Source organism: Rhineura floridana, chromosome 3, assembly GCF_030035675.1.
Source record: "Rhineura floridana isolate rRhiFlo1 chromosome 3, rRhiFlo1.hap2, whole genome shotgun sequence".
Classification (NCBI taxonomy): domain Eukaryota; kingdom Metazoa; phylum Chordata; class Lepidosauria; order Squamata; family Rhineuridae; genus Rhineura; species Rhineura floridana.
This window is the reverse complement of record NC_084482.1, coordinates 223,441,128-223,512,552: the sequence shown is the minus strand read 5'-3', so window position 1 is coordinate 223,512,552 and position 71,425 is coordinate 223,441,128. Positions and strand designations below refer to the sequence as shown.

General features: G+C 46.0%; 2 protein-coding genes across 7 annotated transcripts; both read left to right on the top strand.

Moving 5' to 3' along the window:
* The first annotated feature begins 13,085 nt into the window (after positions 1-13,085).
* Positions 13,086-32,279, top strand: LOC133381757 (zinc finger protein 135-like). Of its 6 annotated transcripts, XM_061621172.1 has the most exons (4): positions 13,536-13,594; positions 15,118-15,204; positions 19,197-19,321; positions 29,721-32,279. In XM_061621172.1, the coding sequence occupies exon 4, from the start codon at positions 29,817-29,819 to the stop codon at positions 31,143-31,145; it is 1,329 nt and encodes a 442-aa protein (XP_061477156.1). In that variant the 5' UTR covers positions 13,536-13,594; positions 15,118-15,204; positions 19,197-19,321; positions 29,721-29,816; the 3' UTR covers positions 31,146-32,279. The 6 variants fall into 6 exon arrangements, with proteins under 6 accessions (XP_061477158.1, XP_061477154.1, XP_061477156.1 ...); XM_061621170.1 differs by lacking the exons at positions 13,536-13,594; positions 19,197-19,321 and adding an exon at positions 13,112-13,147; XM_061621169.1 differs by lacking the exon at positions 19,197-19,321.
* LOC133381755 (zinc finger protein OZF-like) lies at positions 13,546-71,171 on the top strand. Its single transcript, XM_061621166.1, has 5 exons — positions 13,546-13,594; positions 47,732-47,814; positions 48,797-48,923; positions 50,417-50,491; positions 69,622-71,171. The coding sequence occupies exons 2-5, from the start codon at positions 47,740-47,742 to the stop codon at positions 70,746-70,748; spliced, it is 1,404 nt and encodes a 467-aa protein (XP_061477150.1). The 5' UTR covers positions 13,546-13,594; positions 47,732-47,739; the 3' UTR covers positions 70,749-71,171.
* The last annotated feature ends 254 nt before the right edge of the window (positions 71,172-71,425 follow it).

Below are 71,425 nucleotides of genomic sequence, written 5' to 3'. Positions count from 1 at the left end.
TTTAGTATTTTGGAAGAGGGAAGAAAACTTCTGCTTATTCACTTTCTCCAGATCATCATATATGCCTGAGCAGGGCTGGTGCCAAAGGGTGGCCAGGTCGGGCCCTGGCCGAGGGCCCCTTTGGCCCAGAGTGAAAAGCAGCCTCATTAGAGTGGGAGAGTAGCGCTCCCCTTCCATGATCCGCAGCATGATCCCTGCCATGGATCACAGGGATGGAGCTTCCAGGCTGCCCACCCATTCTCTCCACCTACCTCCATCAACCAAGATGGCAGCGGAGGCTTCTCTAAGCAGCTAATGCATGCCATCAACCAAGATGGAGGCGGGGGCATCAGCCCCTTAGAGAAGCCTCCTCTGTCATCTTGGTTGATGGTAGCCCTGTGAGTGCAGTGCGCGCAGCAGCAGAACACATGAGAGAGGTGGGTGGAACAGGCAGGAACCACCCACCCAAGGCAGGCTGGTGCCCAAGGGCCCAGTCATGCCTGGCGCTGGCCCTGCACCTGAGAGTGGCTGTGGCGTGAACGAGGACATGAACCTCATCCAGTCAGCATTGCAGGTAGGAAGTGAAGCTGAGGAAATCCCATGTGCGTTTACTCAGAAGTAGGTCCCATGGGTTTAATCGAGCTTTCTCCAGAGAGGTGTGCAACAACCCTGGGATGTAATCTAGTGCCAATTAAGAGTGTGAGGGAATGCTCTCGGATGTGTTATGGATGCACCTGTGAACCCCCTGATGTGTAATACCCGTTAGAGGGCCAAACTGCACCCCGAGAGCGAAGTAGGATCTCTTGCTGGCATTAAAACCTGCACGTTGTTCTTACGTGTGTATGAATCCACCCGCGACCCTAAGCAAGCACACCAAAAAGGTAAAATAAAGATTGATTTATTGAAAGAGGAAACAAAAAACGAAAGCTTTTTAATTACAGTAAAAATGCAAGCAGCTTCTGGCTTAACATTCATTCCTTAGGTCTTAAGAGCACAAAAGAATCCCTGTCTCTGATTATGTCCAAGATTGCATGGATTCACACCAGAGAAAGCAAGCAAGGAACAGAGATATACGAATAGATCTCTTTCCTGGAAGAAATCAGGATGCAAGGTCCGGGTAAAGAATCAGTCTCTCTCTGACACCCCGTCCCCATATACTGCCACATGGCTAAGCGTGTCATAGTTACCCCTTTCCTTACCTGGTGTCCGAGGCTGCACGGTGAGATTATCTTAGGGAGCATTTGTCTAGAACGTGGAAGTCCTTGGAGCCCCGAGAGATGATAGTGACTCCCCCAAAACCTTAGCTTTTAATTATACTACGAGCTTACATTGAACTGAATGTAAATTGGGACGAGGCATGTGGATGAGCGACTGGGTACGTGTAAGAATTTCCTACGTCCTGTTTGTCAACCTGCATAAAGTCAAACCTTTACCTGTAGTCTCCAGAGTAACTGCACAGGGGTAAATTAAAGCAACTTCCTATCTAGTGCGAATTTCGTTAACCTATGTTCTACCTCGGACTATTGTTTAGTTGAAAGGATGATTCCTGGGCTAACCTGGAATTTGGAACCTTCCTTGTTAGTCATTAACTTGGTTAATACCTGCCTTCCTGAAGTCAGCAACACAGTTCTGATCATCCTGAAACTCAGGGTCAATATGAGGGCTATATCCCAGAAGTCTATGCATTTCAGGTTCTCCTGCCATGATCCATTAATATAAACCAAGGAATAAAAACCTCATTTTATGCATACCTCCTTACAGATGGCAGCTAAGATTGACCATGTTAGTTCTGGATGTCAGAGCATCAGTCTGCCACCCACACAGCTCTTGACACAAGAACAGTGAATTTGTCATGAATTTTTTCTTTTTTATTAGCTGTTCTGTGATGCTTCCCCAAGGCTAGCATCTTAATGCTCTCTAGAGGGGCTATAGCACAGCAACTGTGGGACAAAAAACAAACCTGGAACATTTGTGGTATAAACTATTAAGGGATTTTAGCACTGTAAATGTCAATTTAATTTTTAGGTCGCCTATCTGGCTGAAGCCACTCTAGGCGACGTACACATCAAATTTCAATAAAATACAATAAATACAATAAAATACAATATAATCAGCAGTAACAAAAATAACAACATATGCAGTACACAACAACGGGCATTCAGTATGTAATTAGCCCATCCCAGTGGTCCCAAAGGCCTGTCCAAACAGCCACGTTTTTAAGGCTTGGCAGAAGGTATCCAGGGAAGGGGCATGCCGAAGATCAAACGGGAGGGAATTCCAGAGAGTGGGGGCCGCCACCGAAAAAGCCCTCTCTCTAGTCCCCACCAACCTAGCTGCTTTTGTTGGTGGGATTGAGAGAAGGCCCTGCGTGGCTGATCTTGTCGGGCGGCATAATTGGTGATGCTGGAGGTGCTCCTTCAGATAAACTGGGCCAAAACCATATAGGGATTTAAAGGTTAACACCAACACCTTGAATTGGGCCCGGAAAACTACTGGAAGCCAGTGTAGATTAAATAATACTGGCGTAATATGATCACGGCGACGACTGTTTGTAAGTAAACGAGCCGCCGCATTCTGTACCAGTTGAAGTTTCCGGACCATTTTCAAGGGTAACCCCACGTAGAGCGCATTGCAGTAGTCTAATCGAGAGGTGACCAGGGCATGTACTACCAGTGGGAGCTGATGAACAGGGAGGTAGGGTTGCAGCCTACATATGAGGTGTAATTGGTACCAGGCTGCCCGGCTCACTGCCGAAATCTGAACCTCCATGGACAGCCTGGAATCAAGAACAACCCCAAGGCTGCGGACCTGGTCCTTCAGGGGTAATTGTACCCCATTAAACCTCAGGTCAATGTCACCCAACCTTCTCTTGTCTCCCACAAGTAGTACCTCGGTCTTATCAGGGTTCAACTTCAGCTTGTTCCTTCCCATCCATCCACTCATGGATTCCAGGCACTTGGACAAGGTCTCCACAGCCAACTCTGGTGAGGACTTAAACGAGAGATAGAGCTGAGTGTCATCCGCATATTGGTGACACCACAGCCCAAATCTCCTGATGATGGATCCCAGCGGCTTCATATAGATGTTAAATAGCATGGGAGAGAGGATAGAACCCTGTGGCACTCCACAAGTGAGAGGCCAAGGGTCTGAAACCTCATCTCCCAATGCTACCTGTTGATGCCTGTCAGAGAGAAAGGAACGGAACCACCGTAGAACAGTGCCTCCAATTCCCAGTCCTTCCAGGCGATCCAACAGGATACCGTGGTCAACGGTGTCAAAAGCCGCTGAAAGATCGAGGAGGACAAGAAAGGTGAATTCTCCCCTATCTAATGCCCTCCTCATATCATCCACCAGAGCGACCAAGGCTGTTTCAGTTCCATGTCCAGTCCTGAAACCCGATTGGTATGGATCCAGATAATCCGTTTCATCCAAGTGTGCTGACAATTGGTTAGCCACCACTCGCTCAATGATCTTGCCCAAAAACGGCAAATTCGAAACTGGGCAAAAGTTGTTCAAAACTTGGGGATCCAAGGAGGACTTCTTTAAGATAGGCTTTATAATTGCCTCCTTGAGGGCCAGTGGCATTACACCCTCCGCTAAGGATGCATTTACCACCTCCATAATCCCTTCACCCAGTTTCTCCTTGCAATTCACAAGGAGCCATGATGGGCAAGGATCAATCAGACAAGTGGTAGGCTTCACAGATGAAAGCACCTTGTCCACTTCCTCAGAAAGGAGAGGCTGAAACCGATCCCACTGGACCAGATTGCAAGTGGTCAACTCTGGTTCATTCACTGCATCCACGGCGTACGGAATCGAGCTCCTTAGGTGTTCGATTTTATCAGCAAAGTGCTTTGCCAATTTGTCACAGCAGGTCTTAGAATGCTCCAAGGGTTCCTGAGCAACTGGACCGACCAGGCTTCGGACCACTTGGAACAACCTCCTGGGACAGCACTCTGCGGATGCAATAGAGGCAGCAAAGAACTCCTTCTTTGTCGCCTTTACTGCCACCTGGTAGGCAGCTACTGCTGCTCTGACCTGTGTCCGAGCACCTTCGGAGCGAGATTTCCGCCACCGGCGTTCTAGTCGTCTCACCTCCCGCCTCAGATTATGCAACCGGGGTGTATACCACGGTGCTATCTGAGTTCTGTTCAGGGGGAGAGGACGTTTCGGGGCAACCCGGTCCAATGCCCTGGTGATCCCCTCATTCCACTCCATCACCAGGGTTTCAACCGAGCGACCTTCAGCAGGTTCCAATTCCCCAAGCGCAGTCAGGAATCCATCTGGATCCATCAAGCGCCTGGGGCGGACCATTCTAATAGGTCCTTTACCCCTGCGGAGGGCGTGTGGCATCGAGAAGTCTATATTTACCAGATAGTGATCTGACCATGACACAGGGGTAGAAGAAATAGCCTCCAACTTCAGAACACTTCCCTCCTCTCTCAGGACAAATACAAGGTCGAGAGCATGACCGGCTACGTGGATGGGCTCAGTATTACTAAGGTGCAGTTCCCAGGAAGCCATGGTTTCCAGGAAATCCCGAGGGGCTCCAGAGAGAGTGGCCTCAGCATGTACATTGAAGTCCCCGAGAAGTAACAGCTCTGGGGACAACGCTCGCACATCCGAGACCACCTCAAGCACCTCAGCCAGGGAGTCTGCCGTGTTGCGGGGTGGGTGGTACACAAGCAGGATCCCTAAACTGCCCTTCGGGCCCAACCTCCACTGATTGGATCAAGCAGTGTGTGACTGCCCCAAAACGTTTGCAGGAGCAAACAATATTAAAAGTAGGATCTCATTTGACCATCCCGAAAGCACAAATGAGCACAAATCATCATGAGTGTACAAAAGGATGTCTGGAGGGGGCCATAGTTACTTTATTTATTTTAAAAATTGATACACAGCTTGATTGTAAAAAATGTAAATATACTGCCTTCAAGTGGATTCCAACTTATGGCGACCCTATAAATAAGGTTTTCATGAGGCCGAGAGGCAGTGACTGGCCCAAGGTCACCCAGTGAGCTTCATGGCTACGGGGGGATTCGAACCCTGGTCTCCCAGGTCGAAGTCCAACACCTTAACCACTATACCACACTAAGCCTCTAAATGCTTTCTGTGTTCTTTCACACTGACGGAAGAAGGCAGCTTCTTTCAGGAGATAAAATACATTTCTGTGAAGCATTTTAGGCCCTGAGGGAAGCTACCCTTTTTTTCATGGTGTCAATGAATCTGCAAGTTTATCAACTAAAGGGACGGAATGACCACGCATACGAGGAGGTGAAACTGAAAAATTAATAGTTGTGGGAAATGTCAACAACAAGAAGAAACTCAGGAATGGCATAAGCGTATCTAAATTGGATTAAAGCTCAAGTTTCAACTAATGAAATGATTGTGATTGGGAATATTTTCCTCCTATGGCATCATATATTTTATTTGTTTGTTGTTAGATTTATATCCCACCCTTCCTCCCAGTAGGAGCCAAGGGCAACAAACAAAAGCACTAAAAACACTCTAAAACAGACTTTAAAATATATTACAATAAAACATCCTTAAAAACATATTAAAACAAAACATCTTTAAAAACATCCTTTTAAAAAAAGTTTAAAAATATCTTTTTTTAAAAAAGCTTTGAAAGCATATTAAAAAGCAATTCCAACACAGATGCAGACTGGGATAAGGTCTCTACTTAAAAGGCTTGTTGAAAGAGGAAGGTCTTCAGCAGGTGCCAAAAAGATAACAGAGATGGTGCCCGTCTAACATTTAAGGGGAGGTGCAGCCACACTAAAGGTCTGCTTCCTATGTTGTGCAGAACGGACCTCCTGATAAGATGGTATCTGCAGGAAGCCCTCACCTGCAGAGCACAGTGATCGACTGGGCATATAAGGGGTAAGATGGTCTTTCAGGTATCCTGGTCCCAAGCTGTACAGGGCTTTGTAGACCAAAACCAGAACCTTGAACTCATTTTCTTCCCTTTGTATTGTAACTTTTTTTCCATCGTGGAACTCAAGGCTATGTACTAAGTAACTAGGAGGTCCCCATTTGGTCTCCCATCCAGGCTCTGGCCAGGCACAAAGGTGCTGAAGGATCTCATCATGGCTAGTTGCCTGGGGGGCAAACAAGGGATAAGTAAGTGTCAGTGGTTGTGAGGCAGTTCTGGGCAGCCTTGGCAACTGTTGGTAAGAGGTTTGGAATGTGAGGAAAGGGATGGTTGGGGGGCACTTAGACCTGAAGGGAGGGAACAAGAAGGAATGGAAGGCGAGTGAAGATAAGGGTGGGAGATGCTCTCTTGGGTGCAGCTGAAGCTGTGAAGATCTCATGGGAAAAGCCATGACTAGTTTCCAAATCGCGCGAAGTATTAGTTCCCCTCTGTTCAGCACTGGTTAGGCCTCATCTTGAATACTGCATCCAGTTCTGGTCTCCGAACTTCAAAAAGGATGCACACAAACTGGAACGGGTTCAGAGGAGGACAACAAAGATGATCAGGGGACTGGAAACCAAGCCCTATGAGGAGAGACTGAAAGAACTGGGCATGTTTAGCCTGGAGAAGAGAAGACTGAGAGGAGATATGATAGCACTCTTCAAGTACATGAAAGGCTGTCACCCTGAGGAGGGCCGGGATCTCTTCTTGATCATCCCAGAGTGCAGGACATGGAATAATGGGCTCAAGTTGCAGGAAGCCAGATTTCGACTGGACATCAGGAAAAACATCCTAACCGTTAGAGCCATACGGCAATGGAACCAATTACCTAGAGAGGTAGTGGGCTCTCTGACAGTGGAGGCATTCAAGAGGCAGCTGGACAGCCATCTGTCGTGAATGCTTTGATTTGGATTCCTGCATTGAGCAGGGGGTTGGACTAGATGGCCTTATAGGCCCCTTACAACGCTACTATTCTATGATTCTATTACTATTATGTCAAAGGGCCTGGAAATTATTGGGAGAAGCTAGGGCAGATGTGTGAAACTAGAATGCAGATATTGCCTGGGTTAAAAAAAAACTACTTGTTGGGATCCAGGGGAATCAGAAGGGGGGTGTAGAAGAGTCTTTAAAACAAAAAGGAAAAAGCGATTGTATTGAACAACATCAGAAGTTGGTGCTGAGACGAGGAAAATTGCTAAGAATCAAATTGCACATCATAAACAGCTGACGTGTGCCAGATAGTCTAGCCCTTCAGAGGCTAGACCTCAGGACCTCTTAAACAATCTCATGATCCGTCAGGGAATGGAAAAGGCAGGCTGTCAGTAGTGCAAACTTTTGAAGCAGAGTGCAAGCAATTATCTCACCTTGCCCTCAACTCTGATGTTTAGGCAATTAGTCTTGCAGGCAATCTTTTGGTCAATCCCTGGAGCTCTGGCAAGAGTAAGTATAATTATAAGGGGGAGAAGCATCACCTTGGAGTTTCTGTGTGACGCAGGTGCGGAGCTGGAGGAAAACATGTTTGCAAGGACTCGCCGTTAAGTGGCTCCATACTCTTGATGAGGGTCAGCATGGGGGGGAAGGTCAGCCTTTAATTGACAAAGCACCTTCAGAGGGTCAGGGCCAAGATATTCTTTTAGGGGAGATGTGATGATGCTAGGAGTAGTTATTTCTGAACTTCCTTTTACATCAGGGGTGTGGAAACCTTTTCAAGACAAGGGCCACATTCCCTTCTGGGCCAGCCTCAGGGCCACATGCCAGTAGTGGAGGCGAAAGTGGGTGTAGAATCATAGAATAGTAGAGTTGGAAGGGGCCTATAAGGCCATCAAGTCCAACCCCTTGCTCAATTCAGGAATCCTGCACAGCAATAAATGTACATTTCGCCTTTGTGGGTAGGTTAATTTCTCCACACATTTGCACATCAATCCCTATCCACCATCCACGCTAGCAAAAAGCATGGCCAGAGTTCGAGGGCACATTTTCATTCAGGCCAGCTGACACAAAGAGGGCAGGAGGAGGGCGTGGCAAGGGAAGAGGGATAAAAACCAAAGAAATGATGAAATTTTAAAAGGGGTAGGCCTAGAAGTAGGCATTGTGAGAGGAGGGGCACAGCATATAAATTCAGAAGAGCAAAATTACCACAGGCCTAACCACAAGTGCCAAAGACACTTGAAGAGAGACACTGCTTACAAGTGCCTGTACGCTAATGCTAGGAGCCTGCGAACCAAGATGGGAGAACTGGAGTGCTTGGTCTTAGAGGAGAGCATTGATATAGTGAGCATAACAGAGACCTGGTGGAATGGAGAAAACCAGTGGGATACGGTTATCCCTGGATATAAACTATATCGGAAGGACAGGGAAGGACGTATTGGTGGCGGAGTCGCTCTATACGTGAAAGAAGGCATTGAATCCAGCAAGCTCGAAACCCCAAAAGAGGCAGACTCCTCCACAGAATCGTTGTGGGTGGAGATACCATGCCCCAGGAGGGACTTAATACTGGGAACGATCTATCGTCCCCCTGATCAAAATGCTCAGGGAGACCTTGAGATGAGATATGAAATTGAGGAAGCATCCAAACTAGGAAATGTGGTAGTAATGGGTGACTTCAACTACCCGGACATAGACTGGCTGCATATGTGTTCCAGTCATGACAAAGAAGCAAAGTTTCTAGATATTCTAAATGACTATTCCCTAGACCAGTTGGTCATGGAACCGACCAGAGGGACGGCAACCCTGGACTTAATCCTCAGTGGGGACTGGGACCTGGTGCGAGATGTAAGTGTTGTTGAACCGATTGGGAGCAGTGACCACAGTGCTATTAAATTAAACATACATGTAACTGGCCAATTGCCAAGAAAATCCAACACGGTCACATTTGACTTCAAAAGAGGAAACTTCACAAAATTGAGGGGATTGGTAAAAAGAAAGCTGAAAAACAAAGTCCAGAGGGTCACATCGCTCGAAAATGCTTGGAAGTTGTTTAAAAACACTATATTAGAAGCTCAACTGGAGTGCATACCGCAGATCAGAAAAGGTACCGCCAGGGCCAAGAAGATGCCAGCATGGTTAACGAGCAAAGTCAAGGAAGCTCTTAGAGGCAAAAAGTCTTCCTTCAAAAAATGGAAGTCTTGTCCGAATGAAGAAAATAAAAAAGAACACAAACTCTGGCAAAAGAAAGGCAAGAAGACAATAAGGGATGCTAAAAAAGAATTTGAGCAGCACATTGCTAAGAACATAAAAACCAACAACAAAAAATTCTATAAATACATTCAAAGCAAGAGACAATCTAGGGAGACGATTGGACCCTTGGATGATAAGGGAGTCAAAGGTGTACTAAAGAACGATAAGGAGATTGCAGAGAAGCTAAATGAATTCTTTGCATCTGTCTTCACAGTGGAAGATATAGGGCAGATCCCTGAACCTGAACTAACATTTGCAGGAAGGGATTCTGAGGAACTGAGACAAATAGTGGTAACGAGAGAGGAAGTTCTAAGCTTAATGGACAATATAAAAACTGACAAATCACCGGGCCCGGATGGCATCCACCCGAGAGTTCTCAAAGAACTCAAAGGTGAAATTGCTGATCTGCTAACTAAAATATGTAACTTGTCCCTCGGGTCCTCCTCCGTGCCTGAGGACTGGAAAGTGGCCAATGTAACACCAATCTTCAAAAAGGGATCCAGAGGGGATCCCGGAAATTACAGGCCAGTTAGCTTAACTTCTGTCCCTGGAAAACTGGTAGAAAGTATGATTAAAGCTAGATTAACTAAGAACATAGAAGAACAAGCCTTGCTGAAGCAGAGCCAGCATGGCTTCTGCAAGGGAAAGTCCTGTCTCAGTAACCTATTAGAATTCTTTGAGAGTGTCAACAAGCATATAGATAGAGGTGATCCAGTGGACACAGTGTACTTAGACTTTCAAAAAGCGTTTGACAAGGTACCTCCCAAAGGCTTCTGAGGAAGCTTAGCAGTCATGGAATAAGAGGAGAGGTCCTCTTGTAGATAAGGAATTGGTTAAGAAGCAGAAAGCAGAGACTAGGAATAAACGGACAGTTCTCCCAATGGAGGGCTGTAGAAAGTGGAATCCCTCAAGGATCGGTATTGGGACCTGTACTTTTCAACTTGTTCATTAATGACCTAGAATTAGGAGTGAGCAGTGAAGTGGCCAAGTTTGCTGACGACACTAAATTGTTCAGGGTTGTTAAAACAAAAAGGGATTGCGAAGAGCTCCAAAAAGACCTCTCCAAACTGAGTGAATGGGCAGAAAAATGGCAAATGCAATTCAATATAAACAAGTGTAAAATTATGCATATTGGAGCAAAAAATCTTAATTTCACATATACGCTCATGGGGTCTGAACTGGCGGTGACCGACCAGGAGAGAGACCTCGGGGTTGTAGTGGACAGCACGATGAAAATGTCGACCCAGTGTGCGGCAGCTGTGCAAAAGGCAAATTCCATGCTAGCGATAATTAGGAAAGGTATTGAAAATAAAACAGCCGATATCATAATGCCGTTGTATAAATCTATGGTGCGGCCGCATTTGGAATACTGTGTACAGTTCTGGTCGCCTCATCTCAAAAAGGATATTATAGAGTTGGAAAAGGTTCAGAAGAGGGCAACCAGAATGATCAAGGGGATGGAGCGACTCCCTTACGAGGAAAGGTTGCAGCATTTGGGGCATTTTAGTTTACAGAAAAGGCGGGTCAGAGGAGACATGATAGAAGTGTATAAAATTATGCATGGCATTGAGAAAGTGGATAGAGAAAAGTTCTTCTCCCTCTCTCATAATACTAGAACTCGTGGACATTCAAAGAAGCTGAATGTTGGAAGATTCAGGACAGACAAAAGGAAGTACTTCTTTACTCAGCGCATAGTTAAACTATGGAATTTGTTCCCACAAGATGCAGTAATGGCCACCAGCTTGGATGGCTTTAAAAGAAGATTAGACCAATTCATGGAGGACAGGGCTATCAATGGCTACTAGCTGTGATGGCTGTGCTCTGCCACCCTAGTCAGAGGCAGCATGCTTCTGAAAACCAGTTGCTGGAAGCCTCAGGAGGGGAGAGTGTTCTTGCACTCGGGTCCTACTTGCGGGCTTCCCCCAGGCACCTGGTTGGCCACTGTGAGAACAGGATGCTGGACTAGATGGGCCACTGGCCTGATCCAGCAGGCTCTTCTTATGTTCTTATGAGTACCAAAGGCCAGACACAGAGGCCTGGAGGATCACATTTGGCCCTCAGGTCTGAGTTTGCCAGCCAGTTATATGGAGCCAATCCTATTTATAGCCATTCCTGTTGGCGGCCATTCTTTCAACGCACTGGTTCTCACCATGCATAATCTTACACATGTCTATAATTCCTCTCCCCCCCCCGTTGCCATTTCTCTAAACTAAAATGGGTGAAACAGTGTAATAATTCTGATATGGGAGTTGTTCAAAACCCTTGGAACAGCTGGTATAGCACAGTGGGGAGGGGAGCCTGGCTGGGAGTCCAAAGTCTGTGAGTTCAAATCCCTGCTCGTGTCTCCTGGGCATCAAGGGCCAGCTAAAGATCACCCCACAGTGAGTGGCTCAGGGTTTACGTGCCCTGCCACCTGTGCAACCGTGGGCAAGCTGCAGAGTCCCAAGGAGCCCAGTTGCCCCCAGCTGGCAGTTGCGGACAAGGAAGGGGCTGGCTTGTGCAGCTGTGGCAAGCTGAGCAGGCCCTAGCCAGCTGGGGAGGACTAGCCTCAGAGGGAGGCAATGGGAAACCCCCTCTGAATACTGTGAACAGGGACTTGAACCCAGATCTCTGCAGACATAGTTCAACAATAAATGGAAGGGTGTGTGTGAGGCAAAACCTTGTCGAGTGTATAAAGGCAAAAGCCACATTCAATCCTTCACCCACTTTGGCCTCTGCTCCTGCCCAGGACTGGAATGCAGCCCCTAGAAGGCTGCTCAGGAGGAAATGTGGCCCTCGGGCTGGGAAAAGGTTATACGCCCCTGCTCTAACCTCTACATTACCCAAGTTACTCATCCTGGCCCACCTTACAGGGTTCTCGTGAGCAATGGCCAGAGATTGTACTTGGATGCCTCTATAGCATGACGTTCCTGCTGCCCTGGATATTGCAAGGCAAGTGGCGAGGCCGGGCATAATCAAGGCTGGCAGCAGTGCAGGAAGACCCGCACAGCAGCCCACCACCCCCTGTAGCGCGGCAGGAGGGGAAATGATCAGCCCCTTGTAGGGCCCAGGAAATGCAGAGGCAGCTCTCCTCCTCCGGGGTGGTGCTCAAAAGCAACAACACAGGGCATCGCACGCACACAACTGCCCCCTCTGCAAAGCTGCACCCCCTTGCCTGGTCTATGGCTTCAAAGAGGACCTTGCAATGCGAAACCTGCAGCTCTTTGCACCCCAGTAGGCAAATGGATTGCATGCACCAGGGACACCCAGAGGGAAAGCGGGGGGGGAGTGGGGCTTTGCCCTCCTTTTCCTTCACCCCCAAAATACCAAATCCTCCCCCCGCATGTTGCACCTCTTTGTCCTCTACACGCTCCAGCCTCCTCCTCGCCAAGCCTATTTCTTTTCCCAGAAGAGGGAAGGACCCCCCCACCCCGCCTGCAATATTCTCCCCCTCCCTCCTCCTCCTCCTCCTCCTGCTGAATGCCACTGCCTGCTATGCAGTCCTCCAATGGGGTTAAGGAGCCGAGTTGTCCTTTCTAGAGAGGCAGGAAGTGCTAACCCCAAGGAGGAGGGGTGGGAGAATACTGGAAGGGTGGGGGGGTGTTCTCCATTCATATTCCAGGAGGAGGAGGAGGAGGCTGCAGAAGTCAGAGAAGAAAGAGGTGCACCATGGGGAGGGTGATTTATGCACAAGCAGCCTTCCAAGGGCCAATGTCCTGTCGAAAGCGGGGTGGGGCTCTACCCTCCTTTTCCTTCACCCCCCCAAAATACCAAATCCCCCCCCCCGCATGTTGCACCTCTTTGTCCTCTGCACGCTCCAGCCTCCTCCTCGCCAAGCCCGTTTCTTTTCCCAGGAGAGGGAGGGAGGGAAGGAGGGACCCCACCCCGCCTGCACTATTCTCTCCCTCCCTCCTGCTGATTGCCACTTCCTGCCATTCAGTCCTCCAATGGGGTTAAGGAGCCGAGTTGTGCTTCCTAGAGAGGCAGGAAGTGTTAACCCCAAGGCGGAGGGGTGGGAGAATACTGGAGGGGTGGGGGGGTGTTCTCCATTCATATTCCTGGAGGAGGAGGAGGCTGCAGAAGTCAGAGAAGAAAGAGGTGCACCATGGGGAGGGTGATTTATGCACAAGCAGCCTTCCAAGGGCCAATGTCCTGTCGAAAGCGGGGTGGGGCTCTGCCCTCCTTTTCCTTCACCCCCCCAAAATACCAAATCCCCCCCCCCGCATGTTGCACCTCTTTGTCCTCTGCACGCTCCAGCCTCCTCCTCGCCAAGCCCGTTTCTTTTCCCAGGAGAGGGAGGGAGGGAAGGAGGGACCCCACCCCGCCTGCAATATTGTCCCCCTTCCTCCTGCTGATTGCCACTTCCTGCCATTCAGTCCTCCAATGGGGTTAAGGAGCCGAGTTGTGTTTCCTAGAGAGGCAGGAAGTGTAAACCGCAAGGGGGAGGGAGGGGTGCGTGGGGGGGAGGGTTCTCCATTCATTTTCCGGGAAGAGAAACAGGCTGTGAGGAAGAGGCGGAGGCTGCAGCAGCCACAGGAGAAGGAGGTGCAACATGGGGAGGGTGATATTTTGGGGGGAGAGAGAGAAGGATTTGCTTTTGGGAAAACTATGGACGAGTCCCCCCTCCCCTCTAAGAATCCATAGAAATTGGGGGGGGGGCGGGCTGAGCCGTGCAGTCCAGCTGCAAAGTGGGGGCAAAACTGTTTCCACTGAAGCTGCCCCTCTCCCCCAAGGACGGTGTAAAAGCCTGAACGGAATGGGCCCTTTATAAAAGAATTTGATGCCAAAAACACTGGGATGTGTTAGAGACGCTTGAGAACAACATTTAGGAACAAACACCATTCCGATAGCATTTTTTATTAACCCTTTAACCAAAATGTCCTCCAGAACGGAATGAAGCAGCCCGGAAAGGTGACTTCCCAGCGAGCCAGACCTCCCAAATTCACCAGTCCCACATGACTACATGGGATGCATGCAATAAGACACAAAACGTCCACGCAAACCACGTTCCGATACCCGTTCTGGGCTATGATATGCTTTTACGTAAAACAGCCCAGAACAGCAACTTCCCAATCAGCCAGACCCACCAAATTCACCAGTCCCACATGACTACATGGGATGCATGCAATAAGACACAAAACGTCCATGCATGAGAGTAGGCAGAGGCGTCACTAGGCGGGTGCGGGGGCTGCGGACTGCACCTGGGTGACACCATGAGAGGGGTGACACCCAGAGCCGTCCCCGTCGTGGGGCAGGGCGCTGTTGCCTGGCAAAGGAGCTGAGAAGTGCTCCAGGTCAGCGTCAGAGCAGCCAACTCCTCGCAGGCAGGCAGGCAGGCAGACCGCAGGCAGGTGGGCGAGACCGGGAGCAGTGTCGGCGGGGCAAGGGAGGTGTGCCGGCGTTCCCAGGCCTGCTTCTTATGCCAAGGGGGTGCAGAGAGCTTTGGGCGAGCGCCATGGAGGAGCCAGGTGAGGGCGCAATCCCAAACAGGAGGGATATTTGAACCTGGAAAGGATTGTTTGAAAAGGTCAGGTTTGAAGCTTCTCAACCACTGTTGTCTCAGCAAAACAGACTCCATGAGAAACTTTGAAGGAAATAACTTAAGCACCGCTGAAGTGTGTTTGACTTTCATTGGCTCATCCTGGATTAAATCAGTTGGCAGCCCCCAAACAAAAAATTTTTTTTTTGTCTTTTCAGACTTTGAGCTGTCTATTCTATTCTCTCTGACTGTTTTGTGTATAACCATGAAAATTTAGAGGGTTGTTGAGCAAGCGTTTCTGAGTTCAAGTCTATAAGTTTTGTAAGATTTTGTTTTGAAATGAGCTTATGGGAATCATCAGAATGACATGGAGGGATATTTTCAATTTAACATTGTGGAATGCAAAAAATCCACGCTGGCTATAGTATACAGCCACTCTTGTGGCTGTATAATAACATCAGCATCTTAACTGAGGCATCCGCTATGGCCTCAAGGTCTCTCTCCTGTCAGTCACCACCGGTTCAGTTAGGATTTTTCATTTCTGTGCATCACTTTACGCTGCTTACATATAATTGCATTTCCTCTTTAGTACCCCAGCCTGCTTGGAGAGTTCCTTTTGGAGTTCCTCACAATCCCTCTTTATTTGAATCACCCTGAACTTGATATCAACAGTAAGGTTGGTTACCTCACTTCTCACCCCAAATCCATGTCATTTAGAACTAAGTTTAAAAGCACAGGTCCTAATCCTGATGATTGGCTGGGGGGGCACTTCTTACATTCCTCCATTGTGAGAACTATTCATTTATTTCTGTGTTCTTCCTGATCTTTAAACACATTGATGCATGAGAGTATGCAGAGGCATCACTAGGCGGGTGTGGGGGCTGCGGACCGCACCCGGGTGACACCATGAGAGGGGTGACACCCAGAGCCGTCCCCGTCGTGGGGCAGGGCGCTGTTGCCTGGCAAAGGAGCTGAGAAGTGCTCCAGGTCAGCGTCAGAGCAGCCAACTCCTCCTCGGAGGCAGGCAGGCAGGCCGCAGGCAGGCGGGCGAGACTGGGAGCAGCGTTGGCGGGGCAAGGGAGGTGTGCCGGCGTTCCCAGGCCTGCTTCTTATGCCAAGGGGGCGCAGAGAGCGGTGGGCGAGCGCTATGGAGGAGCCAGGTGAGGGTGCAATCCCAAACAGGAGGGATATTTGAACCTGGAAAGGATTGTTTGAAAAGGTCAGGTTTGAAGCTTCTCAACCACTGTTGTCTCAGCAAAACAGACTCCATGAGAAACTTTGAAGGAAATAACTTAAGCACCGCTGAAGTGTGTTTGACTTTCATTGGCTCATCCTGGATTAAATCAGTTGGCAGCCCCCAAACAAAAATTTTGTATTGACTTGGGCATGTGCTTGTAGAGCAAATTCCTCTTTTTCGGGTGGGTGTGGGTGGAACCCTTGGTCATTCGGAATGATTTTCCTAAGTCTGTCCACATTGATTAGCAATTTGGGTTCATTTTTCTCCCCCACATTACATGTTCTTTGGGCTAAGCCCCTGTCAGTAAAAATAAAAATTGAAGCCTGATTATATATGAGTTGGGAAAGTATTTATATAGGAAGGAGGGATCTGCCTGCAGTTCTACCAGCTGGTTCCTTCTCAAGCTGGCATTTGAGGCTCAAAATTATGCTGGTTAGAATTTGTTTTGGATTTTTTCTTATATACCTAAAAGCCTGGGTTATTTTTGTGCCCTCTTCTGTTTTGTTTTTTTAATTACAGGGCAGCCCTGTATATGTCTACTCAGAGGCAGGGATGGGAAGGAATTCAGTTTAGTTCACATTTAAACTGACTCAATTCGCACTTTGCAAACAAACCACAGGCATCCTTCTTCGCACTTATTTCACACTTAATTCACAATTTCTGAATTCATGCTTCTCCAGATTTTGCTATACAGTTCCATAGACAAGTAATGTGTGCAAAATGCATATGCTGGAGCAAAGTGTCCATAAAAATGCATATATGAGTGAAAACATTATACAAAAATGCATTATTTAATATGTTTTTTAATAATGTTTTAACCCTTTTTTAAGGTTGTTTTTTAATTGTTTTTAATGCTGTTTTGTATTAATGTATTTTAAGATCTGTTTTTAGGAAGTTTTAAAGTTTTTTGGTGCTTTGGTTGCCCCTGGTGGGAGGAAGGGCGCGATACAAATTAAATAAATAAATTATTCCAGGGAAAATTGCTTTGCCAAAATATGTATATTAGGCAAAACAACTTACAAATATGAATATATTGGGAGAAATTAATACCCAAATGCTGGTGAATTCTTATGTGGACTTTGAAAAAACACACCACGAGCTGTTGTGGAAATGTGGAAAAGTGAACTTAAGATTGGAAAAATGAAAAACTGTGAAAAACCAAAACGGACAGATTCGCTTATCCCTACTCAAAAGTAAGCCCCCCTACAATGGTAAGCATGTCTATGCAGAAGTTGCTTCCACATATTGATTTATATCCTGTCCTTCCTCCTCGCAGGAGTCCAGGGCGGCATATATGTTTGCATAGGATTGCAGTCTTGTCCTATTATGAACACAGAGGCTCTTAAGTACGCCTGGATGCACCATCACATACTCACCTCACCCGAGACGGCCGTGGGGGTGTCAACACGCCCCACTGCCATCTTGGGTAATGGCAGGCATGTGCGCTCTGTGAGTTTGTTTATTACATTTATATACCGCCCCATAGCCGAAGCTCTCTGGGTGGTTTGCAGCAATTAAAAACAATAAAAACAAATATACACATTTTAAAACACAATTAAAAACATTAATAACATTTTTTTTAAAAATTGTCTACACTCTCAAGGTTTCAGATGGAATATTCCCAGCCCCACCTAGAGACACCAGGGATTGAACCTGGGACCTTGCACGTCCAAGGTGGACACTCTACCACTGAGCTATGGCCCTTCCCCAAAAAGCAAACGTATGCCTTTCTTTTAACAAGAAAAGAAAAAAATATGAAGGGAAAACAATCAGCAGAACTGTTTGACTCTGTTCAGAAGTCGATGGCACTCCTCAGCTATGGTGGTCTTCAACGGGGAAGGCAGGAAGTGAGCAAAAACAGTGAATAATTAAGTGAGCTTAAAATGGAAAGTGCACGTGCTCAGAGTATTTTCTTTTTCTTTGTTAAAGTTGGGAGACTAGTTCCGTTTTGTTTTTGCTGTAAGTTGTGAAACAACAGGTGCTCAGAAGGTTGGGTTTTTTTGGTAATCCATAAAAGCTTATGCCACAATAAACTTTTATGCCTTAAACTTAAGCTACCACAGTGCTTCCTTTGAGGCACCTTATTTCATGCTTTTCTATCTGTGGGAGGGGAGGCTCTGTTTTGGGAATTAGATCAGGACCCTCCAACTATCTTAATCTGGGGGTGGTCTGTTTTATTGAGACTTGCCCTTTTGATGCCTGTTGCAAGATGTAATTGTGACTACAAGTTTAGATAGGTTTAAATGAGGATTAGACAAATTCATGGAGGAAAAATATATCTGTGGTTATAAGTCATGAGGACTAGAACCTCCAGATTCAGAGGTGGTATTGTTGAGGAACAAAAGCAGTTCTATTGCACTCATGTCCTGGGGGTGAGCTTCCCGGAGACACCTGATCAGCTTTTGTGGTAAACATAGTGCTGGACTAGATAGATGCAGGTGTGATCAGAACTCCTTATGTTTGTACTTAACACATCATTTGCCTGACTTAGATAGCTTACTACAGTAGTAAACCAGTGAAGCTTCAAGGATTCTACAGCCCTCTTGGGAGTAGAGATGTGGAAAGTGGAACATTTTTGGGGGGAAGTTCTTTTCCCATATTGGGGAGGAACTGGAAAAAATTGGAGGGACAGCTTTTCCCCAGTCGACTTCACAACATTATTTGGGAGGCACACCAGTTAATTCTGGTAACATCACAAAGGTTCAGTCCTACGATGGAATCTTCCCCAAGTGAGTGCCACTGGTATTTTCCCTCTTTGACCACATTTGCATAGTAATATTCTTGCTAATAAGGCAAGTAGATGAACACACAAACCACTTTCCACAGGCTCAGCAGTTCCCCGTCCATGTAGCTATTGGTGAATGAGACTTCCCAGACTTTCTCTTGGTGCCTCAGGCAATTCTGAAAAGCAGGATGCTTTCCCCCAGATCTGCTTTATTATTCTGTTGGAAAAAAGAAAGGGGGTGGGGAGGTAGGATGATCCCAAGCCATTGAAAGAGATTCTTCTAGAACTGTTTTCCAGCAGCTGATGGGTGGTAGAGGTCAGCCTGCAGCCTGCTTCCTAAGAGGAGGAGCCATCTCTAATCTCCTTTTGCACTCATACCTGAAGTGTAATACAGTCCTTCTCCAGGTGTATACACACCGCAGTTTAGTGTGTATTTGATGCTACCCATGTGTGCATGTTTTCATGTTGTCCTCAACACCATCCCCATCCAAAGCCAGCCCCTACTTTCCCCCAGTTTTGACACTTTTTCCCGATATGATAATCTGATAAGAAAAATAAAAGATCAGTTTGCACTGAAAAGTAAGATCAGTATAAGTGTGGACCCTGAAGCGCAATCGGAAATAATGTTTTTGTGGGTGTCATCGCATTCTTGGTGTTCTTGTTCATCTGTTTTCATCTGAGGAGACCTCAACCATTTTCTTTCTAGGGACCTCAGCCTTGTTGTTGTTATGTGCCTTCAAGTCAATTATGACCTATGGCGACCTTATGAATCAGCGACCTCCAAGAGCATCTGTCATGAATCACCGCCCTGTTCAGATCTTCTAAGTTCAGGTCTGTGGCTTCCTTTATGGAATCAATCCCATCTTGTCCCATCCAGAGCCGAAAGAATGAGGCTGGAGTGTGTGTGCAAGTAAATCTCGTTTTATTAGAGTAATGGATACATCAAAGGCATTGCGCTTCATAGGAAACCCTACGCTAACTCACTAGAGTCCCTAACTATACTCTAGACATGCTCTGCAGCGTGTGAAGGAAGTTGACTCAACGACCCCCCACTGGGAGCGGCAGGCTTATATAGGAAATGTTTTCGAACGTAATCTCTGACTCCTTCATAATTCCTGTCTTTGCCCTGTCCGTTTCTCGCGGCGACGGGAACGAGGAGACGGGGGACGTGCATCCAACAGCTCATCTGAAGACACCTGCTCCCGAGCGACGGGCTCGAGGTCATGGGGCGGTGCCACACTGGAATCCTCCTGGGAACTGCTTGTTAAAGGAGGAGCTGGCACTGACTCTGAAGCTTCCCCCCACAAGTCCTCTGCATCAACTGGGGGCGGTGCGCTCGGCTCCTCAGAAAGGGCGTTACTCGTGGGAACTGGCTGGAGAGCAGGCTGCCCCCCTCCCGCACAATCCTGCTCAGACACAACAATCCCCAACTCTGCTGCTTCTGGCTGCGGAGGTGCCTGAAACTCATGCCTCCCCCCTTCCTGTCCCTTCTGAGTTGGCTGCAGCGCAACACATCTCTTGTTTGGCCTTCCTCTTTTTCTACTCCCTTCTGTTTTTCTCAGCATTATTGTCTTTCCTAGTGAATCATGTCTTCTCATGATGTGTCCAAAGTATGATAACCTTAGTTTCATCATTTTAGCTTCTAGTGATGGTTCTGGTTTAATTTGTTCTAACACCCAATTACTTGTCTTTTTCACACTATGTGCAAAGCTCTCATCCAACACCACATTTCAGATGAGTTGATTTTTCTCTTACCCACTTCTTTTCACTGTCCAACTTTCACATCCATACATAGAGATTGGGAATACCATGGTCTGAATTTTCCTGACTTTAGTGTTCAGTGATACATCTTTGCATTTGAGAACCTTCTCTAGTTCTCTCATAGCTGCCCTCCCCAGTCCTAGCCACCTTCTAATTTCTTGACTATTGTCTCCATTTGGGTTAATGACTGTGCCAAAGTATTATCCTTGACAACTTTAATGTCCTCATTATCAACTTTAAAGCTACATAAATCTTCTGTTGTCATTACTTTAGTCTTTTTGACGTTCAGCTGTAGTCCTGCTTTTGTGCTTTCCTCTTGAACTTTCATCAGCATTCGTTTCAAATCCATTACTGGTTTCTGCTAGTAGTATGGTTGAATATCTTAAATTATTGATATTTTTCCCTCCAATTTTCACACCTCCTTCATCTTGGTCCAATCCTGCTTTCCGTATGATATGTTTTGCATACAGATTAAACAAATAGGGTGAAAAAATACACCCCTGTCTCACACCCTTTCCGATGGGGAACCAATCGGCTTCTCCATATTCTGTCCTTACAGGAGCCTCTTGTCCAGAGTATAGGTTGCACATCAGGACAATCAGATGCTGTGGCATCCCCATTTCTTTTAAAGCATTCCATAGTTTTTCATGATCTACACAGTCAAAGGCTTTGCTATAATCTATAAAGCAGAGGGTGATTTTCTTCTGAAATTCCTTGGTCTGTTCCATTATCAAACGTATGTTTGCGATGTGATCTCTGGTGCCTCTTCCCTTTCTAAATCCAGCTTGAACATCTGGCATTTCTCACTCCATATATGGCAATAGCCTTTGTTGTAGAATGTTGAGCATTACTTTACTTGCATGGGATATGAAGGCAATAGTTCAATAATTACTGCATTCCCTGGGATCCCCTTTCTTTGGAATTGGGATGTATATGGAACTCTTCAAGTGATATACGGGAATTACGATTTACAAGTAACATTAGTACAAAAAACATTACTAAGGATTCTGTATGGTCTGGTACGGGAGGAGGTCCATGGGGGTGACACCGTGAGTTACCGCACTGGGTGACACCAACCCTACTGAGAGTATGTTTCCTCTTATCCCATAATTGCTATGTTCCACTCCTTGTTTGGTAATTCTGTCTTTAATAATATTTTCCACTTCTTTCCCAGAACAGCTAATAGGCCTCTGATTTCCGGATACCTTCTGTGTCCTTTTGGCTTTCAAATTGTAATACGTTTGCCAGTCTATATGGTAGCAACTCTTTGGGAGAAGGTACATATTTTTGTTAGAAGATCAGCCATGTCACATTTGGGTTGTTTTCAGACCTCTCAGGTAGATGCCATCTGGACCTGGGATGATTTGTGAACACTAAAGTAAAAGATCCCGCTTGCCACATCTTCAGAGTGCGAGTGGAGGGCAGATGATGTCCACGCCTTGCCTGGGAGTATGAATGAGGAAGGCAATGGTTTTCTTCTTCCAGGGACTGGTGACCTTTGAGGAAGTGTCCTTGCACTTCACCAAGGAGGAACGGGCTGAGCTGGATCCAGACTAGAGAGCTCTGTACAAGGAGATCATGCAGGAGATTCATGAGATGGCAACCTATTCTGCTGGAATTAGGATAGCCTTCTTACTCCCTTCCTGGCATCCCTGCTTCGCAAATCTGACCCACTATGCATTTCAGGTTATCCGGTCGAGTTGCTATCATTTCCTACACCCCCTTTACCCAGACAGGAAGACTCTGGGGGGCCAATTTAGTGCTTTTAATTCTGGGATCCTAGGACAGCACCCCCTGCGCTTCCCAGCCAGAGCCCTCTTTAACTTACTGCAAGGCCTAAAACCAAAACTCTCCCTCTTTTGCTGTTACCAATCTGAAGAGTCAGTTTTTCTTTAGCACCTCAAAATCCTTTTACTTGGTAGTGGGGAACCCACGTTTTAGCTCAAGTATCTACCTGATCCTAAGTCACTACTTCCCTCCAGGATATTGGTCCTCTCAGGTGTAAAGCTGTTTGGCTGGTCCACTGCAGGCTTTTTCCTGATGGTGGATGAGGCACAAAGGCTGCATATCACAGCGACCTTTTAAGGATATTTCCTCCCACATAGCTTTGTGGGGCACTGGGCTCTCTTGGGTCAATTAAAGCTGAACTCACATAGTGCAGGTGTGTGTGTGTTATGTGCCTTCAAGTCGATTACGACTTATGGCGATCTCCAAGAGCATCTGTTGTAAACCACCTTGTTCAGATCTTGTAAGTTCAGGTCTGTGGCTTCCTTGATGGAATCAATCCCTCTCTTGTTTGGCCTTCCTCCTTTTCTACTCCTGTCTGCTTTTCCCAACTGTCTTTTCTAGTGAGTCATGTCTTCTCATTATGTGTCCAAAGTGTCATGAAAACCTGAATTCAAGATGGTTGTGTAGCAAAGAATTGTGGGGTTTTATTTGTTAATGTGGGTTCTTAACAGGATAAAAGTTGGTTTCTGTATTAGAGCTATGAGTTGGCAGTTTTATTTCCCAGCTGTGGGTAATGAGAGGCCCACCCTTAGACCACCTTGTCAGTAGAAGCCGGGCTCCATCAAGGTTGTAAAGCCCTTGAAGTTTTAGGGAGGATGTTCCATTTGGTGACTGATGGGCCCTTATTCTATGAAGAAATTTCCTGATTGGTTAATTGGATCTGGCCTGTTGCTGGGCACTTTGCATAAGTATGTGGCTCAAACCTTGGCTTTCGTCCCCCTTCCGGGTCCCATCATGCCTTCCTGATGTTGCCTGCTGAGGTTCCATTTTGCATCAACTCTCCTGACTGTTCCTCTCTCTGAGGAGAGGGGGGCTCCACAACTGTCTGTCTGTGTGTAAGTATAGACTAGGCTAGATAGCTATCTTCTTTTCTGTTGGGACTGAACTCCCTATGTTTTACCTTGCCTCTTTTGGGTGTTGATATTAAGGAACTATTTTTCTGCTGTAACTGTGCACCTCTTTTATTCTTTCATGAAGTTATTTCTATTTTCCAGTGTGTGAACCGGTACCTTGGCCACTGAGCACAACTACTGTGTGAATTGGGCATTTTGCCTAAAGGCTTCAGAGCAAGGAGTGCCTATTTGGCTCTTGCTGTCTGTAATCCTTGGCAAGTTTTCTGAGCTCTGACTTTCCCCTTGGCTCAGAGTGGTTAACCAGTCTAAGGGGTGGTGGCAGTCTGCTACCCTGCAGGGCTGTTGTGAGCGGGCACAGCCTTGCCAGAGAACGATATTTTGCCATAGTAAATTGCCCTGGGTGGGGAATTGGCTTCTGGGATGGTGGAGGGTATCCTGGGATGGCCCCCCTCCATCACACAAAGTATGATAACCTCAGTTTCATCATTTTAGCTTCTAGTGATAGTTCTGGTTTAATTTGTTCTAACACCCAATTATTTGTCTTTTTTGCGGTCCATGGTACCCGCAAACCTCCAACACCACATTTCAAATGAGTGGATTTTTCTTTTCACTGTCCAACTTTCACATCCATACATAGAGATTGGGAATACCATGGTCTGAATGATCCTGACTTTGGTGTTCAGTGATACATCTTTGCATTTGAGGACCTTTTCTAGTTCTCTCACAGCTGCCCTCCTCAGTCCTAGCCTTCTTCTGATTTCTTGACTATTGTCTCCAGTTTAGTTAATGACTGTGCCAAGGTATTGATAATGCTTGACAAGTTCAGTGTCCTCATTGCCAACTTTAAAGTTACATAAATCTTCTGTTGTCATTACTTTAGTCCTTTATTAATAATAATTGTATACAGCCATTGGCTATTACAACAGGATTACAACCACAAAGATACAATTATATTTAAAACATTCAAAATAAAAACACGAGCTGTGAAATGTCATTTACAACCACTATTCATGACATATATAGCTCTAAGCTTTTTTGCTGCCAAAGCAAAATTAGCAGTGGCAATTATTATGTGAGGTTGGATGGAGGACAATAAAAAAATCACAATCTGAAACCTGTTATTGTCTTGATTTGCATGAATTATTGGAAGTAGGAATTTAGATCTTGGTAGAGAAAACAGAGGACAATCAAGTATGTAATGTGTCAAATCTTCTGGTACATTACAGCCGGCTATACATAGCCTTTTAGCGTAGGGGATGCCAAGGTATCTACCTTGTAGGAACATCGATGGCATCACCTGGAATCGCAACTCGGTGTAGGCTCTCCGAAGGGGAGCCCTTGTCAAGATATCCAAATAGTGAGGCCACATTCGGGTGGAGTTAATGTGGGAATACCATTTGGAAAATTGTGAGTTGGCAATCACTGCCCTATCTTGGTGTGCATCGAACTCAAAGATCTGATTTCGGAGAGACTTCGAATTAAGATTAAGTAGGTGGGTAGGGGTTAGCAAATATTGAATACCAAGAACAGGGAAATTCCCTGCCCAGCCCCCCTTATCCAACTGCTCCTGCCAGCATAGTTTGGCCAGTGAGGATGAATCAGTATCCGAGAGTTTTTTCCATAGTCGAAAAAAGGCTAGGTCTATCCTAGCCGTTAAAGAGGGAAGTTTGAGTTCAGCTCTCAGGAGAGCAGCCGGGGTGCCCTTGGGTAGACCCATAATTTGTTTAAAGAAAGTGTTTTGATTGGTTCAAGGGCAAGCTGCAACGAAGGACCCCAAATCTCGCACCCATACATAATTAACGAGAGTAATTTTGTTGAATAAAGCTTGGACATGGGTCTTATGAGTTGGCCTCCCTTAGAATAAAAGAATTTCTTCAATATACCGAGGGCCCTGCAGTTCAAGATTGATAAGGAGATAGTCAGGAAATACCTAGTTAACCTAAATGAGTTCAAATCTCCAGGGCCTGATGAACTGCATCCCAGAGTATTGAAGGAACTTGCGGATGTACTCTTGGAACCTCTTGCCATCATCTTTGAGAAATCCTGGAGAACGGGAGAGGTGCCGGAGGATTGGAGACGGGCAAACGTCATCCCACTCTTTAAAAAGGGTAAAAAAGAAGATCCGGGGAATTACAGGCCGGTCAGTCTGACTTCAATACTGGGAAAGATATTAGAACGGATAATAAAAGAGTCCATTGGCAACTATCTAGATGACAATGCTGTGATTAGAAGGAGCCAGCATGGGTTTGTCAAGAAAAAATCCTGTCAAACTAATCTCATCTCTTTTTTTGATCGGGTCACTAGCTTAGTAGATGGAGGAAATGCTGTAGATGTCATCTATCTAGATTTCAGCAAAGCGTTTGACAAAGTCCCCCACGACCTTTTGATTAGCAAACTGGTCAAATGTGGACTAGATGGAAATACTGTCAGGTGGATTCACAACTGGTTGGAAAACCGTACTCAAAGAGTGGTCGTCGGTGGCTCTGCTTCGGACTGGAAGGAGGTCTCGAGTGGAGTGCCACAGGGTTCTGTCCTGGGGCTGATACTCTTCAACATTTTTATCAATGACTTAGATGATGGGGTGGAGGGAAGCCTTATGAAGTTTGCGGACGATACGAAACTGGGAGGGATAGCTAACACAATGGAAGACAGGAATAAAATCCAAAGGGACCTGGATAGACTAGGAAATTGGGCTGAAATTAATAAAATGACATTCAATAAAGACAAATGCAGGATTCTGCATTTAGGCCACAAAAACAAAATGCACGGGTACAGGATGGGAAATACCCGGCTTAGCAGTAGTGCGTGTGAGAAGGACCTTGGAATTGTCGTGGATCGTAAGTTGAACATGACCCAGCAGTGTGATGCTGCGGCAAAAAAGGCAAACGCGGTTTTGGGCTGCATAAACAGAGCTATAGTTTCAAGGTCGAGGGATGTAATAGTCCCACTATATTCTGCATTGGTCAGGCCTCATCTGGAATACTGTGTTCAGTTCTGGGCGCCTCATTTTAAGAAAGATATAGACAAGTTAGAGCGGGTTCAGAAGAGGGCGACGAGGATGATAGCCGGTATGGAGAACAAGTCTTATGAGGAAAGGTTGAAAGAACTTGGCATGTTCAGTCTGGTGAAGAGAAGGCTGAGGGGTGACATGATTGCACTCTTTAAGTACCTGAAGGGCTGTCACATAGAGGAGGGTACAGATTTGTTCTCTGCTGCCCCAGAGGGTAGGACTAGGTCTAATGGTTTTAAGTTGCAGGAGCGTAAATTCAGATTGGACATCAGAAGGAACTTCTTGACAGTAAGGGCAGTTTGGCAATGGAACCGACTGCCTAGGGAGGTGGTGGGATCCCCTTCGCTGGATGTCTTCAAGCAGAGGCTGGACAGCTATCTGCGGGAGATGCTCTAGCTGTGGATTTCCTGCTGTGAGCAGGGGGTTGGACTCAATGGCCTACAAGGCCCCTTCCAACTCTATGATTTTTTCCTCTACATTTTCAGTGTGCCCTTCTTCCTTGGGGTGGTCATGGTTCTCTGTTGTTTTCATCCTGAGGGGCAGATAGGCTGAGATAGGCTGGTGAGTAGCCCATGGTCACCCAGTACACTTTATAGCTCATTTCCATTTTGAAAAATTAATTAAAATGATTTACATGCAGGCAAAGTTGATTAAGTAGATCAACACATTTAAAGCACATCCAACTCACATTTAAAGTGCATGACTTCGCCTAAAGAATCCTGGGAAGTGTCGTTTCCCCCTCACAGTTCTTACCACCCTTAACCAACTATAATTCCCATGATTCTGTGGTGGGATTCATGTGCTTCAAATGGGTGTTGAATGTGCTATAAATGAATGGGTGTGGATCTGCCCTAGGTATGATGTGCATTCAAGACTGAATTGCTAAGAACAGTGTTAAAAGATACTTTTTTAAACGGGGGAGGGTTGTAGCTCATTGGCAGGGCACATGCTTTGCATGGAAAGGTCCAGAATTCAATTTCTGGAAAAGACTGTTGCTTGGAACCCAGGGGAGCCAATGCTAGTCCATGTCATCAGTGCTGATCTAGATGGTACCAAATGGCCTGAGTCGGTATAAGGCAGATTCCTTTGTTCGTAAAGTGGGAAGAGACTCAACGGCCACAGTGACTCCAAAATTTATTTATGTATTATTATTTACAACATTTATATACTGCTTGTAAGAAATCTCAAAGCGGTTTACAGAAAGAATTAAAACAAGAACATTATTGGCAAAAACAGTCAAGGACAGGTATTTAAAAACATTCAAAATAATAAAACCAACAATGAGTTAAAAACATTTAAAAATGCTTCTACATGCCTGGAGAGGCTTGCCTCAAGAAAAATGATTTTAGCAGGTGCTGAAAAGAGGCATCTGCCTAATGTCAATAGGCAAGGAGTTCCAAAGCGTAGGTGCTGCCACGTTACAGGACTGATTTCTTACAAGAGCAGAACAAGTACTATGCAGCATCCATAACCTGGAAAGCACAGCTTGAACTTGGCCTGGTAGCAAATCAGCAACCAATGCAGATTTCATGTCAGCAATCGTGCTGCAGCATTCTGCATTAACTGCTGCCCCCAGGTCAGGTTGTGCTGCATGGGGATTTTTGTGACCTTGGCTGACTGGCTGCCAGGGTTTTTTAGTTTGGGTTTTTGGTTATGAATCCTGACTGGTTGTGGGATGCTGAGTTTTCTGCCTTATTCATAGGAATCTTGTTGTGGTTGGTATGGTATTGCATTGAGGAAATCATCACTGTCTTTTGTGTGTTTTTTCCTATTTGCATTTCACTTATCTTTAACCTCACTCCATTACAGCCATAGAAGCAACAGCAGTGGTTCCAAGCGTTCAGCTCAACCCCCTTAAACCCATGGATGATGCACCTTGTCAGTTGCATGACGGTTTGTTTCTTGCCCAATCGTGGTAAAAGAGAATTCACATATTTGGAAGTGTGGCTGCAATTGTTCCCAAGCTGCTGCCTACGAAAGTAGACCAAACCATGTGTGTTTTCTCTCTGTCCATTCTTGCTCACTGGAATTGGGTTGGCTGTCAAAGTGAGTTTATAGCAGCCCACAGGGTAGACAGAAAGGGTAGAGAATCTTCTTACTCTTACTCATTTCTCAGACCTCTTTCTGAAGGGTCCAATCTGTTAAGAATTTTGGAGCAGCCATGTTAAAAGATACGGGCAGGGCATTCCAGGCAGGGGGCTGCCAACCCTGCTTGGATATGGATGTCTTCGCAGAGGATCCCTAATCAAGCTTTACCAACAGAACCAGGGCCGGTTCTAAAGGGCAGCCAGGTTGGGCACTGGCCCGAGGGTTCCTGGAGGCTGGAGCTACAGGGGGCCCCTCAGCAGCAATCTCAGTTGCCTGTTTCTCCGGATATGTGTCTTAAGTGGCGAATGCAATGGGAGGGTCTGCCTGTCATCATGGAGGATGGAATAAAAGGGTTTGATTTCACCAAACGCTCCCTCCCCTGAACAGATACAAGATATAAAAGCAAACCTCTCTGTAGAAAAGGCAGTGATACTAGCATTTGCATTTTCAGCCCTGCACCCACCTTGTTAAATGGTGCTTACTCCTAAGTGAAGTTGCATTGGAATGCTGCCTCACTCACCCTGTTGCCTGACAGAACTTCTGTTCAGCAATTCAGAAAAGGCTAAGAAGTAATTTTTGATGCATACCCTTCTTCAAAATGACTGTCAGGCATCTCCCCACCAAAGATCACCCTACTTCCATCTCCCCAGGGATGGATATATGTTTGTGTGTGTGCATATTATATATACATACACACATCTTATATACATACACACAGATGTTCCATCTCTCTCTCTATGCATGTATTCAATGCATTGGGGGTGTAACCTTCCCCCCCTTAAGACTAATAGCAATGGAACAGATACTAAAGACACTTCTTACATGCTCAGACATGCGCCCTTTAGATAAGATGATTGACAAAACTGATAATATTGAAATCTTGATTTCTATCTGCGTTAAAAGTTGTACGATTTTTATACTGCTGCATTGACTTGTTTTATGTTTGTTGTGTTTTTATTATGTTTTTACAATGATTGTGCATTTCTATTGTTTTTACTATGTTTGTAACCTGCCCTGAAATCCGTTTTTAACAGTGTGAAAAGGCAGGATATAAATCCTCTTAATAAATAAATATTCCATAATAGGCCTTTAAGGTTGAAAAAGGATTTTTTAAAAAATCTTCACATCCTCCCCCAGTTTCTGGTGGTAGTTGCTAGGCACAAAAACAAAACAACAGGACAATGCAAATTAATATGATTAATTTGCCTAATTAGGACATGGTCTGCATAATATGGAAATTATGCAACTAATTTATAATTTGCATAATATGCAAATCAGCCTCCCGGATTTGTGGAATTGGAATATGGCAACCCTAATCTTTCTGCGTCTCTTTTCACAACCTGTTACCAAGCACCTACTGCTAAAATAAATCTATACAAGGCCTCGAGCTTTGACAGTTAAACTCTGATATCAACAGAGCTCCCAGAAATATGTTTTCAAAGTACAAACCATAATATATTCACAGGATTTCTCCACAGCATTTTATCACCTTTCCTTTTCATTCCATCAGGATACATCTGGAGGGTCAAGGCTGAGGGAGAACCATCTGAAGTATCACTGGAAAAAGCTGAGGAGCAGGCGCAGGAGCGGAAACTGAGGAGTCAAGATGGAGCAAAGAGTAAAGGAGAGACAAACTCACACAGGAGACAAACCTTATACATGCTTGGAGTGTGGAAAGAGCTTCAGTCAGAGTAGCACCCTTACTTCGCATCAACGAACTCACACAGGAGAAAAACCTTATAAATGTTTGGAGTGTGGAAAGACATTCAGTCAGAGTAGCACCCTTACTTTGCATCACAGAACTCACACAGGGGACAAACCTTATACATGCTTTGAGTGTGGAAAGAGCTTCAGTCGGAGTGACACCCTTACTTCACATCAAAGATGTCACACAGGGGACAAACCTTATACATGCTTTGAGTGTGGAAAGAGCTTCAGTTACAGTAGTAATCTTACTTCGCATCAAAGAACTCACACAGGAGACAAACCTTATAAATGCTTGGAGTGTGGAAAGAGCTTCAGTGAGAGTGGCACCCTTACTTCGCATCAAAGAACTCACACAGGAGACAAACCTTGTAAATGCTTGGAGTGTGGAAAGTCCTTCAGTCAGAGTAGCACCCTTACTTTGCATCACAGAACTCACACAGGGGACAAACCTTATACATGCTTTGAGTGTGGAAAGAGCTTCAGTCGGAGTAGCTCCCTTATTTCGCATCAAAGATGTCACACAGGGGACAAACCTTATACATGCTTTGAGTGTGGAAAGAGCTTCAGTCACAGTAGTAATCTTACTTCGCATCAAAGAACTCACACAGGAGACAAACCTTATAAATGCTTGGAGTGTGGAAAGAGCTTCAGTGAGAGTAGCCACCTTACTTCGCATCAAAGAACTCACACAGGAGACAAACCTTGTAAATGCTTGGAGTGTGGAAAGTCCTTCAGTCAGAGTAGCACCCTTACTTTGCATCACAGAACTCACACAGGGGACAAACCTTATACATGCTTTGAGTGTGGAAAGAGCTTCAGTCGGAGTAGCTCCCTTACTTCGCATCAAAGATGTCACACAGGAGACAAACCTTATACATGCTTTGAGTGTGGAAAGAGCTTCAGTCACAGTTGTAATCTTACTTCGCATCAACGAACTCACACAGGAGACAAACCTTATAAATGTTTTGAGTGTGGAAAGTCCTTCAGTCAGAGTAGCCAGCTTACTTTGCATCACAGAACTCACACAGGGGACAAACCTTATAAATGCTTTGAGTGTGGAAAGAGCTTCAGTCACAGTAGCACCCTTACTTCGCATCAAAGATGTCACACAGGAGACAAACCTTATCAATGCTTGGAGTGTGGAAAGAGGTTCAGTGAGAGTAGCTACCTTACTTCGCATCAAAGATGTCACACACGGGGCAAACCTTATAAATGCTTGGAGTGTTGAAAAAGGTAAAATGAGATGCCTCTGACACAAGCACTAAGTTCCCCTTCGGACCTATTTTATGCCTCCTTGTATATCTTCACACCAGCCATGCAAGATAGGTTAGGCTGAGAATTGGTGACTGTCCCAAGTTGGGAAGTGAGAAAAAACAATGAGAAGCGACTTTAAAATAAAAAACGGCACATGCTCAGAGTATTTTCTTTGTGTTTAATGTTTGCTAAAATATTTTGTTTGTGTTTTGCTGAGAGTTGTGAAACTGCACTTGCTCAGAGTATTTTTTGTATTCTGTGAAAGTTTCTGTAATAATAAATATGTTAGTCTTTCATACACCTCAAGACATATTTTCTGGTACCTTATCCCACACACTTCCTTTTGTGGGGAAAATGGGGCCCCTATCTGGGGAACTGTACCAGGGCCCCCAACCACCTTAATCCAGCCATGGGTTACAGCAATTGAAAAATACAACTTTGAAATCAGTTAATAGTCTGGGTTCTAAACACATCTCTCTCAGGGCTCAAAGGAAAGGGTGAAAAGTGTGCCTTCAGCAAATCCCCAGCCGTGAAGACTTTGCAGGCTAAAACTAGCACCTTCGACTGGGCCTAGATTCAAATGCCAGAATGTGGGCCGAGAGCCCATCACGTCTGACTCAGCAGAGTGGCTTTCACAGCCTGAGGCATCCTATTCACATCGCCCAGGAAAGAAGACCCAAGTGATGCAAGAGGTTGATTCTGTAGCCACATATCTCCAACATGTCACCCCTGCTGCTGCTGAAAGAATTGCACTGGCTGCCCATTTGCTACCAGCCCAAGTTCAAGGTTCTAGTCTTGGTGTTCAAAGCCCTATACAGCTTGGGACCAGGATACCTGAAAGACCGTCTTACCCCTTATATACCCAGTCGACCACTGCACTCTGCAGGTGAGGGCCTCCTGCAGATACCATCTCATCAGGAGGTCCGTTCTGCACAACATAGGAAATGGACCTTTGGTGTGGTGGCACCTACTCTGTGGAGTTCCCTCCCCTTAAGTATTAGCCAGGTGCCATCTCTGTTATCTTTTCGGCACCTATTGAAGACCTTCCTCTTTCAACAAGCCTTTTAAGTAGAGACCTATCCCAGTCTGCATCTGTGCTGGAATGGCTTTTTCATGTGTTTTTAAACCTTTTTAAAAATAAAATAGATGTTTTTAAATTCTGCTTTATGCTGTGTTAAAGTGTTTTTAGTGCTTTTATTTGCAGCCTGGGCTCCTGCTGGGAGGAAATGCTCTGCGGGGGATGAGGAGAGGAGGGTCCTTCCACGGGGGGACACCTTACCCCACCCACACACACCCTGCCATAACCCCCCCACCGCCACTGCCTGCCACCAGTCTCCTGTTGTCCTCTCTGGCAAGGCAGAGGCCCACGGGGCCAGGCCCTTTGCCTCCCAAAAAGCTTCTTTTTCAGCAAGTGAGAACAGCCCATCGGGATCCAGGGAGCAATCCTGGACTGGAGGGGAGAGAGAAAAGCTTTTTCTTTTTATATAAAAAAAATAAATTACGGTTTTTATATTTGCCTACAATAAGCACTTGCCAACAGAGCAATAAATATCAAGGTAACCAAACTACAAAACACTGTAAAAGAATGCTGATTTCTCTGATGCAAGTTGTGTTACAAAAACATCATGTTACAGAAACCTTGAGGGGAGGGGTATGAAAAAAAGCAGGGGTGTAGTCATCCAGGGACTTGGGGGTCTTAGACCCCTTACTTTTGGGGGAGTAGGATCCCAGCAGGGCCCCTATGTTTTCAGCATCCTATGAGCCAATCGGCATGGAAGGAGAGTGTGAGCCACTGAGAAGAGTCTTCTAATGTGCTTCCTTAATTCGACGTTTGACTTAATTCTATGTAATCAACTAGTTTTTTGACACTATGCTGTAATTTCCTGTTTTGAATCTTGTTTGGTCTGGTTTAATGTAATTTAGTATTACATTAAGCACTTTTGCTATAATGGAAGTCCAAATGTTTGCATCTTGATTCAAAAGCGACATTGGCTGATATGACTCAGGCAAGCTAGAGTCTTTATCTAGTTTTGGTATAACTTTGATGATAGCTTCTGATCGTGATGCTGGTCATTTTCTTTGCTGAATAGATCCATTATCATTATTAAGTAGTGCGGTGTTAATATTTCTGCAAATATTTTAGAATTCCCTCATTAATCTATCTGGACCAGGAGCTTTTTTTTATTTCCCAGTGCCTGAACTGTGTTCCTTATTTCTTCTCCTGATACATTCATCTCTAGGCTTCTTACATCTTGCTCTGTGACTTTGGGCATGTTGATATTTAGAGGAAAGCTCTTTCTAACTCAGGTCTTATTTTACATGTTAGTTTTGAACCACTTAAGAAAATCAACCTACACTCCATTCCCTCCACGTGGAGACAGTGTGGCATAGTGGTTAGGGAGCTGAACTGTGACCTGGGAATCCTCGGTTCAAATCCCCCACACTAAGTGGTCTGGAGGGCCAGTCACCCTCTCTCAGCCTAACCTACCTCACAGTGTTGTTGTGATGACAAAATGGGGGAGGGGCAGACCCATGTACACCCCCTTGAGCTCTGGGGAGGAAAGTGAGGGGTATTAATGTAAAAAGAAATCAATATTGGAGAGGGGATGCTGTCGCACAGAGAGAGTGGCTTGTGACAACATAGGCCAGAGTGAGAAGCAGCAGGTGAGTCTGGTTTGGAACCCCCCAGCCCCAAGTTCCCCTCACAGGACACACTCCAGTTCCAGCAAAGGCCATTCTGCACAAATACCTCCCCGCAGATTTGGAGGGGCAACAGCATCTGGCCTGGCTTTCCCCCCACCCCTTTGGCTTCACTGCCAACCCGCAGGAGAGTTCCAGGGAACTTCAAGGCTTCCCCAGTGATAGATCAAGATGAACCCTTTGAATTTTCAGGCCTCCTTAAATATTTTCCCAAAAAATGAAGAATTGAATTTATTACAGGAGAAGATCTGGCTCCTCTTCTTTGTGGCCCCTTGAACTTTTAGGCTGGCTCAATGCCTGGAGGGAACAGAGACTGCCTCAGACACGGGTGGGTTCCCTTTGTTTACAGGATTTTAGGTGGAGGCTGGATCCCTCCCCCCCACCGCAGCAGATTCCCAGCACTTTGTGGGGGTTGGACTGTGTGAACTGAGATTTCTGATCATGATTTTCCTTTCGTCAAGTTCTTTCTGCCTTCTTACAAACGGGTTTGCTGTGAAGAAAAATGTTAGGATTACTGTGAGAAAAGATACCTTTTCTTTGCTGTGGGTTTCTGTCTAAAGAGGAAGCCTGTTTACTTAGATGCAGTCGTATTAATTTGTTAAGCAAGCAAGGGTTTGTGGTTGGCGCTTCCTGGATCCAATGCCATGGTAAGATTGTACTAAGAAAAGGAACTGGCACACAAATAATGTCTGTTGTAGAAGAAGCAACTCTTATAATTATATATTGAGTTTGGTTTGAAGCTTTCTAGAACTGATTCTAGCATCTTCTGTTGTACCATGTGGGATGTCAAAATATGGGTCAAGAATGTGGAAAGTAGTTATTTTCTCGATACACATGGATGGGAGGGAGTGACATGTGCCAAGAGTCCACCCTAAGAGGAGGATACCAGGGTGGGGATTGGCACAAAGGGGTCACAGGGTCCAATGTATGTATGACGTATTGATTATTATAAAAAGCTCTGTATCACCTGGCATTGGCAGACTGAAGTTCGAGAGAACTTCCTCTCCCACTGGCGCCACTGGCAGACTGAAGTTCGAGAGAACTTCCTCTCCCACTGGCGCCACTGGCATATCTGTATTATTGATCAATAAACCTCTGTCCTTTGGAGCACAATCTTTGGTCTGGAAAGTTTTTCCTTCAACAACTGGATGACCTTTGAGGTTCCTTCCAGGACTGAAACAGGAACAAAAGGTACTCTCTCTGTTTCAGGGCAGCTCCTAAGTAAAGGGGGGCTCTAAGCCTCTAGTTGATGGCTGGGAATAAGGCTGGGTGGGTGGGGGTCAGGAGTGTTGCCCTTGGTAAATGACACTCCACACTTTTAGCGCACTGTGGAGGTCTGGAGGAACGGGTGGGACAGCCCAGAGAGGGCCAGGTACGTTGGGCAGGAATGAGAGCCTGCAGGGCCCTCGCTCAGTGACGGCAGCATCTGCTCTACATGCAAAGGGCCCCTGCTTCAGAGCCCCCTCCTGCATCTCTGGGAAGGAGGGTCCCTCTCTGTCGCAGACCCTGGGCCGCCATTGCTGCCAGTCCGTGCAGGCAGCCCTAAGTTAGGCAGGCAGACCCCTGACCCCAAGCGAATGGGGGTGTGTGACGCCCTTCCCTGGCTCTCCCTGTCAGGTTCCTACCTGCTCGTGGCTACTGCCTGTCACTAGGCACCACCAGGGATTCCACCAGTCCGGACTGTCCTTTTTATTGTTTCTCTCCCCGCTCTAGCACAGATCTCAACAGATCCCCCTGCTAGGCAGCACCACCAGTCACGTCCTATAACCAGTATTCCCAGAGACTCTGCCTGAGTCTCTCTATCAGATTACTTCTGTGACTGAGTGCTTAAGCTGTCCCCAATCCCTTTGTATCAATGCAGATAATCCTGGTTTGCTCTGAATACTTGTGGTGTTATTCTCTTCACCGCTGCCACCATTTGTTACCCTTCAGCCTTGGTATTTACCTTACCCTCCCTTCTGGTCTGTGAAACCCCAGCCAAGGATCAGGCCTTTGGTAAACCAAATATAGTATTTATTAAATAACAAAGATAACAAGATTACTTTATAAAGGCACATAAGCATATGGTTTCTTCTATTGTTATGATACTTGTCTTAGTATTAATCCGAACTCCACACTCTCCTCACATCCACCAACTCTCCACACAATCTCCTCTCAAAAACCCACCAAAACAACCCACCAACGTCCACCCTCTCAAACAACCCACTAACGTCCACCCAGATTTAACTGTCATCCTTCCATTTATACTGTCAGCCATTCTCAACACTCAGCCAATCATCCAGCATTCTACTGCCCATTCACTCCCCCCTCCTCTTTCATTCCACTTACCATGTATCTCCTATCCAAACAGCACTTACCATATATACACTAATACAGGAATATCACATTCCCCCCCCTTTAAAATAACGGCAGAGTATTATTCCTGTTCCAGGATTTATACGTCGCGTTAACAATATAACAAGTCTCTATCGGGAAAATGTCTTTTTTGTTCCTCCTTCTGGGTAACGTCACTGCAGTCCCAGCCACCTGCCTTGACAGTCCATCGGCCAATACATTGTCCTTGCCTTTGATGAACTGGAAGTCCACTTGATAATCTTGTAGGGCCCAGGACCACCTCTGCAGCATAGTATTATGGTTTTTCATAGTCTGTAACCATAACAAGGCTCGATGATCCGTTGTTACCGTGAATCTTTGTCCCCACACGTATGGGCGCAACTTATTCAGTCCCCACACGACCGCTAGGCACTCCTTTTGGACCGACAAATAGTTTTTCTCCCTCGGCGTCAGCTTGCGACTCAGATATGCCACTGGATGTCTGGTGCCTTCTCTCTCCTGCAGTAAGACGACTCCCAGTGCGAGGTCTGACACATCTGTACCCACGATGAATGGTTGCTCATAGTCTGGTGCTATTAATATGGGTCCTTGGCACAAGGCTTGCTTCAGCAGATCAAAAGCCTTCTGACATTCATCCGTCCATACCACACGCTCAGAACACTTTTTCTTTGTCAATTCATGCAAGGGGGTTGCGATTTCCCCAAAATCTTTCACAAACTTTCTATAAAAACCAGCCACACCTAGAAATGCCCTAACTTGCTTTTTGGTTAAGGGGATAGGCCACGCTTGTATTGCCTCCACCTTGCTCCATAAGGGGGTGATTTTCCCACTCCCCACCTTATGTCCTAAATAGATTACTTCCTTTAGTCCAAACTGGCATTTCTTAGCTTTTAGTGTGAGGCCTGCTTTTCTTAAGGCCTCTAATACTGTGGTCAGGTGTTGGACATGCTCAGGCACCGACTTGCTAATAATGGCCATGTCATCGATATAGGCCACTGCAAAATCTGACATGCCTCGCAACACAGTATTGATTAGCCTCTGAAACGAACTTGGCGAGTTCCTTAGTCCCATGGGTAAGGTCACAAACTCATATGTCTCTCTCCAGCTACAAAAGCAGCAACTGCTGAAGGGGCCAGAGACCGTGTGTGTGTATGTGTGTGTGAACCTGCTGCTCGGGATGTCTATAGACTACTGGGGTTTTGTTTTGTATCATATGTTATATTTTACTCTATGTTATATTTTAGTCTATGTACGCCGCCTAGAGTGGCCGTTAATTCGGCCAGATAGGCGGCCTAGAAATAAAATTTTATTATTATTATTATTATTATTATAACCCATCCGGTGTACTGAAGGCAGTTTTGGCTCTGGATTGCTCGTCTAGTTCCATTTGCCAAAATCCTTTACAGAGGTCTAACGTAGAGATAATGGTTGCTGCCCCCAATAACTCTAACATTGTGTCTACCCTGGGCATAGGATATGCATCTGGGACCGTAATTTTATTGATTAGCCGATAATCAATGCAAAATCTTGTCGTTCCATCTTTTTTCAGAACCAGGACAATACTTGAGGCCCAGGGACTGATAGATTCCCTGATCACTCCTAGTTCCAGCATATCTTCGACCTCCTTTTTGATCTCACTCAAAACTTTCCCATTCACATGGTACGGCATAGATCTGATTGGGGCATGATCTCCAGTATCAATGGAATGTCTGGCTATACTGGTTCGGCCAGGTTTATTGCTAAAGAGATTCCCATAGTTTTTCAAAACTCTCAGAATCTCTTCTTTTACTTCCTCCTTCACCTCCTCTGACCATTCCAATTGATCTACCCCTCCTTTGTCTTTGCTTTCCTGTACCAAATCTGGAAGTTCAGGCCCACTTCCCTCAGGGAATAAGGTAACTTGCAACACCTTTGCATCCCTGGTATGGTAAGGCTTTAACATATTTACATGAACCACTTTGCTTTTGTTTAATTGGTCTGTGGTAATTACATACGTCACTGTGTCAAGCCTTTCTCTGATGGTATATGGTCCTTCCCAGTTAGCCTGTAATTTGTCATGTTTCCTGGGTATGAACGCCATAACCATATCTCCCACATCATACACACGTTCCCTGGCTGTTCTGTCATACCAGTAACTTTGCTTCTCCTGTGCTTGACTCAAATTCTCTTTCACTACTTCCATCATTGATGTTAATTTATTGCGGAATTCCAATACAAAATCTACTACAGATGTTTCGTACTCTCCCAGGGTTCCTTCCCATGAATTTTTTAACAGTTCCAAAGGTCCCCTCACTTTTCTAGTGAACATGAGTTCAAAGGGTGAGAAGCCTGTTGACTCCTGAGGGACTTCTCTGTATGCAAATAAGAAGCATCCCAAACGTTCATCCCAGTCTTGTGGGTGATCTTGAACATAGCTTATCATGCCCTTCAAAACTCCATTGAATCTCTCAGTTAGCCCATTAGTGGCGGGATGGTAAGTAGTGGTCTTTAGATGTTTTAGACCACAACATTTCCACATACATTGCATCACTTCTCCCATGAATACACTGCCTTGATCCGTCAGCACTTCATGAGGGAAACCCAGCCTCATAAAGATTTTTAATAAAGCCTCTGCCACTACAGGGGCTTCTACAGATCTCAGTGTTTCTGCGTCTGGGTACCTGGGGGCAAAATCCACCACCACCACTAGATATTTCTTGCCATGCCTTGTGGGTTTGGAAAAAGGGCCCACCAAATCTATTCCCACTCTATAAAAGGGTTGTCCAGTTATAGGAAGGGGCTTTAAGGGTGCCTTAGTCTTTACTCCACTTTTCCCCACCTTTTGGCATATACCACAAGATAGACAATGTTGTTTTACATCTTTGGAGATGTTTGGCCAATAATAGTGTGCAGCCAATCTCCTCTTGGTCTTTTTTATTCCCAGATGTCCTGCACATGGGACATCGTGGGCTACCTCTAGCAATCTGGTTCTGTATTTGCTAGGTACTATTAATTGCTTCACTGGTTCACATTCATCCTTTCTCTCAGCAGGCATCCACAGTCTATATAAAATCCCATTCTCACAAACAACTTGATTCCTCAGTTTGTCAGTGAAAGGAATCTGTTGGGTCAGGGCTTGCTCCTTTATCTGCTTCAAACTGGTATCCTTATTCAGTTCTTCTCTGAAATGCTCTGTCTCTTCCCCAGAGACCATTTGATACAGTTTGTCTCCTTCAGCAGGCCTGCCAAGGGTTGCTATGGTGACCTGAGGCTCGCAAACAGATTCCACCCTGTTTCCTTCAGCCTGTGTTAACATGGCTTCCGTTTCTTTGCCAAGTTGCTGTCTGGTCACCACATATATTTTCCCTTGTGCCCCCATAACATCTCTTCCCAGTATCACTGGTTCTTGTTGTTGGGCATTAATACCTACTTTATATCTGCCCTCTCTGCCTCTCCACTCCATTTTCACTAGGGCCATAGGCAAGCTTTCTGGTCTACCCCTCACTCCTTGAATAGTCACAGTTTCCTGTGGTAATATTTCCTCAGATTTTATTAAATCTGGTTTCAGTAACGTCTGAGCGGCACCAGTATCAAGCAATGCCCAATAATTTGCCCCTTGTACACTCACTTCCTCTCTCAGACTTGAATCAAGGTCTGTTACTTCTGTCCAGTTTATCTGGCAGAACTGAACCTTTTTTGTGGTTGGATCTTTTGGTTCTATTTTTACTGCCCTTGCCTGAGCAGGATTACTAATGGGGTTGGCAACCTCACATTGAAACCGTAGGTGCCCCGGTCTACCACATTCATAGCATAATTTCTCCTCTGTTTTAGGGTACACAGATCCACTCTGGGGTGTCCTGTGCTCTTCAGATTTTACTGGAGGACTCACTCGCTGTGATACCACATCCTTTCTGCCACCATTATATGGTCTGGGTTTAAACTCCCTTGATGTTTTCCCCACCCAGCCAGTTCTGTTGGAGGCAAAGTGATCCACCATCTCTGTGGCCTCCTGCACCGATGTAGGGGAACGGTCTTTGACAAGGAGCCTTATTTCTGGTGGTAACTGATGGAATAATTGATCCAGTATCATGAGGCTTTTCACCTCTTCCACTGACTGAGCTTTGGCACTACTCATCCACTTTCCAAATATATCCATCAACTTTGCTCCCAGTTCAACAAAAGACCTCCCTGCTTGGATCTGACAGTTTCGGAATAACTTTCTAAAATAGTCAGGTCCCAGTCTGAATCTTTTGTATACTGCCTCTTTAAACTCAGCATATGTGACGGGCTTGTCTGAGGGGAAATATTGGTATACCTCAGCCAATTCCCCTTTGATCAGGTTTGATAAATATTGCATATATTTATCCTCTGGTAGCCCCCACAATTGAGCTGCCTTTTCAAAAGTACTGAGGTAAATTTGTGGATCCTGTCCAGGCTCAAACACTGCAAAATCTTTTGGTGTCACCTTTATTTTAGTTTCATTTCTGTCCTTTCTTGTTTCATCAGAATGAAACTTCTCTCTTTCAAATTTTAATTTTTCCACCTGTAATTCCTCATCCACTCTCATTCTCTCAAATTCCAACTCCCTCTCTTTGTCTTTCTCCTCAGCCTCCCATCTCAACTTTTCTCTCAAATACTCTATATAAGTGGGATTGCTTGAGTATCCTTCTGGGGTCTCTTCCCTGACAGGTTGTTTTTGCTGGGCAGTTGTAAATCCTATTAGTGCTACCCTCAATTCATCTACCCCTTTACCCTCGTGAGGTAAATTGAATGTTATGCACTTCTCCACCAGCTCCTCTCTTTTCATCTTTATGTATTCAGCCATGATGTTGGAGTTCACTCACTCTTTGCCACACACTCTTTGCCAGTCACTCTCACAAGTAATCTTGATTTGTTATTTCTGTTTGCCCCACCACTGTTAGGGATTCTCTAGTATTCATGCCACCGCTACAGCCAACACCTGTGACATATTCTCCTTTGTTCGGATCCCACCGCTACTGCCACCACATGTGACGCCCTTCCCTGGCTCTCCCTGTCAGGTTCCTACCTGCTTGTGTCTACTGCCTGTCACTAGGCACCACCAGGGACTCCACCAGTCCGGACTGTCCTTTTTTATTGTTTCTCTCTCCGCTTTAGCACAGATCTCAATAGATCCACCTGCTAGGCAGCACCACCAGTCACATCCTATAACCAGTATCCCCAGAGACTCTGCCTGAGTCTCTCTCAATCAGGTTACCTCTGTGACTGCGTGCTTAAGCTGTCCCACTCCCTTTGTATCAATGCAGATAATTCTGGTTTGCTCTGAATACTTGTGGTGTTATATTATTCCCTTCACCGCTGCCACCATTTGTTACCCTTCAGCCTTGGTATTTACCTTACCCTCCCTTCTGGTCTGTGAAACCCCAGCCAAGGATCAGGCCTTTGGTAAACCAAATATAGTATTTATTAAATAACAAAGATAACAAGATTACTTTATAAAGGCACATAAGCATATGGTTTCTTCTATTGCTATGATACTTGTCTTAGTATTAATCCGAACTCCACACTCTCCTCACATCCACCAACTCTCCACACAATCTCCTCTCAAAAATGCACCAAAACAACCCACCAACGTCCACCCTCTCAAACAACCCACTAACGTCCACCCAGATTTAACTGTCATCCTTCCATTTATACTGTCAGCCATTCTCAACACTCAGCCAATCATCCAGCATTCTACTGCCCATTCACTCCCCCCTCTTTCATTCCACTTACCATGTATCTCCTATCCAAACAGCGCTTGCCATATATACACTAATACAGGAACATCACAGGGGGCACTTCGGTGATTGGGGAAGATCTGATAGGGCGGGAGCAGGTCTGGAGCCTGCCTAACAGTTCGGGGGGAGACAAAGAAGCAGGGGTGAGAGCTGCTGCTTCTGACTGTGGGAGCATGCTGCCCCGCTTCTTCATTCATTCATTCGTTGGCGATCACTCATGGCCCAGTAAAATTGTCTTCCAAGATAAGGTCTTTAGCGGTCTGTCCGTAAGTGACTGTAGAGGCCAATTCTGGATCCACACAGCCTCCCACAGTGAGGACATCGGTTTCCAGATGGAAGATGGTCACGATGAGGATTTGCTTGATGTGCCTTCTGCTTAGCTCATTTGTCCCTTCGCCCTATACTCGTGGTTCTTCAAAGTCCATAGCACCTTTGATAATGGCTGACCTCCAATTGGGGCACTCATGGGCCAAGGCTTCCCAGGTCTCAATGCTTATGTTACTTTTTTTTAGATTAGCTTCGAGAACTTCAATGGGGCTCCGACGCGAGGCAGCGTCATCGGTGTCAAGGCAGGGGAGTCATAGCAACCACATTACAAGGCCCATTTTCAGTCTCTTCTGAATCAAAACTGGCTAGTTGACACTGTAATTGGGGGATTCCTAATTACTAGAACAAATCTAGAGACTGTGACAAGTACAGATGTCGACGTGTGTGTCTTCAGCCCATTTATTATGCGGTCCATGGAATTACAGGGATACACAAGAAGTGTTCATAACTTTGGCACAAATGTGGATGTTGTGATGAAGGACATCTGGCTCCTCCCCACCAATGTACACAGTTCTCATTGGGTACTCATGATTGTGTTCTTCAAGTGGAAAATTATTCTGTATCTTGAGTCCAAATGTGGCATCTCCACCGAGTACAGCAACATGCTGCAAACATTTATAGAGATGCAGTCAGCTTCAGCAATGAATTGGTCAGAGTGGATCCTTCATGCACCTCTTGACATACCAGTTCAAAAGGACTCTTCCAGCTGTGGGGTGTTTGTATGTCTGTCTGCACATGTGTTGTGCAGTGGCTCTCCAATCCCCTTCCCAGTAGACATGGTCCCTGTACGGCAGTGGATTGCTACGGAACTGCTCAGCAAGAATGCATTACTTCCACAACCAAGTGCAACTCAGAGACAGCAGCAGAGAAGAAAGGAACAAATAAACCAGAAAGTCATGAACTCCTGTCTCAAGAAATGTGCCTAAAGGATCATGGTCTGCAATTGCATTCAGCAGTACGACAGTATTATACTTCATCTTGGTCATTGTGTTGAATGGGTAATCTGTGCAAGAAACCCAAGGAGGACACAATGATTCTCTGCCAGGGAGTCTGTCAGGACTGGTACTACCTGTCCTGCCTTGAGAGAAATCAAGCTCCTCGTGGCATATTCAAATGTCCAAAGTGTTGTGACAAATGAAGAATCCATGCCACAGGCAAAAACGTTTTCCTCTATAACATGATCTTGTCTAATGCTATCTTAAGCGTTGATAAACACTATTCTATACTTGAATTGATCTTGCACGCCTACCTGCACAAAAGAGTACATTTGTGTCCTGTTTATTTTGCAAAATGCTTACAAAAATATTGGTTCAGTTGCTGCTATTTATATTATGTTACATTTATATCCTAATGTTGTTTTAGAATATATATATTTGTATACATTGTTTTAGTTCTTGCTATGTGTGTTTATTTTTTACTGGATTCATGTTTTCTAGCTGCCTAGGTAGAAAGTTGCAATTCTGGGCCATTTTCCCAATGCAAATGGGCCTTGTAATGTGGTTGCTGTGAAACCTTGTGGCCCAGAGCATTGACTCATACAGATATGCATGACTGGTGCATCTGATTGACTTGGCTGGTTCAGATGTTGTTCTGGGCTCTGTTCAGAAAGATGTATTATTGCATGGAATGTGGCTTATGTGGAAGTTTTGTGACTTTTTGCATGAATCCCATTGAGTCATGTTGCACTGGTGAATTTGGTGGGTCTGGGTCACTGGGAAGTCGCCATTCCGGGCTGTTTTACGTAAAAGCGTATTATGGCCCGGAACGGGTATCGGAACATGGTTTGCGTGGACGTTTTGTGTCTTATTGCATGCATCCCATGTAGTCATGTGGGACTGGTGAATTTGGTGGGTCTGGGTTGCTGGGAAGTTGCCGTTCCAGGCTGTTTCATTCCCTTCCGGAGGGCATTTTGGTTATTAAAGGGTTAATAAAAATCCTATCAGAATGGTTTTTGTTCCGAAATATTGTTCTCAAGTGTCTCTAACACATCTCAATGTTTTTGACATCAATTTCTTTTATAAAGGGCCGTTCCGGCTTTTACACCCCCACCCCACCCCCCTTTTGCATGTCAGCCCAGTCCCCCCAGGGATGAAATGCAGCTCAGGCAGGGGGAAAAGGAGGGGACCTCTTGATGCAGAGGAAACAGCCTTGTTGCGGGGAGCACATTGGAGGGGAGGGGTTTGCTGGGCTGCTTTTCTGCCCCACAGCTGGAGGCAGAGCTCCTGTTGGATTTCCTCCACTGGAAGAGGGGCTGGTCAGTTCCCCTCCTGTCAGGCAAGGAAGATGGAGGGATGGGGAGAGGAATCTGAAACTGACCAGGCTCTGAATGGGCTTCCGAAAGCTTTCAAGGCAGAGGATGGAGAAAATGGGTGATTAAACGCCCCCTCCTCAACAGGACTTGAGGGGAAGGGGCTTCTCCAGACATCCTGTTGGGAGTGTGTTGTAGGGGAACATTGAAGCACCCTTGGGGTGCATCCCAGCTCCTCTTGCAGGATTGGCCCATCTGACGGGGTGCTGAGGGTCTGTTTCCCTGTCCAAAGCACAACGGCCCTGTAAGGTGGTCCAGGATAAGAGTCTGTGTCTAATGTAGTGGTTAGGGAATATTCTTCAACGCAAGGGTCACATTTACACACAAGCAGCCTTCCAAGGACCAAGGACCTGTCGAAAGCGGGGTGGGGCTCTGCCCTCCTTTTCCTTCACCCCCCCAAAATACCAAATCCCCCCCGCATGTTGCACCTCTTTGTCCTCTGCACGCTCCAGCCTCCTCCTCGCCAAGCCTGTTTCTTTTCCCAGGAGAGGGAGAGAGGGAGGGAAGGAGGGACCCCACCCCGCCTGCACTATTGTCCCCCTCCCTCCTGCTGATTGCCACTCCCTGCCATTCAGTCCTCCAATGGGGTTAAGGAGCCGAGTTCTGCTTCCTAGAGAGGCAGGAAGTGTTAACCCCAAGGCGGAGGGGTGGGAGAATACTGGAGGGGTGGGGGGGTGTTCTCCATTCATATTCCTGGAGGAGGAGGAGGCTGGAGAAGTCAGAGGAGAAAGAGGTGCAACATGGGGAGGGTGATTTTTTTGGAGGGAGAGAGAAGGAGGATTTGCTTTTGGGAAAACTATGGAAGAGCCCCCCTCCCCTCTGGGAATCCATAGAAATTGTGGAAGGGGGGGGGCTGATCCACGCAGTCCAGCTGCAAAGTGGGGGCAAAACTGTTTCCATTGAAGCTGCCCCCCAGCCCCTTTGCAGGTTACTCCAGTCCCCCCAGGGATGAAGCGCAGCTCAGGCAGGGAGGAAAGGGGGGACCTCTTGATGCAGAGGAAACAGCCTTGTTGGGGGGCGCATTGGAGGGGAGGGGTTTGCTGTGCTGCTTTTCCGCCCCAGAGTTGCAAGGTGAGATCCTTTTGGATTTCCTAAACTGGAACAGGGGCTGGTCAGTTCCCCTCCTGTCAGGCAAGGAAGATGGAGGGATGGACAGAGGAATCTGAAACTGACCAGGCTCCGAATGGGCTTCTAGAAGCTTTCAAGGCAGAGAATGGAGGAAATGGGTGAATAAATGTTCCCTCCTCAGCTGCGCTCCACGGGAAGGGCTTCTCCAGACATCCTCTTGGGAGTGTGTTGGAGGGGAAGACCCTAGAGGAGTGGACCTCAGCTTCTTTTGCAGGATTGGCCCATCTCAAGGGTGCTGAGGGATCTCTCTCTGCCGGTGCTGCCAGCCTCCCCTCTTCCTGGCCTCACCAGTTGCCTTGAAAACAACAGCCCTGTAAGGTGGGCTAGGATGACAGCCTGTGTGTCATGCAGGAGCAGCCTTAACTTGGTGGGGAACTTTGTGTACCTGCTATGTGTGCAGTTGCACATCTGTGCAAGTATGTGTGCCTGTTATTCTCAGAAGTGCAAGTGTGTGTGCTTGTTACCTTATTCTTAGAAGTACTTACCATTTAGTACTGAACTGTGTCAACATGCGGTTGGGGACCTTCCCCCGGTGCCAGTGTTGTTGTGAAAACAAAGGGGGATCCTTGGTAAGAATATGAAAATGCAGTAAAACATTTGGGTAAAAACTGTATTTAAACTTAAGTAAATAAACTTAATAGCTCAGTCACCCAAGCTACAACCCTGTAAGGCAGGCAAGTATGCCGTTAAGCTTTCTGACTTGTGTGCCACCTGCTCACCATGGAGCAGCCTTGTGCAACCTGGTGCCATCCAGTTGTTGGATTGCAACTCCCATCAGCCCCAGTCAGCATGGCCAGTGGTCAGGGGCAATGGGAGTTGTAATCCACAGATAATACGAGTGGCTAATGGGGTGTAGTAGTCCAGGGTCTCAGAGGGGTCTTAGACTCTTTACTTTTTTGGAAACAGGGTCCCTATGTCTCCAGCATCCCATCAGCCAATCAGCATGAAAGGGGAGTGTGTTAGCTGCTGAGAAGAGTCTTCTAACATGCTTCCTTGTCCTTTCCTGCAGATTGGAGCCAACTGGAGTGAAAGGAGGCGAGTTAGCAATTGAGAAGACTCTTCTCAGTAGCTAACGCTCTCCTTTTTCAGCCTTATTGATTCCTAGGCATTATCCAGGATATCATTTGCAACCCCCCAGCAAAAACCAAAAATTTGGAGGGGGTATGTCTATGTTTAATATGAAGGGACCCTGCACTTCTGAATTTGCCACTACACTACTGGTGGCTGATATCAATATTGTGTTGTGCTATTCTTAACGTAGAGAAGTTGCAAGAAGTTCTTCAAAGCCTTTTCACTGCCCAGCGGGCTGAATGCAGCTCAGTGTTCCTCTTCCCATATTTCTGATGGAAAGAGTGGAGGCTTTTCCCATCTCCAGGGAGCTTCCAGATGGCGTCATTTGACCGAATCTACTTCTACCATTTCTTTACAATATGTGCAAAACTTTTTTTTTTGGTCACCTGCCAGGGACATGACATGCAGTTAATATCCATACGGATTAAGGTTTTAATGGCATGCATAAAAAACGATGAAAATAAGAAAGGCTGAAATTGTTCACAAGTTGGAGAAGAAACTGTGGCGGGCAGGAAAGAGGCTTTGCGGAAGCGGGAGGAGAGATGAAGAGGGGAGGGGGAACATGAGGGCTGGATTGATGGGGGGGAGGATGAGATATTGTTCTTCCCCCCCCCCAGCATGGAGAAAAGCCTGGAAGAACCGAGGGAGGGGGTCTGAAAGAGATTTGGGCCCTGCCTAAGTGTTAAGGGGCTTTGCAGGTAAAACATCTTGAAGGAAACTGAGCACTAAGGAAATGCACACAGGAAAGGGGCATGCCATTTTGTAGACTGAAGCAGGTTATAATTAAATGTCTGGAACCAAATTTGTGTAAAGGGTGACATTCCTCCCGTCTGCCGTCTCCCCTGCAGAGACGTGAGAGCTGCTCTCTCCTCCAAAGTGCATCCTGGGAGCTGCTGTGAGAGCCCCAGAGGTGGCTGAATTTACGCCTCTCCCTCCTCCTCGTCTTCCCCGCAGGCAGCACCATGACCTCAGAGGCACCGGCTGGATCGTGTCTTCTTTGGGGCGGGTTGGAAAGAGCTGTCGGGAGGCCCCCTCAGGTAAGGAGAAGATCACTGGTGGTGGTGTGGACACAGAGAGAACAGCCTGGATGCCTCTCTCTGGGCTGAGTCTGGAATAAATGCCTTTTTGTCTCTCCTTTTGAGTTCGGTATTATGCTGACTTTATTCTGTTTTTTATTTTATGCTTACGCACACTGCTGAGAAATGCAAAAAATTAAGCGGTACATAAATGTTTCAAATAAAATAAGATGAATATATAAGAAGAGCCTGCTGGATCAGTCTGAAGGCCTGTCTAGTCCAGCTTCCTGTTCTCTCAGTAGCCAACCAGATGCCTCAACAGGAAGCCCGCAAGCGGGGACTGAGCACAAGAGCAGCTCTCCCCATTTGGGATCCATCGAGACACGTCTGGCAGAACATGAATGTGCACGCATGGCTTTTAAAGAGGTGGGATCTTTTACGGGAGGCAATCATGCGCTGCCCTGAAAATGTTTCTAAGCAGCATGAAACCCAGAAATGCACATCCACACAATGGCTTTATTCGAATGTACACGTGAAGCATCCGTTTGCTAAAAGAAATAGCAAAAAGATTTAGGGGGGGGGAGTAACTATATTAAGGAAATTAGAAAGGGAGATGGAAAATGTCAGCTCGTGTGAATCTCAGAGTCGAGCAGTTTAAACATGTCATGAAACGAGAGAGGATTGGCAAGGGAGTAATTGCAGCATGCGTAGTGAGTCCACTATGAACCAAAGTGTAGCTGCCAAGGGCCTGTTGTGTTATAATTCCCAGCATACTGCCTCTGACAAGGGAGGGAGAACATAGCCGTTGTGGCTAGTAGAATTTGTCTACTCTTTAAAAGTCATCCAGGTTGTTGGCCATCAATGCAAGATCTCAGAGTGGCCTAGGTATAGAGCCTGAAAAATCAATAAAAGCCCACAATCAATTACCCTGAGACCCCTTCCCCTTTCAGACTGGGAGAATGGTGCATGTTAGGAGCACTACTTTTTTCTCTTCTTCTTCCAGGGTCTGGTGACCTTTGAGGAGGTGGCCGTGCATTTCACGGAGGAGGAGTGGGCCCTGCTGGATTCCGGCCAAAGAGCTCTGCACAGGGAAGTCACGGAGGAGATTTGTGACATGATGGCCTCTCTTGGTAAGGACACATTTCTTCTCAACTGATAAATGTTGACGGTACAAATTTAGTATATGTGCCGTTTAACCCTCCACTGTTGGGATGATGCTACGGAAATGGGTGTCTGAGCCCTGGACATTTGGGGGGGGGGACCACAGCTTTTGGGGGCTTTTTGAACATTCCCTGTAGCACACAACGTTGTATATACCCCCCCAAATGAATAAATAACATTAATGAGGTGCCCATCAGAGCCACATCTCACTTGAGCGGTAGTATTGTGGCCCAAGGATCTTACTCAGAAAAACAGCCGGGGCTCCATAGACAGATCAGATTTCCTGCATAGGATTTCTGAAGAGAGAGAGTCAAACGCTGACTTGAGAGCGATAAAAGCCCCAAAATAGATTTCCTGCTGGTAAGTTGGAATGTACTGCCTTCAAGTCGATTCCGACTTATAGCAACCCTATGAATAGGGTTTTCATGAGGCTGAGAGGCAGTGACTGGCCCAAGGTCACCCAGTGCGCTTCATGGCTATGTGGGGATTCGAACCCTGGAATACAAAGCAAATTTTAAGGGATCGCATAAATAGCCTGAAAATGCTCCATCCGTACATTAGCTGATCCCCAGGTTGAGGGGTTGCTCCCATCACTGGTAGCCAAAAAGGCTCTACAAGAGTGAGGCGCTGATGAACACAAAGACGTTGCAGTGGCTTGACTCTTAATCCACATGAAAGATTTCCCCCAGAAGTGCCAATTGGAAGTGTGTCCTGGGCTTGCTTATTGAAGGAGTGGGGGACAGCTCCCATGATGATTTTTGCTTATGATGTGATAAAAAGCTATGGCCCAAATGAAAACAGCTGGCTTTCCTAGGTTCCACAGTGTCATCCCCAACAGGCATTTCAAGATTAACTTTATGCCCAGTGAGTCATGTTCACAGCTGCCAGGCTAATCCTGCTGGGTCCACGTGACCCTGTAACATTCATGGGGTGCAGGAGTTAAAGTCCAAAAGTACCTGAAAGATTGTCTTTTATGCCCAATCGATCCCTGCGCTCTGTAGGCGAGGGCCTCCTGCAGATACCATCTTATCAGGAGGTCCATTCCCCACAACATAGGAAGTGGACCATTTAGTGTAGTGGCACCAACCCTTTGGAATTCCCTCCCCTCAAATATTAGACAGGCAACATCTCTGATATCTTTTCGGCGCCTACTGAAGACCTGCCTCTTTCAACGAGCCTTTTAAATAGAGACCTTATCCCAGTCTGCGTCTGTGTTGGAATTATTTTTTAAAGATTTTTTTTAAAAAGATAATTTGTTTTTAGTAAGTTTTATACCCGTAGATGTTTTCAGTGCTTTTCCATTTGTTTGCCACCCTGGGCTCCTTCTGGGAGGAAGGGTGGGACATAAATGTAATAAATAAATAGATAAAATTAAACCTCTTCTTCTCTTTAAAAGGCTCGATTTGGAATGTTTGAGGATTTCATGCTCAAAAGTAATTAGTCTCGTCTGTTTCCTTGAAAGAGCCAGACCTCCGTTCCTGTTGGGAAGGAGAAGATCTGCTGATCCAGGATCCCAAAGAAGAGGCGACATCAGCAGGTAGCTGCTCAGGTCTCTTGTGGGGACCTTTTTGGTCTGGGAACTGAAGGATTTTTCCGTTCCTGTGTAATGCCGTTAATGGCAGATGAACCCATCAGGCTGTGAGTTCTCTTGGAGGGTATCTTAAAGGGCTGTAAGAGCAGCCTGCTGGTTCAGGCCAATGGCTCATCTAATCAAGCATACTCTCCTCGCAGTGGCCGAGAACATGCCTGTGAAAAGTGTGCAAGCAGGATCTGGGTGCAACGGTTGCCCTGCTAGGAGCTTGGGGGACCGTCTCAAAGCTGCAAAGAGCCCCTGGAAGCGGCCTCCCCTGTCCTATAAATGAGAGGTGTTTAAAGGGGGGGAAGAGACTGCTTCAAAAGGCACTTTTGCTCTTTTCGTCCTCTCCCCATAACCTGATCAGGGGGGAGGGGAAAGAAGGTGCCTCTTGGAAGGATCAGCTGCCCGCAGGACGAATCCTCCACACAGCCAGTCCCTCCAAAAGGCAGCTGCTTCCCAAAGGGGTGGCTTTTGCTGGCTGCGGGTGCCTTTTCCCAGGAGGGAGCAGGTGCACCCAGCCAGCCAGACAGGCCCCCTTCCAGGCCAGCCCACCCTGCTGTGTGAGCTCCTTCAAAGAGCATTGCTGGAGGGCAGGCGGGAGGGCACCTTCCTCCAGCAAAGGGGCAGTTGGGAGCCCACTTCAAGCGTCCGCTTCCTCCTCTGAAGTGCCACTCTCACCTGCCCCTAAACCTGCTGGCATGAATGACGTCAGGTGTGGGGCAGATGGGCGTGGCTTCCCCCTAAATGGCCCATTGGGCCAAACAGGGAGCCCTGACAGGACAAAATTCAGCCACAGGCCTAAAAATACTAAATGGTTGATAAACAATAGTAAATTCAGCTTCGTAGGACGTCCCCAAGTTCTAGTGTTGCAAGAGAGGGAGAAAAACTTTGCTCTCTTCACTTTTTTCATACCATGCATACGTTTATACACCTCTGTCACATCCCCCTTTACTTGCCTTTTCTCTAAACTAAATGGCCCCATGTGTGGCAAGCTTTTCTTATAGAGGAGTTTCTCCACCACCTTGTTCATATTTTTTTTGAACGGTTGAAGGTGGAGGCAACCAGAAGTTTACACAGTATTCCTAGTGTGGTTGCATCATAGATTTGTATAATGGTATGATGATATTGGCAGTTTTATTTTTAGTTCCTTTTGTAATGATCCCTAACGTGGATTCTACCTTTTTCACAGCTTCCACACACTAAGTCATCCTTTTCATAGGACTAGTTACTGATCCACAAGAGGACTTATCCTTTTCTTCCGTTATTCCTGAGCTTACTCAGGAATCTTTGGTCAGGAACTTTGTTCAGCGCTTTCTGAAAGTCTATGTATACAGTGTCAACTGGATCACTTCTATCTGCATGCTTGTTGATACTCTCAAAGAACTCTGAAAGGTTAATAAGAAAGGACTTACAGTTCACTCGCAGAAGCCATGCTGGTTCTGCTTCAGCAAGGCTTGTTCTTCTATATGTTTCATTGTTTTATCTTTAATAATACTTTCCACCAGTTTTGCTGGAACAGGCATTAAGTGAATCAGTCTGCAATTTCCATGACCCCGACCTGTCTTTTAAAAAAAATTGTGCTACATTACCTACTTTCCAGTCCCAGGTGTGTAGACTGATCTTAAGAACTTCTTGAGAAGTTATATATTTTTGTTAGAACATCAGCAATTTCACCATTGAGTTCTTTGAGAACTCTTGGGTGGATGCCATCACGACCTGGCGATTTATCAATTTTTGTTTAGTCTGTTATGTCTATAACATTGTTGTCACCACTATCAGCCTCCCTTCTAGCAAAAGTTAGTTAAGGCACAGGTGTTTACCCCCTCTCTGCAATCTCCTTATCCTTTGTGCACCTTTGACGTCCTTTTCATTCAAGGGTCTAACCGCTTCCCTAGATGGTCTGTTGCTACTAATATATTTAAATAATTTTTCGTTGCTGTTTTTTACTTTTTGTAGCAATGCACTCCCCAAATTCTTTTTTAGCATCCCTTCCTGTCTGCTTGCATTTCTTTTGCCAAAGTTTGTGTTTGGCATCTGGTTGGTCACTGTGAGAACAGGATGTTGGACTCGGTGGGCCATTGGCCTGATCAAGCAGGCTCTTTTTATGTGTTGCTTTTCATTCTCATTTGGACAAGACTTCCATTTTTTGAAAGGACGATTTTGCTTATTCACAACCCTGGCATCTTCTTGGCCCTGGTGGTATACAGTTGAGCTTCTAATGCTCTGTTTTTCAACAACTCCCAAGCATTGTGATTTGACTCTCTTGATTAAACCCTCTTGACTTTGTCTTTCACCTTCCTTTTTACCAAACCCCTCCTTTTGGGGAATGCTCTTCTTTTGAAGTCAAATGTGACCGTGTTGGATTTTCTTGGTAGTTGTCCATTTACATGTATGTTTAATTGAAGAGCACTCTGGTCATGGCTCCCAACTGGTTTGACAACATTTACATCTCACACCAGGCCTTGGGCACCACTTCAGATTAAGTCCAGGGTCACCTTCAGTCTGGTGGGTTCCATGAGCAACTGTTCTAGGACAGTCATTTTAGGGTATCCTGAACTTACAAGATCTGAACAGGGTGGCTCATGACAGATGCTATTGGAGGTTGCTGATTCATAGGATCGCCATAAGTCATAATCGACCTGAAGGCACATAACAGAAACAACAAAGAAATGTTCCAGCCAACTAGAGGAAAACCCTCAAGATGCGGAACCAACAGACAACAGAGAGTGAAAATAGGAATGTTTATTGTAGTCCAACGCATTTCAGGTATTGACACAACCCTTTATCAAGGGCAATCTGCAAAAGTGTATACATAAACACCATTAAAATCAGTTACAGAGTAAATTCTGAAATATAAAAAACCCATAAATACATCTACTCAAAATGAAACAACAATCTGTGCATAATGTGAATAAAGAAAGAACAACCATAATGAATCAGAATGAAGAATAAACACTAAAAACATCTCAAGAACTTTAACTGATTACACATGCACCCAACTTAGGAAATTTTTACAGAGCATTAAATGGTTAAAATGAACCATAGCCAATAGAAAAAAAAGGATTAAAATAAATGAGTCAGAATACCTTGTGCAAAGGAATACCTTCAGCTGCTTCCTCAATCCGATTTCATCGTTCATCTCAAGATATCCCTGAATTCTTTGATCATGGGGAAGACACTATGTTCCCAGTACTGCATTTCTCTTTTAAATTAAAGTACAGCCCATAGTTAAACTGTGGAATTTGCTCCCACCAACTTGGGCAATGACCACCGACTTGGACAGCTGTAAAAGAGGATCAGACAAATATATGGAAAGAGGAGTAGGCAAATGCATCAGTGGCTAGCAGTTAGGAGGGCTATGCTTTGCCACCAGGGTCGTAGGAAGTGTGCTTCTGAATGCCAGTGGCTGGAAGCCACGGGATGGAGAGTTCTCTTGCACTCCAGTCCTGCTTGTGGGTGTCCTATGGACATCTGGTTGGCCATTATCAGAACAGAATGTTGGACTAGATGGGCTGTTGGCCTGATTCAGCATGATCTTCATGCCTGGATAATTTGGGTTCGGATCTTGTCATGGCTTCTCTCTTTCTTTGAACAGAATTTCCAAACTAGATTGCATCTCTTGGCTACAGTTTCCAGCAGTGAGCTCCTAGCTCTCTGGGAACAAGTTCATTTCCTTCAAGCCCACACAGAAGCTGAGAGAAGCAGAGAGGTCTATGGATGAGGCCTTTGGGCACATTATATCTGTGTACCACTCCAAGGATGGCAGCTTTCCTGCTATCATAGAGAATGAGGGCCTCAGGGAAGGACAATGTCTATCCAAGGAAGAGGGAAAGATCCCTTAGAAGGGTCCCACTCCTTGGGGTCGAGCAGCTATCCTCTCATGCTGAGGATACTTGTCTAGGGGTGTGTGTGGAAGGGTCCTGACAGTGGGTAATTCCATCATTAGGAACATAGATAGCAAGGTGTGGGGTGGGCATGCAAACCACAGGGTGATTTTCCCACCTGGCGCGAAGGTTGTGGATGTCGCCTACCATCCAGATAGCTTTGTAGATAGTGCTGGGGAGTAGCCAGTGGTTGTGATGCACATTGGTACCCATGGCATGGGGAAATGCAGTTGTGAGGTCCTGGAAGCAAATTTTAGGTTGCTAGGTAGACGCTAAAAGCCAGGACCTCCAAGGTGGCTTTCTCTGAAATGCTCCCGGTTCCACTCACAGGGCCAGGCAGTTGCAGCTTTGTCACCTCAGTGTGTGCGCCGGATGATGGCATTGCAGAGGAAGCATTTGGATATGTTCGGCACCGGTGAACATTTGGGGAGAAGTCGGGCCTGTACAAAAAGGACAGGCTCCACTTGAACCAAGACGGAACCAGACTGTTGGCACTTAAAAATGAAAAGCTGGCAGAGCAGCCTTTACACTGATGGAGGGGGGAAAGCCGACAGGAGCGAGGAGGGCCTGGTGTGGAACAATTTAATCTACACACACACACACACACACACACACACCCCTACACAGGATAAAGAGCAAAAAATGTGTACACAAACGATCTAGAGTTAGGAGTGAGCAGTGAGGTGTCCAAGTTTGCTGATGCTATGAAATTCTTCAGGGTTGTTAAAACAAAAAGGGAGTGTCAGGGCTGGCACCAGCCTGCCCGAGGTCCCGGCACCCGAACGTACACCCAACCTACTTACCTTTCCCTTGAAGCGAATGCTGTTTGTGCTGCGGTGCACGCCTGCCATCAATTAAGATGGAGGTTAAGGCTTCCCTAAGGATCTGATGCCTCCGCCACCATCTTGTTGGATCTCATGCATGCACATACCTACCATCAACTAAGGCATGACCATGAACTGTTCCAGTGTGTGGCAGCGGCTGTGAAAAAGGCAAATTCCATGCTAGGGATAATTAGGAAAGGTATTGAAAACTGCTGAAATCATAATGCCTTTATACAAATCGATGGTGCAGCCATATTTGGAATACTGTGTACAGTTCTGGTCGCCTCATCTCAAAAAGGATATTGTAGAGTTGGGAAAGTTTCAGAAGAGGGCAACCAGAATGATCAAGGGGATGGAGCGACTCCCTTACGAGGAAAGGTTGCAGCATTTGGGGCTTTTTAGTTTAGAGAAAAGGCGGGTCAGAGGAGACACTGATGGAAGTGTATAAAATTATGCATGGCATTGAGAAAGTGGATAGAGAAAAGTTCTTCTCCCTCTCTCATAATACTAGAACTCGTGGACATTCAAAGAAGCTGAATGTTGGAAGATTCAGGACAGACAAAAGGAAGTACTTCTTTACTCAGCGCATAGTTAAACTATGGAATTTGCTCCCACAAGATGCAGTAATGGCCACCAGCTTGGATGGCTTTAAAAGAAGATTAGACAAATTCATGGAGGACAGGGCTATCAATGGCTACTAGCTGTGATGGCTGTGCTCTGCCACCCTAGTCAGAGGCAGCATGCTTCTGAAAACCAGTTGCTGGAAGCCTCAGGAGGGGAGAGTGTTCTTGCACTCGGGTCCTACTTGCGGGCTTCCCCCAGGCACCTGGTTGGCCACTGTGAGAACAGGATGCTGGACTAGATAGGCCACTGGCCTGATCCAGCAGGCTCTTCTTATGTTCTTATGTTCACTAGGGCACTGAAAAAGACCTGCCCTGGGAGTGAGTATCTGAGCATCTGGGTGCTTGCTGCTTTCTCCTTTGGGTTGCTGTCCCTCAAGTCAACTAAAGCCCCTAGTAAGTGCTGCAAGGACTAGGACCCCCTGCCTGAACCTGGCCCCAGAGAGAGGCTGCAGTTAATCTTGCCGCCTCTTGCATCAGCTACTGGCTGGGTCAGGAGGCATCAAAGCCCAGTTGCCCTTGGGCGGCAGGTCTGCAGCTGGCAGGGTCGCCATCAAAGGGGTGACACCAAAGGGCATGCCCCTTGGGGAGTCCCGAGGGTGCTACCCCCTTCTATTACCTTTTTGTTTTTAATTTGTTTTCTGTTAAACCAATCTAGAGGAGATTGGTGGTTGGGAAGGCGTGTGGGGCATGTGTAGTTCCTGCACGGGGTGGGAGCCTGTGCAGTGAATTGAATGGTAGGAGAAAGTCGCCAGATGCCTTCAGAGTGAGAGTCTGTAACTGGCACAAGGTTGGCCCTCCCTGGGTGTGAGACAGGAGGGGGCGTAGATGGGCCCCGTGTGAAAAGTTTGAATGGGTGTGACTGTTCCCAATTCTCACAGAGGCCTACTGGGATAATTGGCTCCAGCAGGCTTTGTTGGTGGGCTCGTGTTGGGTCCATATCAGGTCTTTAGGAGGAATCTTAGTATGGAGGAACATGGGTGATGCCACTCCAATTTTAGAGGTCACGGGCAGAGGGTAATATAGCCATGGGGATGTGGTGAATCACCATGGAAGACGAGAGCAAGGCTATCTGCGCCTTGTTCCTTGCTGCCACTCCTCTCATGCATGGGTTCCTCGTTCCTCATCTGCTGTGCCCACTGGACAGAGGAGAGATCCTCTTGTGGATAAGAAATTGGTTAAGAAGCAGAAAGCAGAGAGTAGGAATAAACGGACAGTTCTCCCAATGGAGGGCTGTAGAAAGTGGAGTCCCTCAAGGATCGGTATTGGGACCTGTACTTTTCAACTTGTTCATTAATGACCTAGAATTAGGAGTGAGCAGTCAAGTGGCCAAGTTTGCTGATGACACTAAATTGTTCAGGGTTGTTAAAACAAAAAGGGATTCCAAAGAGCTCCAAAAAGACCTCTCCAAACTGAGTGAATGGGCAGAAAAATGGCAAATGCAATTCAATATAAACAAGTGTAAAATTATGCATATTGGAGCAAAAAATCTGAATTTCACATATACGCTCACGGGGTCTGAACTGGCGGTGACCGACCAGGAGAGAGACCTCGGGGTTGTAGTGGACAGCACGATGAAAATGTCGACCCAGTGTGCGGCAGCTGTGAAAAAGGCAAATTCCATGCTAGCGATAATTAGGAAAGGTATTGAAAATAAAACAGCCGATATCATAATGCCGTTGTATAAATCTATGGTGCGGCCGCATTTGGAATACTGTGTACAGTTCTGGTCGCCTCATCTCAAAAAGGATATTATAGAGTTGGAAAAGGTTCAGAAGAGGGCAACCAGAATGATCAAGGGGATGGAGCGGCTCCCTTATGAGGAAAGGTTGCAGCATTTGGGGCTTTTTAGTTTAGAGAAAAGGCGGGTCAGAGGAGACATGATAGAAGTGTATAAAATTATGCATGGCATTGAGAAAGTGGATAGAGAAAAGTTCTTCTCCCTCTCTCATAATACTAGAACTCGTGGACATTCAAAGAAGCTGAATGTTGGAAGATTCAGGACAGACAAAAGGAAGTACTTCTTTACTCAGCGCATAGTTAAACTATGGAATTTGCTCCCACAAGATGCAGTAAAGGCCACCAGCTTGGACGGCTTTAAAAGAAGATTAGACAAATTCATGGAGGACAGGGCTATCAATGGCTACTAGCCATGATGGCTGTGCTGTGCCACCCTAGTCAGAGGCAGCATGCTTCTGAAAACCAGTTGCCAGAAGCCTCAGGAGGGGAGAGTGTTCTTGCACTCGGGTCCTGCTTGCGGGCTTCCCCCAGGCACCTGGTTGGCCACTGTGAGAACAGGATGCTGGACTAGATGGGGCACTGGCCTGATCCAGCAGGCTCTTCTTATGTTCTTATGTTCTTATGACTGTGTGTGCTGTTGTTTAATGCCAGATCAGTACACAATAAAACCATTCTCATCCATGATTTGATTGTGGATGTAGTTGTCGATTTGGTGTGCATTACCGAGACCTGGGTGGGTGAGCTGGGAGGAGTTGATCTGACCCAGCTTTGCCCACCTGGATACTCGCTGCAGCACCAGCACAGGCTGCAGGGACGGGGGGGGGGGTAGAGGAGTTGCTGTGGTCTACAGAACTTCCATCTGTGTCACCAGGAAACCACTCTGTCTTGGAGCTGGCTGTGAGGGCCTGCACCTGGTGTCGGGCCGAGGAGACAGTAAACTAGGGTTGCTGCTGGTGTATCGCCCACCCTGCTGCCCAGCAGCTTTTCTGACTGAGCTGGCGGAGGCCATCTCGTCTGTGGTGTTGGAAGAGCCCAGAACGATAGTGCTGGGTGACTTCAATGTCCATGCTGAGGCTGCCTCTAGTGTTCCAGCTCGGGACTTCATGGCCTCCATGACAACCATGGGATTGTCTCAAGTTGTCACTGGCCCAACACATAGGGCAGGGCACACCCTCAACTTGGTTTTGGCTCCAGATGGAGAAAGTGTTGTCCAGTAAAGCAAGCTATGAGACTCACAGACAGGGTTTTCAGTGAGAGAAGGAAACCTGCAATAAACGGGTTAAGCAGAGCAGAACAGAGCACCAGGTTTGTCAAGGTCAGCAGCTGGTTGGCAAGTAGATAAGAAGGAACTTGCAGAAGCTCTGGTGTGGGGGAAAGTAGTTTGGAGTGAGAGAACTGTGTTTAGTGTTTTGTCAGTAAAGACTCTTACAAGAAACTTGTCTGGCCTGGCTTATTTACTGATCTATGCGACCCTAGAATTTCTTACTTGTATGATCTCTATACGCACACACCGACAGAAAGGTCTGGAGATGGGGGGGTGAATGTCACCCCATTGTCATGGTCAGATCACTTCCTGGTGAAGTTTAGACTTATGACTCCGATCCTTCCCTGCAGGGTTGGTGGACAGATTAAGATGGTCCACCCCAGAGCCTAATGGAATCCACAGGATTCCTGAATGCCCTGGGGGAGTTCCCAGTAGATAGAGCAGGCAACCCTGTTGAAGCCCTTGTCACACTGTGGAACAGCAAGGCACATTGGTCTCTTGACATGGTTGCCTCCAAGCACCCTCTCCGGCATTGTGGAGCCTGGCTTGCACCTTGGTACACCAGTGAGCTAAGGGCAATGAAACAGGCTGGATGATGGCTAGAGCGCAAGTGGCGAAAGACGTGCTGTGAGGCTGATTGGGCACGAGTAAAACATAACCGTGCCTACTGTATGGTGGTGAGGGCAGCAAAGGCCCACTTCTCTGCCTCCATTGCATCCTCAAATAGCCATCCAGTGGAGCTTTTCCGTTTTGTCACAGGTCTGTTGACATCAATGTGACGCCCTTCCCTGGCTCTCCCTGTCAGGTTCCTACCTGCGCGTGGCTACTGCCTGTCACTAGGCACCACCAGGGACTCCACCAGTCTGGACTGTCCTTTTTTTATTGTTTCTCTCCCCGCTCTAGCACAGATCTCAACAGATCCCCCTGCTAGGCAACCACCAGTCACGTCCTAATACTAGTATTCCCAGAGACTCTGAATACTGGTATTGTTATTCTCTTCACCGCTGCCACCATTTGTTACAGTTCCCCTTCAGCCTTGGTCATTACCTTACCCTCCCTTCTGGTCTGTGAAACCCCAGCCAAGGATCAGGCCTTTGGTAAACCAAATTAAGTATTTATTAAAGATAACAAAGCTAACAAGATAAACAAGATTTCTTCTTAAGTCACATAAGCATATGGTTTTACTCAATACTAATCCAAACTCCACCCCCCTCCTTCTCCACTCTCTCCTGGCAAACAACTCTCTCAAACCCCACCAGGCAACTCACTCTTTCTCTTCTCCCCCCAGATTCCACTCTCACTCTTCCTTTTATATGTTCAGCCATTTTAAACACTCAGCCAATCATCTAGCATTCTACTGCCCATTCACTCCCCCTCCTCTTTCACTCCACTTACCATGTATCTTCTAAACAACCAACACTTACCATATATACATTAATATAGGAACATCACATTTCCCCCCCCTTAAAACAACGACAGAGTATTATTCCTGTTCCAGGATTTATACGTCGCGTTAACAAATAAAAGTCTCTATGGGGAAAATGTCTTTCTTTGTTCCTCCGTCTGTCACGTCACTGCAGTCCCAGCCACTTGCCTGGAAAGTCCATTGGCCAGTACATTGTCCTTGCCTTTTATGAACTGGAAGTCCACTTGATAGTCCTGTAGGGCCCAGGACCACCTCTGCAGCATAGTGTTATGGTTTTTCATAGTCTGCAACCATAACAAGGCCCGATGATCCGTAGTCACTGTGAATCTTCGTCCCCACACATATGGGCGCAACTTGTTCAGTCCCCACACGACCGCTAGGCACTCCTTCTGGACCGACAAATAGTTTTTCTCCCTCGCCGTCAGCTTGCGACTCAGGTACGCCACTGGATGTCTGGTGCCTTCTCTCTCCTGCAGCAAGACGACTCCCAGTGCGAGGTCCGATGCATCTGTAGCCACGATGAATGGTTTCTCGTAGTCTGGTGCTATTAATATGGGTCCTTGGCACAAGGCTTGCTTCAGTAGATCAAAAGCCTTCTGACATTCATCCGTCCATACCACACGCTCAGAACGCTTTTTCTTTGTCAATTCATGCAAGGGGGTTGCGATTTCCCCAAAATTTCTCACAAACTTCCTATAAAATCCAGCCACACCCAGAAATGCCCTTACTTGTTTTTTGGTTAAGGGGATCGGCCACGCTTGTATTGCCTCCACCTTGCTCCATAAGGGGGTGATTTTCCCACTCCCCACCTTATGTCCTAAATAGATTACTTCCTTTAGTCCAAACTGGCATTTCTTAGCTTTTATTGTGAGGCCTGCTTTTCTTAAGGCCTCCAATACTGTTGTCAGGTGTTGGACATGCTCAGGCACCGACTTGCTAAAAATGGCCACGTCATCGATATAGGCCACTGCAAAATCTGACATGCCTCACAACACAGTATTGATTAGCCTCTGAAATGAACTTGGTGAGTTCCTTAGTCCCATGGGTAAGGTCACAAACTCATATAACCCATCTGGTGTACTGAAGGCAGTTTTGGCTCTGGATTGCTCGTCTAGTTCCATTTGCCAAAATCCTTTACAGAGATCTAGTGTAGAGATAATGGTTGCTGCCCCCAATAACTCTAACATTGCGTCTACCCTAGGCATAGGATACACATCTGGGACAGTAATTTTATTGATTAGCCGATAATCAATGCAAAACCTTGTCGTTCCATCTTTTTTCGGAACCAGGACAATACTTGAGGCCCAGGGACTGATTGATTCCCTGATCACTCCTAATTCCAGCATATCTTCCACCTCCTTTTTGAGCTCATTCAAAACTTTCCCATTCACACGGTACGGAACAGATCTGATTGGGGCATGATCTCCAGTATCAATGGAATGTATAACTATACTGGTTCGGCCAGGTTTGTTGCTAAAGAGATTCCTATAGGTTTTCAAAACTCTCAGAATCTCTTCTTTTACTTCCTCCTTCACCTCCTCTGACCATTCCACTTATCTACCCCTCCTTTGTCTTTGCTTTCCTGTACCAAATCTGGAAGTTCAGGCCCACTTCCCTCAGGGAATAAGGTAACTTGCAACACCTGTACATCCCTGGTATGGTAAGGCTTTAACATATTTACATGAACCACTTTGCTTTTGTTTAATTGGTCTGTGGTGATTACATACGTCACTGTGCCAAGCCTTTCTCTGATGGTATATGGTCCTTCCCAGTTAGCCTGTAATTTGTCATGTTTCCTGGGTATGAACGTCATAACCATATCTCCCACATCATACACACGTTCCCTGGCTGTTCTGTCATACCAGTAACGTTGCTTCTGCTGTGCTTGACTCAAATTCTTTTCCACCACCTCCATCATTGATGTTAATTTATTGCGGAATTCCAATACAAAATCTACTACAGATGTTTTGTACTCTCCCAGGGTTCCTTCCCATGAATTTTTTAATAGTTCCAAAGGTCCCCTCACTTTTCTAGTGAACATGAGTTCAAAGGGTGAGAAGCCTGTTGACTCTTGAGGGACTTCTCTATATGCAAATAAGAAGCATCCCAAACGTTCATCCCAGTCTTGTGGGTGATCTTGAACATAGCTTCTGATCATGCCCTTCAAAACGCCATTGAATCTCTCTGTTAACCCATTAGTGGCGGGATGGTAAGTAGTGGTCTTTAGATGTTTTAGACCACAACATTTCCACATACATTGCATCACTTCTCCCATGAATACACTGCCTTGATCCGTCAGCACTTCATGAGGGAAACCCAGCCTCATAAAGATTTTTAATAAAGCCTCTGCCACTACAGGGGCTTCTACAGATCTCAGTGTTTCTGCGTCTGGGTACCTGGTGGCAAAATCCACCACCACCACTAGATATTTCTTGCCATGCCTTGTGGGTTTGGAAAAAGGGCCCACCAAATCTATTCCCACTCTATAAAAGGGTTGTCCAATTATAGGAAGGGGCTTTAAGGGTGTCTTAGTCTTTACTCCACTTTTTCCCACCTTTTGGCATATTCCACAAGATAGACAATGTTGTTTTACATCTTTGGAGATATTTGACCAATAATAGTGTGCAGCCAATCTCCTCTTGGTCTTTTTTATTCCCAGATGTCCTGCACATGGGACATCGTGGGCTGCCTCTAGCAATCTGGTTCTGTATTTGCTAGGTACTATTAATTGCTTCACTGGTTCACATTCATCCTTTCTCTCAGCGGGCATCCACAGTCTATATAAAATCCCATTCTCACACACAACTTGATTCCTCAGTTTGTCAGTGAAAGGAATCTGTTGGGTCAGAGCTTGTTCCTTTATCTGCTTCAAACTTATATCTTTATGCAGCTGTTCCCTGAATTGCTCTGCTTCTTTCTTATCAGCGACCACTTGATACAGTTTGTCTCCTTCAGCAGGCCTGCTAGTGGTTGCTATGGTGACCTGAGGCTGGTTAACAGATTCCACCCTGTTTGTTTCAGCCCCCCTTAATATGGCTTCTTTTTCTCTGCCAATTTGCTGTCTGGTCACTACATATATCTTTCCTTGGGCTCCCATTACATCTCTTCCCAGTATTACTGGTTCTTGTTGCTGGGCATTAATGCCTACTTTATATCGGCCCTCACAGCCTCTCCAAGTCATTTCCACCAGGGCCACAGGCAAACTTTCTGGTTGACCCCTCACTCCTTGGATAGTCACAGTTTCCTGAGGTAATATTACCTCAGATTTTATTAAATCTGGCCTCAGTAATGTCTGAGCGGCACCAGTATCAAGCAATGCCCAATAATTTGCCCCTTGTACACTCACTTCCTCTCTCAGACTTGAATCAAGGTCTGTTACTTCTGTCCAGTTTATCTGGCAGAACTGAACCTTTTTCACTGTTTCTAAAGCCTTGGACTCTGTTTTCACTGCCCTTGTCTGAGCAGGATTACTACTGGGGTTGGCAACCTCACATTGAAAACGTAGGTGCCCTGGTCTACCACATTTGTAGCATAATTTCTCCTCACTTTTATGGTACACAGATCCACTCTGGGGTGTCCTGTGCCCTTCAGATTTTACTGGAGGACTCACTCTCTGTGGTACCACATCCCTTCTGCCAGCATTATATGGTCTGGGTTTAAAATCTCTTGATGTTTTCCCCACCCAGCCAGTTCTGTTGGAGGCGAAGTGATCCGCCATCTCTGCGGCCTCCTGCACCGATGTAGGAGAACGGTCTTTGACCAGGAGCCTTATTTCTGGTGGTAACTGATGGTATAATTGATCCAATATCATGAGGTTTTTCACCTCCTCCACAGACTGAGCTTTTGCACTTGTCAGCCATTTCCCAAATATGTCCATCAGTTTTGCCCCCAGCTCCACGAAAGACCTCCCTGTCTGTATCTGGCAGTTTCTGGAAAGCTTTCTAAAATAATCAGGCCCCAGTCTGAATCTTTTAAACACTGCTTCTTTGAATTCAGCATAGGTGACGGGCCTGTCTGAGGGGAAATATTGGTATACCTCAGCCAATTCCCCTTTAATCAGGTTTGATAAATACTGCATGTATTTATCTTCAGGTAGCCCCCACAACTGAGCTGCTTTTTCAAAGGTGCTGAGGTAAATTTGAGGATCTTGACCAGGCTCATAGACAGCAAAGTCCTTTGGAGTAATTTTTATTTTTGCTCCATCTCTGTCTTTCCTTGTCTCCTCAGAGTGAAATTTCTCTCTATCAAATTTTAACTTTTCTACTTGTAATTCAGCATCCAATGCTCGTTGCTTCTCCCTCTCCTCAAACCCCAATCTCATTCTCTCAATTTCCAACTCCCTCTGTTTTTCCTTCTCTACACCTTCCATCCTCAATCTCTCAGCTTCCATCCTCAATCTCTCAGCTTCCAACTCCCTCTGCTTGTCTTTTTCCTCAGCCTCCCATCTTAACTTCTCTCCCAAGTACTCTATATAAGCGGGATTGCTTAAGTATCCTTCTGGGGTCTCTTCTCTGACAGGTTGTTTTTGCTGGGCAGTAGCAAATCCTATAAGTGCTACCCTCAATTCATCTACCCCTTTACCCTCGTGAGGTAAATTGAATGTTATGCACTTCTCCACCAGCTCCTCTCTTTTCATTTTTATGTATTCAGCCATGGTGTTTGAGTTCACTCACTCTTTGCCACACACTCTTTGCCAGTCACTCTCACAAGAAATCTTGTTTTGTTATTTCTGTTTGCCACACCACTGTTCTGGATTCTCTAGTATTCGTATCTCACTGCTACAGCCAACACCTGTGACGTAGTCTCCTTTGTCACCACATGTCTTTGGGACTCTCTTTGGTTCGTATCCCACCGCTACCACCACCTGTGACGCCCTTCCCTGGCTCTCCCTGTCAGGTTCCTACCTGCGCGTGGCTACTGCCTGTCACTAGGCACCACCAGGGACTCCACCAGTCCGGACTGTCCTTTTTTATTGTTTCTCTCCCCGCTCTAGCACAGAACTCAACAGATCCCCCTGCTAGGCAACCACCAGTCACGTCCTAATACTAGTATTCCCAGAGACTCTGAATACTGGTATTGTTATTCTCTTCACCGCTGCCACCATTTGTTACAGTTTCCCTTCAGCCTTGGTCATTACCTTACCCTCCCTTCTGGTCTGTGAAACCCCAGCCAAGGATCAGGCCTTTGGTAAACCAAATTAAGTATTTATTAAAGATAACAAAGCTAACAAGATTAACAAGATTTCTTCTTAAGGCACATAAGCATATGGTTTTACTCAATACTAACTCCACCCCCCTCCTTCTCCACTCTCTCCTGGCAAACAACTCTCTCAAACCCCACCAAGCAACCTACTCTTTCTCTTCTCCCCCCAGATTCCACTCTCACTCTTCCTTTTATATGTTCAGCCATTTTAAACACTCAGCCAATCATCTAGCATTCTACTGCCCATTCACTCCCCCTCCTCTTTCACTCCACTTACCATGTATCTTCTAAACAACCAACACTTACCATATATACATTAATATAGGAACATCACAATCAACTCCAGGAAATTGAGTTTTAGACCCTTCAGAGGCCCACTGTGAATTGTTTGCAAGGCAGTTTGAGAGTAAAGTTGCTCGCCTCCGTAGCAGTCTTGATGTCCCCTCCACATCTACTGTAGTCCCCAATGAGGTGTCCAGTGCAATGTCTGCTGTAACTTCTTGGGAACAGTTTCAGTTGATGTGTCCTGATGACATAGACAAGGTGCTTGCAATGATGCAGCCAGCGATGATGATCCTCTTGACCCTTGCCCTTCTTGGCTTATTAAAGCTTGCCGAGGGGGTCTGACTGAGTGGATGCAGGGTGTGGTCAATGCATCATTGCGGAAAGGAGTGGTTCCAGCCACCTTGAAAGAGGTGGTGATCTGACCACTCCTGAAAAAGCCCACCCTGGACCCATTGGTTTGTGACAAGGGGGTTGCAAATACCTTCTTTTTAGGGAAGGTGATTGAGAGGGTTGTGGCGCAGCAATTGCAAGTACTCTTGGATGAAACAGATTATCTTGACCCATCCCAGTCTGGGTGCAGGCCTGGTTATGGGACTGAATCGGCCTTGGTCGCCCTGATGGATGACCTTTATCGGGAGAAGGACAGGGGGAGTGCGACCCTGTTATTCTCACTTGATCTCTCAGCGGCTTTTGATACCATTGACCATGGTATCCTTCTGGGCCGACTCAGTGAGATGGGTATTGGAGGCACTGTTTTACAGTGGTTCCGATCCTATCTCCAGGGTCGCTCTCAGAGAATAGCACTGGGTGACTGTCTTTCAGCCCCCTGGCATCTGTGCTGTGGGGTGCCTCAGGGTACCATCTTGTCCCCCATGCTCTTTCACATCTATATGAAGCCCTTGGGAGCAGTCACCAGGAGCTTTGGGGCGAGATGTCAGCAGTATGCTGATGATACCCAGATCCATTTCTCCATAACATCTAAATCTGGAGAGGCTGTGCAAGCCCTGGACCGGTGCCTGGACTTGGTGGTGGGCTGGATGAGGGCCAATAAACTGAGTCTGAATCCTAGCAAGATGGAGGCACTGTGGGTTGGTGGTTCTCAAGTTCGGATAATTGGTCAGTTGCCTGCTTCGAATGGGGTTGTACTCCCTCTGAAAGAGCAGGTTCATAGTCTGGGGGTGTTCCTGGATCCATCTTTGTCGCTAGAGGCCCAGGTGACCTCAGTTGCCAGGAGTGCCTTTTACCAGCTTTGGCTGGTAAGACAGCTGCGGCCATTTCTGTTCCAAGATAGCCTGACCACTGTCATCCATGCACTGGCAACCTCCAGGCTGGATTACTGTAATCACTCTATGTGGGGCTGCCCTTGAGGTTGGTCTGGAAGCTGCAGCTGATGCAAAATGCAGCGGCAAGACTACTTACTGGGGCAGGGTATCGGCAACATGTCAACCCGCTGCTGAAAGAATTGCACTGACTGCCCATTTGCTACTGTGCCAAGTTCAAGGTTCTAGTTTTGGCATACAAAGCCCTGTACAGCTTGGGACCAGGATACCTGAAAGACCGTTTTACCCCTTATATGCCCAGTCGATCACTGCGCTCTGCAGGTGAGGTCCTTCTGCAGACACCATCTTATCAGGAGGTCCGTTCTGCACAATATAGGAAATGGACCTTTAGTGTGGTGGCACCTCCCCTGTGGAATTCCCTCCCCTTAAATATTAGGCAGGTGCCATCTCTACTATCTTTTTGGAGCCTTTTGAGGACTTTCCTCTTTCAACAAGCCTTTTAAGCTGAGACCTCTACCAGTCTGTGTCAGTTATATATATATATATGAACATGTTTTAACCCTTTTAAAACGATGTTGTTAAAGCTTTGTGTTTGTTTGTTTTTAGTTTTGTTTTTAATGTATTTTAGGGTCTGTTTTTATGATGTTTTAAAGTGTTTTTAGCATTTTTGTTTGCTGCCCTGGGCTCCTGGTGGGAGGAAGGGCAGGATATACATAAATAAATAAGTTAATAAATGATGGCTGCCTCCATAGGTGGAATGCTTCCAAATACCAGTTGCTGGAAGCCACAGAAGGGCAGAGTGGCCTTGGGCCCAGGTCCTGCTCACCACTGTAAGAACAGGATGCTGGACTAAAGAGGCTACCAGCTCTTCTTATGTTCTTATGACAAGATCCAATTGGATGGTTCTCTGATGAAAGGGAGGGATTGGCTGGTATGGATTTGAAAGTTACCTTGGGAAGGGTTATAACGGGAGCAAAACGATGATGGAATTCCTGTGGCTAAATTAAAGTTGCCAGTGAAATAGACACCCTGCTGCGTATGTTTACTATGTGGAATTTTCCTTAGAGTTCAGAGCATCATCTGAAAGTCATGTAATGTTGGCCATGGGCCTACCCTGAGCTCTGTGGAAAAAGTTATTAGGTTTAATCCCTGGAATCTTTAGGTAGGCCTTGGAAGGGTCCTCATCTGAAACCCTGCAGAGCACCTGCCAGCCAGTCTAGACTGTAATGAGCTAGAGGGAGCAATGGTGTGCTTCAGTATAAGACAACCTCCTGTATTCCTATCTGACCACCTCTTTTGACTGCAGCCAACAGATAGGAAACAAAGACCAATGAGCTGTGCTCAGTTTGCCCCCTTCCGCAGCCTTCTTGTTGTTACACCTTCAAGTTGATTTAGACTTATGGCCAGAGCTTGGAAAAGTTACTTTTTTGGACTACAAATCCCATCAGCCCACTCCAGTGGCCATGCTGGCTGGGGCTGATGGGAGCTGTAGTTTTAAAAAGTAACTTTTCCAAGCTCTGCTTCTGGCGACCCTATGAATCAGCGACCTCCAAGAGCATCTGTCATGAACCACCCTGTTCAGATCTTCTAACTTCAGATCTGTGGCTTCCTTTATGGAATCAATCTTTACTTACTTTCTGTTCTCTTTCACTCTGTGTGGCATTGCTTGTTCTTTTATTTATTTATTATATTTATACCCCACCTTTCTTTCACCATGGAACCCAAGACGGCATGCATGTTCCCAGGCGGTCTCTCATCCAGGTACTGACCAAACCCAAACCTGCTTAGCTTCAGCAAGGTGGTGGCCTCATGTGCCTTCAGACCATAGCCTGGGAGAAATGTATACTGTAGTTGTATGGCAGTAGGAGGAAAACCAAGTCACATCTGGCCTTTGTGACATCAAGTGGTGTATGAAAGGAATCTGTGTTGTTGTAAGCCTTGGTTTCAGCTTGGTTTCATACAAAAAGAAAGGGGGAGGATTGTGGAGATGCAACAATCAAGAAACAGCTAATTGGGCTTGATTTGTGATGAGTTCCTTTCTTTTTGCCTTAAATTTCTAATGTGATTTCCTCCCCCCCCTTTCTCTCCCTCAGCAGATGACAGGCAGAGGAATGAGAATTATAAGGAGCAAGAGATGTCATTGGTAGAAGCCAAGCGTAAAGCACCAGAAGAGATGTTTGGAAATCATGGGGGACCAAAAGAGTCTGAAAGAAACCAGTCAAAGAATGAGAGGAAGAAATCCTCTACTTCTCAGATTTTGCATGAAACAACTTACACAGGGGAGAAACCATTTAAATGCATGGAGTGTGGAAAGAGCTTTAGTCAGAGCAGTCATCTTACTTTACATCAGAGAACCCACACAGGGGAGAAACCATTTAAATGCATGGAGTGTGGGAAGAGCTTTAGTCAGAGCAGTCATCTTACTTTACATCAGAGAACCCACACAGGGGAGAAACCTTTTAAATGCATGGAGTGTGGAAAGAGCTTCAGAGATTTGTGATGAGTTCCTTTCTTTTTGCCTTAAATTTCCAATGTGATTTCCCCCTCCCCCTTTTCTTTCCCTCAGCAGATGACAGGCAGAAGAATGAGAATTATAAGGAACCAGAGATGTTGTCATTGGTAGTAGCCAAGCGTGAAGGACCAGAAGAAGTGTTTGGAAATCACGGGGGACCAAAAAAGTCAGAAAGAAACCAGTCAAAGAAAGGAGGGAAGAAATCCTCTACTTCTCAGATTTTGTATGAAAGAACCCACACAGGGGAGAAACCATTTAAATGCATGGAGTGTAGAAAGAACTTTAGTCAGAGCAGTCATCTTACTTTACATCAGAGAACCCACACAGGGAAGAAACCTTTTAAATGCATGGAGTGTGGGAAGAGCTTTAGTTGGAGGACTGGCCTCACTTTACATAAAAGAACACACACAGGGGAGAAACCATTTAAATGCATGGAGTGTGGAAAGAGCTTTAGTCAGAAGAGTAGCCTCACTTTACATAAAAGAACCCACACAGGGGAGAAACCATTTAAATGCATGGAATGTGGAAAAAACTTTAGTAGGAGGACTAGCCTCACTTTACATAAAAGAACCCACACAGGGGAGAAACCATTTAAATGCATGGAGTGTGGAAAGAGCTTCAGTGGTAATGGAGCCCTTACTAAACATAAACATACACACACAGGGGAAAAACCATTTAAATGCATGGAGTGTGGAAAGAGCTTCATTCAGAGGAATCATCTTACTTTACATCACACAACACACACAGGGGAGAAACTATTTAAATGCATGGAGTGTGGAAAGAGCTTTAGTCAGAAGAGTAGCCTCACTTTACATAAAAGAACCCACACAGGGGAGAAACCATTTAAATGCATGGAGTGTGGAAAGAGCTTTAGTCAGAGTGGTGACCTTACTTTACATCAGAGAACCCACACAGGGGAGAAACCATTTAAATGCATGGAGTGTGGAAAGAGCTTCAGTGATAATTCAGCCCTCACTAAACATAAGCATACACACACAGGGGCAAAACCATATAAATGCATGGAGTGTGGAAAGAGCTTTCGTCAGAGAAGTCATCTTACTTTACATCAGAGAACCCACACAGGGGAGAAACCTTTTAAATGTATGGAGTGTGGAAAGAGCTTCAGAGATAAGAGAAACCTTACTAAACATAAACAAATGCACACCGGAGAAACCATTTAAACGCATGGACTGTGGAATGTGCTTCAGTGTTAGCATTAACCTTATTTTACACTATAGGATCCACTTAGGAGAAACCATTTAAATGAATGGAGTGTGGAAAGAGCTTCAGAGATAACAGAAACCTTACTAAACATAAACACACACCGGAGAGAAACCTTTTAAATGCATGGAGTGTGGCAAGAGCTTCACTCAGAGCCATAATCTTACATCCTATCAAAGAACACCCATGCGGAGAAATCATTTAAGTGCATAGAGTCTGGAAAGAGCTTCAGTGTGAGCCTTATTCTTCTTTAAACTAGAGTTCTTTTAGAGTTTAGGTGGGCCGATATTCTATTTAGCAATGTCAAGTTTGTAGTTAATTATCTTGTGGGCTATAAAAATGAAATGCCTATACTGCTTGGAACCAGAATAAACTGTTGATAAAATTGCTATTCATCTTGGAGAAGCAGACAGCTGAATTTCTGCTCTGGAAGACATTACTACAACTCATGATAGAGCGATGGTGGCTATACAAAAGTATTAACACTGAGTTGATGGCTAAGGTGGTAATAATAATTATTATTACTATTATTATTATTTATTATCTGCCTCTCACCCGGAATGCAGGTCCTGAGGCAGATTACATAGATTTAAAAATAGAAAGCATACATAAAACCATGAAATGGAAATGGACTGCC

Bases quoted from the DNA above. Each gene is read 5' to 3' on its own strand.
- LOC133381755 (XM_061621166.1), top strand. From the start codon at position 47,740: ATGACCTCAGAGGCACCGGCTGGATCGTGTCTTCTTTGGGGCGGGTTG. The intron at 47,815-48,796 runs GTAAGGAGAAGA...TTCTTCTTCCAG, and splicing joins CTGTCGGGAGGCCCCCTCAG to GGTCTGGTGACCTTTGAGGA. The intron at 50,492-69,621 runs GTAGCTGCTCAG...TCTTTCCCTCAG, and splicing joins AGAAGAGGCGACATCAGCAG to CAGATGACAGGCAGAAGAAT.
- LOC133381757 (XM_061621174.1), top strand. From the start codon at position 29,817: ATGGAGCAAAGAGTAAAGGAGAGACAAACTCACACAGGAGACAAACCT.